Below are 72,089 nucleotides of genomic sequence, written 5' to 3' on the forward strand. Positions count from 1 at the left end.
CGGTGTTGAGGAAGAATTGATTGCCATGCCTGATACAAGTTTGGGTGAAAATAACGATGTTGTAACTGAAGAAAACGTTTGCGCTAACGGAAGTAATAATCAAGTGATTGACAAAATAGGCGATAATATAATGGATGATGACCTAAAAGATGAAGTTGTATCCGATCAAGATAACATGTCTGCCTTCGATAAACTACACTTCGAGATGGTGGTAAAGATAATTGAACACGCAATTACCATGGACGTTGTTTCAAGCAAGGAGTTGTTTCAAGGCAGTTCTTACGTTGTGTAAACTGGCGGTTTGATGCGGCAGTCAACGAAGCTGCCCAATCGGTACAAGAACCCGAGATTTACATCAATCCTTTCATTCAGGAGATTTTGAAATTGCCAGAAGAATGCGTTATCAGTGTTAATAAACTTATCAGATGTGCTGGTAAAAGTAGCGGTCTTGCGCTGAAACTTCGGTCTTACTTTTGTGGAAGTACATGGTATTTCGCCTGGTTGATTTGAAAAAGAGTAGGAGCAATGAGACCAGGATGGTTTGTAATCACACGTGTCTTTTGGAAAACACCGTCCAAGAAGTAGTAACCACTGTTCTTTCCGTTTTGTAAACGTGTCAAACCATACCTGTGCACTTATCACAATCATACGAACACTAAATCATATACACATAGAGCTGTTTATTGTCGTGTATTTTCACTGTATACAACAGGTTAAGTACACTTTCCGTGATCACGTTAATAAACAAGGTATTTTTGTGGGCATTTCAAATGTTCACTTGTAAATTTAAGTGGGTGTATATCTCTCTAGATATGTGATATGGGTCTGTTACTCCTTTATATGATTATTTCTGTCTAAAATGTGTCAATGTGTATAATTTGGCTCCCAAGTGAACGGAATTAAAATTGATCTGTATTCTATTCGAACTTATAATAAAGGTGATTATTTTTCAGTGCTTCCATAGTTGTAGAGTCATAGCAAGTGACCACATCCCTGACCGACGAGCACAAAATACAATTATGAATACATGTACACACACACACACACACACACATATACATATACATATACATATATATATATATATATATATATATATATGTATAATATCTATATGTGTATGTGTGTAAAAAATATATTTATATATACATACATATTTACATATATTTATATATATTTAAATCTTGTACATGTACGTGTTATATTGAGATTGAGATTGTAATTATGTAGACCATGGGTGAGAAAAAGACAGCACTTAAATATGTACCGGAAACTGAATATGTCACTTTTGAAAAGTGACAGTTTTGTTTTCAATGTGCTTACTCATGCATGACTCTAAACGTCATCCTTATTTTCACAATTAAGTTAGTCAATTAGCGTACAATCTTTCATGTTATTTTCGTAAGTTCCATTTCGTTATAAAGTTACACTATTTCGATTAGGCTAAACTTTAGTTTTTGCTGTGTTTAGAAGATCTTCATTGAAAAAGATCGCACAGCCAAAAACAAACTAACAATTATGCATCAAACGGGTTAATCCTCACGTAGTATATTACAGACCAATCATGTGTGATTCTTTGTCTACACTATAAGTGTATAAACCGTCGTAAAGAAAATGTATGTGTCATATGAGTGAACTATATATCATAAAATATGTTATCTCAGTGTTAAAGCAAATATCTGGAAACTACATGCCTCTATTGCTTTTTAAAATCACTAACATATTCATTTATTTATAATCCTTACACAAGTGTATAGTTTTTTTTCTTCATTTATGTCTTTAATCAGATTTCTGTTTAAGGTTGAAAAATGGCTCAAAAGTGGCAAACGCCAAAATCTCATTGTATAATTAAAATAATTATTTCCTTTTGATCAGTCATACTTCATTTCAACTCCGTCTACTCTTGAAGCATCTGAAAAGTATTACTGAAAAACTTTTGGAGTTGTACGTGTTAAGTAGTTTTATATGGACGAATACTAAGTTACAGAAAGCCAGGTACATTTAGTATTTCGGCATCTCGTTCTCTTGTTTTTCCTAGCTTAGAAGAATTGTCACGTGTTAGGTTGTTTGCGTTTTATATCAAGTTCAGTTGATGTTATCAGGTTCAATATTGCCCAAATTATAACCTTGTTTGCTTGCAAAAGACATGTGAGTTACTCCACCTTTTTATACGTAATAATTATTTTGGTTCTGTTACCGTCTGTATATTAATGAAACAACCTCTTCATTCGTTTGGAATAAAATACTTTCTATCTTACAAAATCTATGTATCCATCATTGCATTACTATAAAACCATAACTTCTGCAATTTACTCACATTAATTGAGAGAGTATATAGATATTTTATCAGTCAAAGGGTTCTGCAATCTGCATTCAAAACATGCAAATATGTTTCGCGCGATCTCGTTATACAGCTATTTATGATTTGTTATATGAAAGTATGCGTTGTTATTTGCTTTTTAACCGATTATCATTTCAGACTTGTTCTTGTTTATATAGCTGCTTGAGTGTTTCAGAAGTAGGGGAAACTGTGATATAAATGTGTTTTGTTTGTATTTGCCTTTGAATAAATTTCGTTCTCATGAATTCACACCGTGTACCGCGTACCAATTGGTAGTCTTCAGTATAAGTAATTGATACGTTCATCACATGAAGAAAGGTAATTCATTCACGCACTCATGAAAATATAACATCGCAATCCAACGTTTCAATGTCACTAATAGCGTACATATATATATATATATATATATATATATATAAATATATGTTACATATCGTGAACATATTTCATAATCACATGCATAAAACAATCAGCGTCAATATTTAAATACATTTAAGGTCACTTATTCGATTACTTTTTTTTCTACGAACATTGAATTCCAGGATATTTGTGGGCGTTAGAATATTTACATGATTAAGAAATCGTCGACGGTCAACGAACCATCGAATCGGTCCCTCCTCTGCGTGTTATATATATGGACCATTTTGACTGATTCGTCAGTTCGTGTGACCGCCGACCAATCATTTATTTGTGACGTGTTTTATCCACATATGTAATAATGTAATTTATTTTTAAATGAAAAAAAAGAGGAATAAGATGGTGGGTCTTAGTTTCGAAGATTTGTTTAAATTTCTATTTCCTTTGAAATAACTGGGTCTGGAGGAAAGAATACGCTCTATACCCATGTTATTCCACAGGAATGAGATGGTGAGGTCTTAGTTTGACGATTTTTTTTCTTAATAACCGAGTCTGAAGTAAAGACTACGTTCTAATCCCATGCTTTATTACTAGTCTGCAAGCACAAACCCTGGTCAGTCGTAAAAGTGAGTCTGCACTATAAGACTACCATAGGCCAAGTACTGTAGCTGCTCCTGACGACACAGCCAGTAGGTAGCTGGGCTAGACTTCTCTCAAGGCACAATGATTTTTTTGTTAAAGTGTCAAATTAGGGTCTGTGCCTGCAGACTACTTTATTACCGAGTCTTAATTTGGAAGATGGAGGGGTCTTAGTTTAAAAGGTTTTTTTTTTTTTTTTTTTTTTTTGTTTTGTTTTGATTTTTGTTTGTTTTTTAACTTTTGAAAAACCGGGTCTGGAGGAAAGACTACGCTCAATACTTATGGTCTTCCACAGGAATAAGATGATGGAGTGTTAGTTTTGAAGATTTTTAAAAAGTTTTGAAATAACCGGGTCTGGAAGAAAAACTACGCTCTAAACCCATGCTTTATTACCGGGTCTTAGTTTGGAAGATGGTGGGGTCTTAGTTTTGAAGATTTTTTTTTTTTTAAATAACCGGGTCTGGAGCCAAGACTGCGCGCTATACCCATGCTTTATTTGAGGGTTTTAATTTTAAATTTGACAAAACATCCCTTCAAATTTATTACATTTGTGGGTAAAGTCATTATTAAATTTGTGGGTGATTCAAAATTATTACATTTGTGGGTAAAGTGGTTATTACATTTGTGGGTGAAATTATTACATTTGTGGGTAAAGTGTTATTACATTTGTAGGTGTTGTTACATTTGTGGGTAGAGTGCTATTACATTTGTGGGCGTTATTACATTTGTGGGTGAAACACCCCCCCCCCCCCCCACTTATTCAGCGGCTGCTTAATTCGTTGCGAAATTATTCCTCACTTTTCCGGCGGGCGCCTCCAAATTATATCTTTCCTTTTGTTATGTTCTTTCCTTCTATATCTTCTTTTCTTTATATCTTTCCTCACTCTTCCTTGCTTTTATCATTCTATTATCTTTTCTATGTTTCCTTATGTTGTTCTCTGTTTTTATCCTACCGTTTCCTATTTTTTTAGATAATGAATATAGACAGAGGAAATGATAAAATGAAATAATCAGATTTGGCACATCTGCTTACTATAATACTGGTCCTTCCAGTGATGGTAAAAGCCCTTCCACACGTGGAAAATGCGGCCACTATTTGCTTCCTCATTCTGTATGTCATTGATCACAATATATTCTTTCCCTGTGACAAGCTTATAGAACACGTTCCAGAAGCACCATACTATTGGTAATAATAATAATAGGCATTTATATAGCGCCGTCAATCTAGACAATTCTATTTCGAGGCGTACAAAAAAAAAAGAAGAAAAAATTGATATAATAAGAGAGTTTGGATGAGTGTTATAGTGCCAATTACAGGTTTTGTTTAACAAAGATGAGCTTTCAGCTTAGATTTAAAGGTCTCCTAAAACGGACCTTTACAGGACATGTGAATGATGGACTATGAATTGCGTTAATGGAAAATACATCAAATTCTTTTATAAAAGGCAATTTTGGCTTGATTTATTCTTTAAGCAAAACTCCAGAACAACAGATGGCATACCTATCTTTTGAAGAAATGACCTTTGTTTTGTCATGAATTCATCTCCAATTTATCTTCAATTCCATACATGTGTATATTTCAAATGTGACGCGATAACTAAACATATGGCTATCTTTATAATCATACATTTCCTACTTGGTTTTGAACTGTTATTGTTGTTTTCGATAGCTATTGAAGTGCAAATAAACGGATAACGGATAACTGGAGACTGTGGATTTGGCCTAAGCGGATGAAGCGTGATTTTGGGGAGGTGGGGGGGGGGGGGGGGGGGGGAGCTGACGGGAAATATCATGAGGCATGGTAATTTTTGCGGCATGGTAATTGTAGACAATACAGAAGATATCACTCCTTATATCTGAATGTGAAATGTGTATTACCACAATTGAAATTGGAATCAATCTGATTATTTAAGTTAAAATGGTAGCCTAAAATGTCAATGGGGAGGGGGGGGGGGGGGGGGTCTTAGAATGAAATTGAGGGCACATGCACATTGTAAATAATTATCCATATTTAAATACATCGTTTTTTATTGTTGAATTTTGTTAATGTTGTCAAAAAGGCCATTGGAAACAAAATTTCTATCTAATGTTTGCATGCATTGACCAATAAAATAATCTTGAATCTTGAATGAAGATGTATAGCAGGTTAAGGAAGAGAAATTAAGACAACTTTGCCGCATGGAGGCGCAGGCACCGAATCCATCTCGGGGAGAGGGCATTACTTTTGTCGGAAGGATCACTTTCGGTTGCAGGAGGGGCAGGAATCACATATCGGCTAAGAAAATCTCCAATTCGCTTGGTAAAATTTGGGGAAAAACTGCAACAATGGAAATTAAGTCCACCAACACAATGAGGCCAACCTACCTATCACAGAGACAAACAAATATGTTTTTGTAACGAATTGGTTTAATATCCAATTACACATCAGATAACAATGAGGCAGCCTAACCTCCAAAGGGCTTTTGTTCACTTAGCACGGGGCATTTGGGAGGGCTATAGGGTCAAACCTTGTCTATAAAAGCTACATTTTTTTTCATAATTAGCTTGGCTAAACTGGAAGAATAATTGTTATGTCGGAACAAAGCACACAAAAATATATGCAGGCAAACAAAGGGGGCATTAACTTGGAAATGTATGGGTACAAACAAAGGGCACAATAGATAAAGAACATGACAAATTACCTTAGAAGGTAGAACTTATGTTACGACTGGAGAGGCATGTATTTACTTGAAGAGGGCACATTTTGGTCAATGGAGGGGGACCTCTTTGTCACAGGAGGGACACTTTTCTTTTTGTTTTTTAAATGGGGACCACCAGCCCACCTCCAGTTCCGCCACTGAGACATGTGCTCAGAGGCGTCGCTAGACCTTTTTCAGTGGGGGGGGGGGGGGGGGTGTGTAGAGGCCAACGATTACCGACAAAACTAGCCACCAATTACCGACAAAATTAAATGTCCCAATATCTACAAATTTAACCTTATAAACCGGGGGCCGGAGGCTAAATTGTTTTTCCTAGGAATCTATTTTAAGGAGGGGCGGTAGTGAGCAAACGAATTATTAGGGGGTTGTTGATGTTAGGCCTCCCGCGCAAAGCGCGGAAGCTTAGGCGTTTCCTTAAATTATTAGGAAAAGAAGACGAGTTATTGTATCGATCTCGACTGTTAATCCTTGTATGAATGAAGCGCGAAAGATTTGACGTTTCATTAAATTATTATAAAAAGAAGACGATTCGCTGTACCGTTCTCGATGTTAATCCTTGTCTGAATTCAAATTCTCCCCTTTGAAGCTTTGACTTTTCATTAAATTATGAGATAAAGCAGACGATCCGGTTTTCTGTTCTCGACTGTTAATCCTTATCTTAATTCATTTTTCCCCGGATGTTATGGCGTTTCATTATATTATTAGAGAAAGTAGACGATTCGTTGGACAGTGCTCGACTCTTAATCCTTGTCTGAATTCTGTTTCTCCCCCTCCCGCGCGGAAGCTTTGAAGTATCATTAAATTATGAGAAAAAGCAGACGATTCGGTGTCGGCCTACTGTTCTCGACTCTTAATCCTTATCTGAATTCAATTTTTTCCCCTCTCGCGCGAAGCGCGGAAGTTTTGACATTTCATTAAATTATTAGAGAAATGGACGATTTGTTGAACCGTGCCCGAGTCTTAATCCTTGTATGAATGAAGTTTTGACGTTTCATTAAATTATTAGAGAAAGAAGACGATTCGTTGTACCGTCGAAAACTCTTAATAAAAATTGTCTGAATTCAGTTTCACCCTTTAGAGCGAAGCGCAGAAGCTTTGACGGTTCCTTAGATTATTGTTCCTTAAATTGTACCGTTTTGTACTCTTAATCCTTGTCTGAATTTAGTTTCCCCCTTCCAGTGCGAAAAGCTTAGACGTTTGATTTAATTATTATTGAAAGAAGACGATTTGTTGCACCGTTTTTAACTCATATTAAGCTCTATTTATCTGAATTCAGTTTCCCCTCTTGCGCGAATCGCGGTAGCTTTGACGTTTCCCTAAATTATTAGAGAAAGCAGAAAATTCGTTGTACCATTTCTGACTCTTAATAAGCCCTCTTTGTCTGAATTCAGTTTCCCCCTCTTGCGCGAAGCGCGGTAGCTTTGACGTTCCTTAAATTATGAGAGAAAGAAGACGATTCGTTGTATCGTTCTCGACTCGTCTAAATCAAGTTTTCCCTTCCCGCCTGAAGCGCGGACATTTTTGCGTTTCATCAAAATAAAGAGAAAGGAAGACGATTCGTTGTACTGTTCTCGACTCTTAATTCTCATCTGAATTCAGTTTTTCCCCCTCCGTGCGAATCGTGGAAGCTTAGACGTTTCCTCAAATTATTAGAGAAAGAAGACGATTTGTTGTACCGTTCTCGACTCGTCTAAATGAAGTTTCCCCTCCCGCGCGAAGCGCGGACATTTGGCGTTTCATCAAAATATAGAGAAAGGAAGAGATTCGTCGTACCGTTGTTGACTCTATATCCTTGTTTGTATGTAGTTTCCCCGACAATTTTAAACCTCTGATTTCTTTAGCTGATATCAGGCTCTTACCTCCCCCTCTCTCCACTCTTTCACCTCCCGTTTCATTTGTTTCCGATTTCTCTTTTTTTCTTCTGTTTTTCCTTTTCTTTCTTTTCTTTCTTTTCCTTTCTTTCTTTTCTTTCTTTTCCTTTCTTTCCTCTCCTCCCTCTTTTTCTTTTTTCTCTGTCTTTCTTCTCTTTTTTCCCTTTCTTTTCCTTTCTTTCCTTTCTTTCCCTTTTTTTCTTTTCTTTTCCTTTTCAATTTACTTTTCTTTCCCTTTCCCTCTCTTTTTTTCCCTCCCCCTCTTTTTTTCCCTCCCCCTTTTCTCTTTTTATCCCGACGGCAGCGCAATTTTACCGACAATATCCTGACAGGTGGGGGTGGGGAAGGGGGGGGGGTGTTGCACCCCCACACCCCCCCCCCCCTTTGGAGACGCCCCTGCATGTGCTTATAAGACGGGGTATCCAGAATTTGGGCACGGAGTAAAAGGTAGCTGTATCCCGGAGGTACAATTTTCAAAAAGGCGCTTAAGAGAGGGTCATACGAAGTGTTGCCTCCTCCCCCCCCCCCCTCCCGCTCCAAGCTACAACGGTTCCAACGCCTAGGGCTTCGTGAATGCGGATCAAGGATTAAGGATTTTCTAGAAATTGCACAGGTGTGCTGTCAAAGGATACAGTAGGTTGTTACCCACTCCTTAGAGCACATATTTCTTTTTTTGGTCCAGATTTTGAGCGGAAATTTCGCAACGGCTCAGCCAGCCGCTGAATAATTAAAGATGGGGGGGGGGGGGGGGGGTAATAGCTAATATTATAATTTTTTTTGTCTAGGAAATAGGAAAATTATGCCGATCGATATTTCGTTCAGTAGGGGGGGGGGGTGGGGTAAGGTCACTTTTTTGTCACCTTTTAGCACAACAAATTTGATGGGGGGGGGGGGGTTAACCCCCCCCCCCTGCGTAAGCGCCTGATTGCACACGTATACAATTGAGCTGGGTGTAGGACAAGGAATCCAACCGAACCTGTGAAAATTAAGAGATTAAAAAGACGCGAACTGCACTATTTATGACAAATTTATGGTGGCCCGTAAGGGACACGCAAATGCAAAAATTGATGTAGACCTATGCTACAATTTTTCGTTTTTTACGTCAAAGACGTGAAAATCCACAACATTTACGTATACCCATGCAACAAATTTGTCGTTTTTTATGTCAAAGACGTGAAAATCCACACAATTGACGTGTACCTTTGCAACAAATTTGTCGTTTTTTACGTCCAAGACGTGAAAATCCACAAAATTGACGTATACCTTTGCCTGGTAATTGTATCGTTTTCCTGTACTCAATGGCCCTGACGGGACACGCAGACATGAAAATTGGACGCAGATTTTGTTTTTCTTCACGTCTTGGACGTCAAAAGACAATATAACCCTTGCGTAGGTATACGTCAATTTTGTGGATTTTCACGTCTTGAACGTAAAAGAACAAAAAATTGTTGCATAGGTATACGTGAAATATTAACGTCTGCGTCGGCCCAAAAGGGACACGCAGACGTAAATATTGGACGCGAATTTTTGTTCAGTAAGCTGAGCACCAGGAAGATGGGTCTGCCCCTAGTTACTGATAACGGGATTACCAGCTGGTATCTCATTCTCAGTCCAGATTCACAGTCTTCTAATTGCAGACCCCATAAGTGTGTCTAAAGTCTCACTTATTATTGTTTTCAGCAAGAAGAGGACATTGATGCGCTTGGGAATGGACTGCTATAGGTTTTAATGTACATGTTATTAACTCACTATCATTATTATTGTTCGAGGACAATCAGATGATTAATATAATAATAGAGGTAAATATGAAACAGTAACAATCGAAAATAGTACCATGTGGAATTAATTTGTTTGATTTAGTTACCAACAGCAAATAAATACGGTAGGCATATAATGATATTTTTTTAAAATCCCCTCTATCAACGTATTCTCTCTCTCCCTTTCTCTCTCTCTCTTTCTCTCTCGAATTTCGAATACACATAGTAAAGAGAGAATGGGAAGGGAGGAAGGACAGGAGGGAGAGAGAGGGGGAGAGAGCGCGAGAGAGAGAGAGAGAAAAAAAGGAGAGAGAGGGGAGAGATAGATTGGGAGGGAGAAAAGAGAAAGAGGAGAGAGAGAGAGGGGGAGAAACAAATTGGGAGAGAGAAGGGAGAGACAGATTGGGAGAAAGGGGAAGAGAGAAAGAGGGAGAAGGGAGAGACAGATTGGGAGAGAGAAAGGAGGAAAAGATCGAGAGAAGGGGAGAGAGAGTGATGGGACATTAGGAGAAAAAGGAGAGAGATAGAGAGAGATGGAAATAAATAGAGAGAGAATAAAAGGATGTGATAGGAGGGGGGGGGGGCAAATGCAAACAAGATGCACAAAAAAAAGTAATTGCTTGATACAGGCAAAATATGTTTACAAATTTCAAAGCGTAATGTATCTAGGCCTCCTATATTATATACCAATTTAGTCCATAAAATAGAATGAATTGGTGTACAATTAATGTCTAGATAAAGCTGTTTAAAACATAGCAGAACAAACCCATATACGCTTATCTTCCTGCCATTACGAACTGCTACGAACGCCGTACGAACGATTTTCAGACAATTGAAATTCGGGAAGACAATGGAAAACAGGGAGATTCGTACGAAATTATCGTTCGTACGGACCTTTGTGACCGTAGCATTACTTAAACAAAACTCACGTCAAATATTCACGTCTACGTTTCCTTTTTGGGAGACGCAGACGTGAATATTGGGTGCAGATTTTCCAGCAGATTTTCACGTCTGCGTGTCCCTTTCTGGTTAGGGGGATTGTTAGAATCGGTTTGGTCGTATTGGGAACGAGGTAGAACTAGTTAATAACGGGTATACACTGACTACGGACTGGCTTGAACTGCCTGTTTATGATCGAACTAGGGTCGTATCATAGAGGCTGTTCACACCGCAATGAGATAGCGCGGTCTATCGTAGCACCCCCTTTTTTTCTAGCGCGCGCTAGACCGCGCTATCTCTCGTGGACCACCCCCAAGAGGTGCTCCAGTGGCACGTCGTTTTGGCTCGCCGTGGCTCGCTGTTGGGCAGACTGGGCAAACTCAAGGATAAAGGGACTTAGTCTTTTTAGTCTTTTTGGTTTCCTTCCTTCAAATTGCTTTTAATCACTCATGCGTGAAATATGCATCATATGAGTAGCATCACATGAAAGAGGAGACTCTAAGCTTTCCAAATATGTATCATTCATTAATTATGGTTGTGAGTAAGTTATGATAAAACATCGATACTTCTCGGTTTCGTTTTTTTCTGGGACGCACTGTATAATCAGAGCCCATTCGAACGATGCGCTCTTCTTGTACTTATCATTCACATTGCTGTTTATCTTTATACATGTACATGTATAAATACGACCATATACGAAATTAGTAGATCATTGATTGTTTTTTACCATTATTATTTATCTCGATGTAATGAAGTATTGTAAAAGGCATTATTTATTCCCATGCTCACTGTCTCACACGAGTTTGGAATAGGAATAGGGCCGAGCTGTCGGGATCATCTAAATTTGGTAATCATTAAACATATGTATATATATTGTCTTCTACAAGAGGACTCAGCCAGCCGCTGAATAAGCGGGGGGGGGGGGGGATCCAAGGAACTAGTGTTACTGTATTACAGCAAAGACAACCCCCCTTATTCTACTCAGGGAGCCACACATTATGGACTTGCCCAACCTGTCACTGGTTTCAACCAAGATCAGACACTCCTGCTCAAGATCTATGGTCTTGTATTCCAAAGTTGCCAAGATCAAACCACTGTCCGATCATCATGTCAAACAATATCAAACTTCAACTCTCAGAAAATCTGAATGTCCCAAGGGAAAGGAACTCACAAGCAAGCTAACAGCTCGACTGCCAGACCCCTCTACCAGCAAAGTGAATGACCCCTACTATGCTTTCTGCTCCGTGTTAGTTACCTCAGGCGACAAACCTCTCCATCCCTCAGGGGCAGAAGACACCCGTATAATCCATGCTGGGACGAAGAATGCGACCGTCTGTATGAATCCTACACTAAATCCAAGACCATTGAAGAAAGAGAAGATGTAGGGAATGACCTGCTGATATCACTAGGAGAAAAGAGGAAGATTAGATGGGAAGAAGAAGTCTCTGAGATTAAATTTACCCACTCTAGTCGCAAGGCCTGGAGTACCATCAACAAGCTCACTGTTCGATGCAGTGCTTCAAAACAGTGCCCTGTTACTGCAAACTCCATTGCTTCAGTCCTAGTTAACAATCGGAGTGGCAAGATAAAAACGCCAAGGACGAAACACATTCTTGCTCAGTGAATTCGGAGATAAAGGAACTCCTCAAGTCCACGCCAGAGTCAACCTCCGTGTCTGAAGCCTTCATATTGGATGAGGTTGGAATCGACAAAGTTCGCCAAAACACCAGGCAATGATAACATTCACACAGAGTTCCTCAAAAACCTGAGACACAAATCTACTTCCTGGCTACAAGCCTTTCTCTCAATCTGCACAACATCCACTATTCCATCGAAATGGAAGACATTGCCATTCTGAAGCCTAAGAAGCCTGCATACGGACCTAAGAGCTCTCGTCCAATCGGTCTGCTATCCAGGGGCGTCACTAGACCTTTTTCAGTTGGGGCGGGTGGTGTAGATGCCACCGTTTACCGACAAAACTAGCCACCAATTACCGACAAATATATTACAGGGATAGTTAAGTTCTGTTTTCAGACCACAAATGCCTTCAAAGTGCATGTTTATTGCTCTTATTCTTATCTATGACATTTGTAGTGCCCTGTTAGGACCTAAAATTGCTATAAAGGTAAATTTAGACCTCAACATGTGTGAAATTTAGCCCAAACAATCATACCAATTCAGCTCAACTTTAAACAAAATACGGTGACCGTTAATTAATTAATTTAAAATAACATTACATGAGCCGGTTGGTTGTGCGTTATATAACCAACACGAAAATGCCAGCAAAAAAGCCAGCATCGGTATTGGCTGAAATACGACAAAAAATGTCGATATATTTACACGTTACACAAATTATGTTTGTCATTATTTTGAGGTACATACATTTTACAAGCTCTGGGCGGTGTTTCATCAACTAAAATCGATTTCGATTTTTAAAATCAATTTTAAGGCCGAATCAGTTTTAGCTTAAAACCAATACTTGTGAGCTGTTTCATCAAATCGATTTTAAGCTAAAATAGATTTTTAGGTGTCTGCAATCAAGGCTAGTCAATTTGGGGTAGTTCGATCCCAAAATGGCCTTGCTTGACTACAGTGAGAGTCCTTGAAAAGTAAGTAGAATCTGTTTTTCTTTAAAAATATCAATTCTGTTGATAACAAATCTGTTATTTTGGAAGAAGAAAAGTGTTCCTCTTATTATTATGCAATTTCATTTTTGTGTAACTGAACGAAATCTTAACTAAAATCAATTTATATCACTCTCCAAGTAGAAAAATTGCACCGGTTCAACCATTTCAGTCCATTCATGCAGGTTCAATAGTAATTTCCTAACAACGTTTATTATTCGGTTAGGACAGACAGGTATAAACTTATTAGTCTAGTTTATTCTTGCAGTAGTATTGTGATTTTACTAGTTATGCTACTAGTTGTTAATTTAGAATTTAACTAGTTAATTTGGGCTTAGAATCAAGATCTAGGCCTAGATCTAGGCCCTATCCCTTATTTATGTTAGCATTGTCTTGTTTTTGTTGATATAGAGACTAGTCTAGGTCTAGGAGGTAACACTATTTTTTTTTTATTTGGCCGGGGGGCACGTTCCTGTTGGTCAGTACATTTTTGGCAAATTTTGCTGATTTTAACATTTTTTGGGGGGCCAGGTATTAGGGTCCCTAACACAGTCCAACTCCAAGCTCTAGACTGTACTAGAATTATTATTTTTTTTTTTAATTTCAGAGTCGGGCTAAAAGATGGAGTGGACCACAAGTCGTATCCACCAAATAGACCTTGGCTTTAGTCCAAGACTCAAAAGTTCTCTTCTGCCGTGTCTCTACAGTCTTGGACTTCTCATTCTTCCTTGGCCTCAGGCTCAAGGAAAGGGTTTGGATATGCAGAATGTACTCAAGCTCAATGTCTAGGTGTACAGCTATAGATCCTACTTTGCTAAGCGGCCTTGTGGAGTGATCTTCTTACTAGTAAAATTTGCACACCAATAATAAAACGAAGGTAAGTTTTTTGTGTGTGGTTCTTCTAGACCTATGTATAAATAGATTACTTATTTGTTGTTGAGTGTGTAAATCTTGATTTTCATTAAATTTTCTACGTACAATCGAAAACATGATAAATCCATGTGAGGGGAAAGTCAACTATGACATATCTAAATCATAGATAAATTACTTCATCAGCCAGCCTGATTAATATTGTACAAATAATAGGGCAGCAATTAATGTATAAAGAGGTGATTGAACAAACTGTAATGAGAATATATGTATGATGAAAGCTGCTCTGTTTGTTTTGTACCTCTTTGCCTTCTGCTCACGACAGGGGAATGTTCATTGAATTTGTGTACAACAGTGTTTGGTTTAAGAGCAGGGTATCCGAGATCAAGATTAGACTCCATAGTCAATCTTCCAAATGTCTAAAAACCTTACAATTTGGTTGGTAACAATGTCTTGGACCGAATACATGTAAATTACTGTTGTAATTACTGATAAAAATGTACTTAATTGTGACCCGGCACCACAAAACCAACAAAAAGTCGCAACCAGCGATTCTCCGTAATCAGCTGAAATGTCAATTTAGGTGAAAAAAATAGATTTTTGTTTTTTTGCATTTTCTGAAAGAGTGGTCTTTTCTGTACCTAGTATCAAAATTTGGAAGTCTAAAACATAGTAGAAGATGTGTTTTAAACGGTTTTTCTAGACCAGTTTTTTTCGCACAGCCTTCGGTCTCTTCCAAAATTTGATCACTTTTCCCGAGCGAAATTATCATGGTCCGGAAATGGTCGGTCGTTGCTAACGGGTCGTGCTACGCGGGCTGTGATTGGTCCGTTATAGCAATCAGTGCGGCGCGCCATTTTGTTTGTATCCGCTTTCACATCCGAGTTCCAGATTTGCGTTCGTCTTATATTCTCCGTTAACGACTTCGAGTAGCTTGATTGTACATCACATATCCAGAATTTGTTGATCAAGAGTAAGAACATTATTATATTTTATACATTTGAGAGTGACAAGTTGCGAAAAAGTCTATAACGTCGTTACAATGCCAGGTTTTGTACGTGAGCAGAGCCGTGGGATGTGCTTCCAAATTTATTCTCCCATAAGAGTTTTGAAATCAAGTTCTTATTGTAAACACACATTCACACTCTTGATATCATAATTTTGCTTACAGCTATCATAATTCTCCCCCTTCTTTTCCCTCTCTGTCTCTCTCTCTCATTCTTTCTATTTTTCGTTATTCTATGTTGGTGTCTTTACTGTGTGTCTCCTGCCTTTCTTTATTTTTTATACCACTTTCTGGCTGGTATTTATGAATTGCTTCCATTAATTATCATCAGGATGGCTACTGGAAATGAAAGAGCAAGTCATAGTAAAAATACTTTGAACCTCCTGTGAGAAAGAAAACAGTATGGGAATTAAGTATAAAGAAAGTTCATAATGTGGTTACAAATAATTGCCCAGATGTATACAAAACAAGATAGGTGACAAGCAGTGTTATGTAAGGGGGAACAAAAAGACTCCGGGTCCACCATGAATAGGCATTGTCTAGTGCAGGTGTCTCGGCACTATGTTGCAGTTCACTTAATCTGTCCAATTACAACTCTATACATTTACAACATAATAACTTTTGAAAGACTTAAGTCCACACATTGAAACCTCAGAAACATAATGAACAGACTATGTTTGACCATCAGGCCAAATTTCAGCCTAATCTGAAAATGTCTTCATAGTGGTTGCTATGGCCTTTTGATTCACCCTTCTATTGATTTCCCTGTGGTTTGCTTGCTCCGCATGCTTGAATAGCCCCAAACTTTAAAGCTCTCTTTCTCACAATTTAATACCAGTAACCTCCCTCACCAGCTCTTTTCATTCACTAAATTGAAAGGGTTAGGAAGCTTCAATTTGGACAAGTAATATACCATTTTAATGAGGAGAACTTCTTCTTTCATAATCAGATGAAATCAGGAAAATAATTTTTTGCGACTTTTTGGTGGTTTTGTGGTGCCGGGTCACTTATGTTCTTTTGAACACATTTGATACAGTGAGAATTACTTTTCTGAAAAATAGATGTGCTCTCTTCATAACAAATATATGTATCTCTGTTTTAAATCCTAGGTTGCAAAATAAAGAGCTATGGCATCTGCATGTACTGCTAGTTCATGACAAATGAACATTTATTGTCCATCTCTTCAAATTGAAAAGGTAAGCAGTATCAATTACCAAAATTGATCTATAATTTTTCATAATCCTTGTAAGAAGTCTAATACCCATCTTACCCATTCTGTTTAATAAAAAATATACAAATGGTAATGAAAGGATTTTTTTTTTAATCCAAAGCAAACAATTAATCATTTATCTCCTGTAACTATTTTTTATTCTCCTACTTTTTTTTATTTAGCAATTAAAGTATTTGAAATAATCATAAATACAAAAGTTGAAGATAGATTGAAAAATTGTACTAGTATGTAGTAATTGATTCATTTATTTCATAACTTTCAATTCCTATTCTAGACTGCAGAGCCTGAATTACCTGCAACGTTATGCTTCTCATGAAACATCAGCCAGCCTACAGATAGAAGCTCCCTTTTCCAGCTTTAAGCAAGAGGAACCACAATGAGATACAGATCTTGGTATCATGGACTGGTCACTTTTTACAACCAACACTACTTGTAAAATAAGATTTACAAATTAATTCCTATAAGCTATTAAAAATGCTCTAGTCAAGGTACTAACATTTTGCCATCGAGTTTGAGGTTTTGGGTTTGATAAAATGTTAACATAAAATATTTTAAAGGAAGTAAACGTTTTAATGATACTTCCAAGATTTTCTATTTTAAACAGAATTTTAGAATCTTGCAGAAGAAAAGAGAAGAAATAAAACGCTATTATTCTGTCATGGAGGTTATTGTTAGTGTTAGGGAAACACCCCCCTGTTTTCAGTGAATTCCTCCATTTCCACAGGTTTATCTTTAAAAAATAAATTAAAAACTATTATACTGGATAATTATGTATAATTTCTATTTCACAACTTTAAACCATGTAAAATGTATTATATTATTGAATGGCAAATTGTATATCTGATTTCTTGTCATAATTACTGATCTATTGGAAATGAAAAATAAAACTGAAACTGGAAAGGCGCTACTTCGTTTTTTCAACGGCTTTTTCAAATGATCTAATATTTTTGGTGGTACACAAGTATTAGAAATCGTTATTTGTATGGATATTTCAGACGTCTCTAAACCGATTTTGATCATCCAAAGATGACTTTGTCATTTAAATTGTATGCTCTTTCAAATTTGACACTGAGTTTTGCATTATCTCACAACAAATTATTTTGTGTAGCGCCCTCTGCATTAGAACCCAACTGTCCCTTTAATGCCAATGTACCAATGTCTACAAATTTAACCCTATAAACCCGGGGCCCGGGGCCTTTTTTCATATACCTGTGCATGTGCCCATGTTCATTTTCCTCGACCTCATACAAATATACGGTGCATTTCGTCAAGACTAGTCAGCATCGTAGCCATATAAATGTGCAGCATAGATAAACAACAATTCGATGATGTGCAAACGGTAAGACGAAAGCCCAAAGGCGGGGTCGCTCGGTGTTAAGTTGATAATGGCTAGAGCGCCCATGTCTTCGCATGTTTACGCTCATGCGCGTTTCTGGTGTAAATCGATGACTCGATGGTACACGTCGGTATCCCATTACACTATGGCCTGAACTCACAAAGGAGGTTTGTCATATGACACGTTTTTACGCATTTTTTTTACAAACCTGGTTTGTAAAAACGCGTCGAAACGCATCATGACACACACAAAACCAAGGTTTGTCGACAAACTTCCTTTGTGAATTCGGGCCTATATGTTCGAAAATACACTTGTTCCTAAGAATATAACATCCCTAGAAAGTTCTGTAAATGTACTGCATAACCGAGGATCGACCTTTTCCATGCAAATAGAGAACCTAAATAAACCCCTATAAAAGGGACTCCGATTTTAAAACAATTGTCTGGTTCTGGAATCGATGACATCCTCGTTTCGCGCGTGGTTATAAAAGTGAAGGTACAGTTCTAAGATTGTCCTCGCCACCCACCTATCCACCCACGCACGCACGAATCATACATACACACACACGTACACAACGATTACTCTCTTAAAGATACATGTCCTTTTGCAGCCAACATCGAATTCTGTAGAACTTTGCAGGAATTATGAATATGCCATGTCCTATCTGTGAAATTCAAGCATCAGCAGTTTCCTGGTATTCAAATTATGCAAGAAACCCGTTTACCGTCTAGACTTCGCCATCAGTCACTATTGAATGACTGACATCTTTTTTTCTTTGTTAATAACATACACAACATGAGCTGTAACAGGTACATGATCAGTTGTCTACATCAATAACCCACTTCTTGTAATGGCCAAAATTAAACTGATTGAATCTGTGTGCAGTACAAAACGTACAACCATTCGGTAAAAGGGTCTTAAAATCAGACTATTACTTAGGTGACTGCAATCACTTAAGTCGATTCGACAACTAATGGTCGTTATTTTCCCACTAACAGTCATTTTCAAGCCCTGTCGTTTTGAGGGAAGTTCGAAATCTTTTCGAAGTTTTTTTTCTCCAAATGTAGTTGGAAAGTAACTTTTTCATTTTTTCGGGCCTGCAAATGAGACAGAGTACCTTTAACAATGATCTTGAACAAAAAAATAAGAATAATTTTGATAACAATAATGTGATACTAATGATACTAAGTAAACGATAAACAATAACAAATGATGACGATGATGATGATGTTGATGATAATGAAATATACTTCATGAATTACACATTGACTCAATTAAGTATGCAGTGGTCTTCCCTATTGGAATATTTATTTCAGTGTTTCGTGATCCTATGTAAAAAAATATATCATATCAACAAGATTATATATAAAAACATGAAGCCTTCTTAAAATAATGAAAGACTTATGAGGTATAACACTAGTACTGTATAATGAATTGCTTTGGAGGAAAATGAAGATATATAAAATAAACAAAATATATATAACATGTTAGGAAAATAGTTTTGTTCATATTTTCAAATGGCAATGACACAAATGTGATGCCTGCCTTGTTTTAATACATCAGACGTACACTTTTTTCGTTTGTTGCCAACCCAAGTCATTTTGGCGTCACTATTTTAGCGGAATGTTACAAAACAAGTAGTGTTTACACTTCCTTTAATTCTCATATACTAATCATATCCGTTTATTAATAAGCAGAAGAAAAAAAATCCTTGTTATAAAATCCTTTAATTGCTTTTTTCCTGGTGGTGGTGGTGATGGTGGTGGAGGAAAGGGAGAGGGAGGGGTGGGGGAAGTGGGTTATTTTAGTGCCTGGCAAAAATGTTTGAGGTAAAAGTGCCAAAGGTAAACATTCTTATTTTTATTTTCATAAATGCAAGATTCAAAGATACTGGTTGTATTGTTTTAGCGCGGTGGATTTACCCCATATGACCACATCATGTTGTGTATTTGATAACTTTTTTTCAAATGCAATGCCCATATATTCCACACAAAAAAGATCCATTAAAAAGTGTACTCATCTAATATATATGTATATATATATATATATATACATAAAGAGAGAGAGAAAGAGAAAGAAAGAGAGAAAGAAAGGGGTGTTATACTTCCCATTAACATAAGCATTTGAACTTTAACTATATAAAACTAGATTTGTACTATTCCAAACACTAGAAATTTGGCTGCACTAAAAGCATGATGTAGAAATCAGATCTTTAGATTATAGTTTATGGATCATGTGTTTCCATATATTTGGAGAAAATGAATATCAGTTACTTGATGAATAATATATGAATGATGATATAGAACGCTTTTTAGATTAATATTGCAGCTATTATACACTCACAGATACAGTAAATTATATTAAATTTATTTAGGTATTTATATTTAAATTGATTTTTATTTCATTAGTTATATGTTTCTAACATAGACTAGCTGATGTGAGTTTTAGCATGATTACATCAATTCAATCAGTCAACCGTTAGCCTATTTAACAGAGAACCAATCGTTCTATTATAAGTATTCCACTAATTCACTATATTCTTTTCATCCGAATTCCGTTGTCATATTCCTTCTTAATCCGTAGGTTATTTCTTGGTGATCAATAATGGACTAGAAATTGATCCACACTGTTGTTCTGTAATGAAAAGAAATTGATGAAAAGAAAAATCAAAGTTTGAAAGAAAATACATATCAAATTATATTAACGTGAACCAATTACCTAAACGAAAACATTATGTACTGCTAGAAAGTATAAAACCAACCTTGAAAAACCGAAAAGGGCATTCTATGGCATTATATGGGTTTATGAATAACAGAACTATTGAATATAAAGAAGATGGTGACGTTAAAAATGTTAATGAATTTTCAAAAACTTTTGTACACAACACTTTGTACTATAAGAGAAAGATAGCGAAGTGCTGGTGTTTGAATCCTGCATATTGTTCATATTTTGGTATATTATTGAAAGCTTTTGGTTTATCTATTACATGATAAATGACATATCAAACAGGGAGATTATTTATGTGGTATATAACAAGTTAGACTCATCGAAAAGGAAACTGTTTATACCAGAGCATTAGTTTCTCTCAGTCGATCCAATGCTTGGCCAACAGCATACCGGCGTTCTTGAATGGACTCGTAGTCCCTAGAACCCTTCAAAGATTCGTTTACGTAGACACCTCTGTTTCGGCAAATTGAATAGTCATACTGCGCCTCACTGAAGAAGAAAAAATAAAATTGTTATATATTGTGTTACATTTAAGAACTATGAACAATATCTTCACAAAATGTAAAAAAAATGCTGAAACAACTAGGCGACCATGAGTACAAACTGTGACGGGTCAATGAAGGTCACTTCATCTCAGACTTAACCTAATGATTACAAATCAGCCGATACAAAGGATATCATATCACCGAAATATCAAGTCGAAATAAAAACCAAAACCAAAACTAGTTCACATGAAAGAGGTATCCATGTATACAACAATTAAAAGCTCTTTCTCTCTCTCCCTCTCTCTATCTATGTCTATCTCTCTCTCTATATATATATATATATGTAATGTATGTATGTATATATATGTATAAAGAAATATATGTAGATAAATACATGAAGACAGATTAATGCTTATAAAGTTTGAGAAGGTAGATATATATATATATATATATATACAGTATATGTTTATAGAGAGAGAGAGAGAGAGAGAGAAAGGGACAGAGATCTGTAGTTAAATACAGGTAAACAGTTTGATAGATAGGTATATGGATTGTTAGATATATATAGATATATATATATGAGTAGGTAGATAAAGGCAAAGAGAAAGAGACACAGATCTATAGTTACATATATAGAGGTAGACAGTTTGATAGATAGATAGGCAGCTGGATTGATAGATACGTAGATAGACATATGTATAAGGATGCATTTGGTTCTAGGACAATTACCTCCTGGTCAATCACCCCCGGTCAATTACCCCCCCCCCCCCCAGGACAATCGCCCCGAGGACAACCAGCCCTGCAAAATTACCCCCTAGGAACCCCCGTGGACAATTACCACCTGAGGACAATTACCCCCTCGAAAATAACCCTCTTTAGACAATCACCCCCTCCCTAGAGGACAATTTACCCCCGATCAAAAAAATGTCCTTGCATTAAGAACTTATTATAAGGGTGGATTTCCCCTTTAATGAACAAGACGGTATTCCGAGGGGGGGGGGGGGTTGTCCTCGGTGGTAATATTCCGGGGGACTATTGTCACTGGGGTAAGTTTTCCGGGGAGGGGGGTTTTCCAAGGGGTAATTGCCCTGATACGATGTATATATTTATGTAGATACAAAGGTAAGTAGCTATATAGGTACACAGATAATTATGTAGAGGTAGAGAGAGAGAGGGAAAGAAGAAAAAAATCGGTTTGCACAGATTGGAAGATAGATATATAGATTGGTAGAAATGGAGCTATAAAGACGGGTTCATAATAATTGCAGGCCCTCAGGAAGAACAGCTTCCCAGGATAAACAATATCATTATTATCAGTATAGGTATATAAATAGAATGATAGATAGCATGTAGGTAGGTAGATATGGAGAGAAAAATATAAGTAGGTAGATACTAGATAAATAGATAAATAAAGAGATAGAGGGTAAGAAAGTTGTGTCTTTTCGTATTCCAAGGTGCAATGCATGATTCTTAGAGGAGTAAAACAAAATGTACTTGAAGTTGATCGTTTTTGCCTAAATGAAGGTGCCATCCTTTCATTTTTATTATCGAGTCCACTTTATACAAACAATTCCACTTTTTTGTTAACACATGAACATACACTTAAACATTATCATGTTTGCAAACATCATGAAAATATGAACCTTTTTCTTGCAATGTTCTTGTTCTTTCATAAAGACAGCTTTTTTTTCCTCGAATATTATTCTGGGGATGTAAACGAACAATGACTTATCTGGGAACGTCCTCGAATTCTATGCATAATGTCTAACAATCATGCATACACCGTGATAAAATACCACTCGGCAAGATACCCCTTGGCACTCGTTAGGCAGGTCCAAAATACATGTATGCCCCACCATTTACCAAGTATTACTGAATTGTATTATTGCATGGTCACCATGGAATTGTCAACATAAAAGTACCATTTAATGTTATGTTTAGTCTGATCCAAGGTCTAGTAGTAGGGTGATCATACTGCCTGTGCACACAGTCTGCCCCATGCACATACACACACACACACACACACACACACACACACAACAGCAGTCAGTTGGTAGAAATAGCAATTTTCGTAGATTTATTTAAAACAAAACTGAACAATATTTTAAAAATTTTATTTCACATATCTTTCAATCATACCTTTAATTACAATTCTGTGTAGTTTCATTGTTAAAGGCATGTGGGAAATATGTTAAATTATTAATCAGAATATTGTCTTTTCAGCCATGTGTGACATGACCCGCTGATCGCCCATTGACTGTTATTCTGCGTGGTGAAAATGCACCTCAATGTACAAAACTTCTCTACAAAAATGCAATATCCCCATATGTTTGATGTTGAATTTAATGTTAATTTTTGGTGTAAGTATGATCTATAAATATATGATTTTAAAAAATGCCAACAAAATGAATAGTTTGAATTTCCTATTATACAATTAGCTGAAATGACCTAATTTGCATATTTGATGAATATTCATAATTTTGTTTTCTTCAAAAAAAATATATTTCCATACCTGTCTGATATACATAGGTTTCATTGATGTATCATGTTCGGTTTTGATTTGATTTCATATGCGCATATTAATTAGACGGACTTAGTTATTTTCACAACTTTTTCATATCTGCAGATTCGCAAAAATGGCAAAATGACTTATTTTGTTTGCTTCTGTTTTTAAAACGGTAATAGATATATGAATTTTCTTTTTTGTATTTTTCACCACAAAGATGATATTTTAGTGTCTGATAATTTAATTTATTATTTGTGTCCAGGAAAGTGATGAATTAAGGTGTCAACTTTGTCGAATTTTGCCATTTTTGCCAATTTGACCATTTCTGGCAGGTTTTTCGGTAATTAGGCGATATCAAAAAAATGGTATAAAATCACAACGCATTGACCAATTTCAATTCTGTTTTTTGTTTTTTTAAGCTTTCAGGAAGCTTGATCATTTGCAATCATCAAATAACATGTGTTTGTTGTACTTATTTTTGGTGTGCTATACCTACTAGTAGAGCTATCATCTTGGTACAGTTGTCGTATATAATGAAATTGATTCTTGGAAAATATTCCCCTGGGCAGTACCCCCCGGCTGATTATCGTTATATAACCAACTTATCTTCAGGGTGAACTTTTCCTTTAATGAACAGGGGGAGGTGTACTTGTCCGAGAGGGTAAGTTTCAGGAGTGGGGAAATATTTGTCCTTTGAGAGTTATTGTCCGCGGGGGTGGAGGGGGGGGGGGGTAATTTTCCGTTGGTAATTGTCCTCGCGGGTGGCTTTCCTTGGGGTTAATTTGCGGGGAGTGATTGTCCTTATTAAGGAGTGCAATCATAGATGTGGTCAGTACATTATGGGAAATAATAGGTTGGACTTGCTCAATTGTAATTTTATCGTAATACTCACGCGAGCATTGGTTTCATTGCTTGATTTCGTCTAAAACCTTGAACGAAAACGAAGCAAACCAAGCTTAAAAAGACGAGAACAAAACCGAATATTCCCAAAGCAAGAACAATGATGGCTCCATTTGACAATCCTTGAGGAGCTGAAGAAAAAAATATATATGATTACAATTACAGTTAAACAAGAGAAAGATGTAAGGTAACTCTCTTTTCTTTGCACAGTCATAAATGATTTCGCGTACATGTATATTTTTCTGGTCTTGTTTTGTCATAATTGCATATGTCCAGGGAGAAGTAGTAAAAGGGAGCATACCCCCCCCCCCCAAAAAAAAAAAAAAAAAAAAACATAACAAAATATATTGGATTAAAAGTTTGTTATTATCATTATAATCATCGAACTTTTGTCTGAACCAACATTCTTTGAGGATTAACCATTGATAAACACATGACACAACTTACCATTCTCGCAAAGGTCTCCCGTAAAACCAGGTGGGCAATTACAAGGCTGTCCAAAAGGGGTACATGTCCCACCATTTTGGCAATTCGATAGATCGCACAGAACTGTTCATTTCAAAGATATATATCAATAGTTCACATTAGTTCTGATAACTTATCAAATTATTTCATCGTTATTTTATTGAAAGGGTATAGACAGTAGAAGGAAAACAGCTCCATATCTACTTTAATATGTACTGCCATGTTGCAAGGGTCTACTCGAAATCAAAAGGTGTGTAGTTTTTATCAATACTGAACTAAAGCCTGGAGCACCCTCGAACCGTTTGTTTGTTCTTACATTTCTGTTGACTCTGAATTAGGAAAACAACTTCAAAGATCTTCCCTTCCAATGACTACATGTTTAGCACCTTTGATTTCCTAGTTAGCTCTTTATCTATAATTTCTTGATGAGCAAGGAGCATTGTCTCAAAAATCGTAGTGTGTTTCTCCTTGAAATATGCATCATATGAGTTGCATCAAATGAAAGAGGATGATATAAGCTTTCCAAATATGTGTCATTTAGTTATTATAAATGTGACTAAGTTATGATAAAACATCGGTTTCGGTTTCGTTTTTTTCTGGAACGCACTGTATATATATTGGTTTAAAACACCAACTTGAAAATGTAGTATGTATCATGAAAAAGGTCCACAATCTTCATCCAAAATAATGTTCTGGAATAAAAATACTGAAGACAAATTCAACTTGGTGACAAACCTGTTTGACATGTATCTCCTTTATATCCAGCAGCACAGTTACAAGTGAAGTTGTTCACTTCATCAATACAAATTCCACCATTCATACAGGGAGTAGTAGAACAGTAATCAATATCTGTATCGGTTTAAAAATAGTAATCATTTATCAATTAAAATTTCTAGCTTAATGGCCAATTAAACAAAAATATGATCTAAGCCCATACACAAAGTAATTGATACAACAAATTTGTGTAGCAGAAAGATAAAATGAAGACATACATTAACAATGCAAACGCCAAAATGTTACTCCCCCCAAAACAAAAATTCCATGATTTTCCAAGTTATGCAAATCACTGTTTGTTTTCAATCAACCAGAAAGTGAAAGCCATATTACTCTTTAAGAAATGAAACCCAATCAGAACTCAGCTAATAGCCTACTTAACTGGTTTATCATTATAATCTATTCTTTAAAGATTTAAATTCAAATGATTGAAGCAATGTTAATACCTACATCTCTAATTCAATAATTAACAATAACACAACAATATATAAATATATATATATATTTACTGTAAACTCCTTAACTTACGAGAAATCAACATTTGTTCACTAATGTTATTTATTTTTACTTCCTTCTTTCGGGGGGGGGGGGGGGGTACTTACCAGTCTCGCACATAGTACCTTTAAAACCGGTTACACAATCACACGGTCCGGGGTTTGTGCATGATCCACCCTTATGACAAACATTTCCATCGCCACACTCACTAATGTTATATATTTTTTTTTACTTCCTTCTTTCTTGGGGGGGGGGGGGGGGGGGGGTACTTACCAGTCTCGCACATAGTACCGTTAAAACCGGTTACACAATCACACGGTCCGGGGTTTGTGCATGATCCGCCATTATGACAAACAGTTCCATCGCCACACTCAGCTAAACAGAAAATAAATGTGGAGAATATCTGGTCATGTACATGGGTGATTTAGATGTCATAGTCATGTCACGTAACAAGAATACTCTGATACATTTATTGACTGGGGGTTGGTGCCCAAAAGTTAAAGAAAGAGTAAGCTTTACATTTTAGTGCCTCAAATTAAACGTTGAAGGAAAGTCGTTTATGGAGTATAATGAACACTATGTAAACAAAACAAATGACAATTTCGCTGCCTTTGTTTAATGGCCCGGTCACACATAGACGCCAGACTTTTGTCAGGATTTGGGAGAAGGTAGCCAGTTGACACCGAATGCATAGTGTGTTGCTAGCGCACTGCGCGTATACAGGACGTGTGCTCCACATATGTCTGGCGTTGGTCTAGCACGCTCCGCGCATGTTTGGCGTGCTTTTGGCGTGTTCATTCATGCGTCGAGCTCCGCCCACACTTTTGAGCATGCTTAAACAATTCTGACGCACACAGCGAATGCCGACGAATGCATAGCGTTGGTCCAGCGCGCTCGACGAACGAATAACGAATGATGACGCACACCTAGCAAACGACAACGCACTGCCAAAATTGCAAATTTCCAATGCGCTGGCCGTGCGTCCCCTAATTGCAAGACTATTGGTAATGTCTAAAATAGCGGCAAAACTGTATCATTTGTATTTACATGATGATGTAAAGTGTAATACGCATCACATTGCGTTGCCCGCAGTTGCCATTCCTTTACATTAAACAATAAATTTAGCCGCCTTTCTTTGCGGCGGTTTACGTCACTTTTTATTTCCAAAAGGAGCTAAATCCACTGTTGTAACTTCAGAGAAATTTGTGGAATTTGTTTACCATATTTAGTACAGGCATCTATGGAAAAGTGATATTAGAAGGTGCATTTTGTCATTATTGTTCGCAAAATTTAGGTATACACTTTTTTTGAAAGACGGGCTCTGAAGTAAACAATGTTCTGATATTAATAACTCAATTTTCATCAAAAGTGAATTTAGCTCTTTTTTGAATTAATCTCTTCGTATATATATATATATAAATATACATTGTCTGATTAATGCTTTGGTCTTTCCAATCGTTACATTAGGGACTTTTAGATTGAGTGGACGAGAACACGACGAACGCCGACTGATCATGCGTGTCAACGTACTTAACTGCCCATGTTGACTACAATTAGAAATGTTTTAGATTGCACACGACGATATACATGCATGCAGGAAGTAACACTATGAACATCACGGATAAAGAAAGAGGACACAATATACAGTTCCTCATTCTACCCTCAACAAAAGAACATCCCTTCACTGATATTATGTAAAAATGTGTAGAACAGGTGAATATGCATGTGACACCTGTTCTACACATTTTTACATAACAGCAGGGAAGGGATGTTCCTTTGTCTAACTGAGGAACTGTATATTTTATGCGCACGCGGCATAATAATAATAATAATACATATGATTTATAAGGCGCCAAATCCACTTGACAGTCAAATGCTCAAAGCGCGCAGCTTGTGCAAGAGATGAAATACATACATGATACATTTTACAAAGTGCGATAGGAAAGGTACAGACATGAAAGGTTACGGTAATCAATTATAAGCTAAATTAAACAGATATTTCTTAAGATTGTTTTTAACACTTCAGCAGAACTGCTATTCTTAATCCATTGAGGGAGAGTATTCCATAATGAAGGCCCAGCATGAGCGAAGGTTCGCTCCCCACTTTGTTTTCACCCTAGGAGTAACAAGTAAGCCAGAGTTTTGAGAACGTAGCTGTCTTTAAGGAAAGTAATGCCTAATCAAGCCGATGTTATACTGCGGAGCAGAGCCATGTATACAGTGAAATAATAGCAAAATAATCTTGAAAATAACACGTTTGTCTACGGGCAACCAATGGAGTGATTTGAGGACTGGTGTGATGTGACTGTACTTGTTGGACAGGGTCACGACACGAGCAGCAGCATTCTGTAATATTTGTAATTTTGCAAGTAGGTTGTGAGGCGAACTAAACAAAAGGCCATTACCAAAATCCAAGCGAGAAGAAATTAAAGCATGAGTAATTTTCTCAGTGGCACTACGGTTAAGATATTTACGAATAAAACCCAAATTGCGTAACTGATAACGTACTGATTTTGAGACATATTGAATTTGTGTATACATTGTCATGTTTGAGTCGAGAAACACACCAGGGTTGCGACATATATTAGATAGGGTAATTTCATGTCCAGCAAGAGTAATTGAAGTGATGGAAATCTTCTCTAACTGAGTACATTGAGCATGTAAAGGCGCTACATGACTACCAATATGTATGTATGTACTAGATTTAGGAAAATGACGTCACACGTTGCAGTCAAAGCTGTCGACGTGCAAATCTAAAAGTCCCTATCGTATGGGTCAGAGACCTGGGTTCTTGGAGCAGCAGATGGAAAGATAATCCTCGCTTTCGAAATTTGGTGTACGGGGAGGATGTTGAGGATATTATATAGCGAAAGCTCATAAATCAAATGATTTTGTCAAGAACCAATTTGGAGCGAAAGTCATCCGCTGCCAGAAAATACAAAAGAACAAGCTGCAGCATTTTGGACACATTTCTAGGAGAGAAGGTTATTACCCAAGGTCATGTTGAGGGTCAATGAAAACGTGGTAGGCCAAAAGTCCGATGGCTCGACATTTGCACAGCTAATTGCTATGCCTAGGATAGAAGTGGGTAGAACGTCATCTTCAATAGGGTCAATGTAGTGACAGGAGCAGTAAAATTAACGTGTTTTTACACCTTTTTCTTCCCAGGGGGGGGGGGCGCCTTGGTCCACGCCCCCTGGATCTGCCACTGGTATTAGTAAAAAAAAAAAAAAAAAAAAAAAAAAAAAAAAAAAAAAAACTATAATCACAACTCAGAGCGGCGACCGACCGATTGGTAGCCTGCTCGTTCGCTGCTGGAATTTAGGCATCGCCCAACGATTTTTAGAGAAGTAGAGCCCCAGGTATGCCTGGGCTGTGCCCTTTTGATTTCCCCGTCTAATTTAGGCAAAAACTGAGCGAAATCGGGGACCCACCGATTCCCTAGCGGCCTCCCACCGGCCACTGGCTGATTAAAAATAAAAATGCTCGGCGGCCGGTTGGTGCGCGGCGGGGCACTAACATACGCTCGATGCCTGGCCGTTCGTTGCGAGATCAAAAGCTGCTTACCGGTTTTGAACTCGCCGCCCAGTGACTTAATGATCTCCCAGCGACGACTGGGCCGCGATTGGGTGGCGACCGCTCGGCAGCCTCCTTTTGAGCAAGCGGCGTCAATATTTTATCTAAATCGCTTGACGGCGAACACTCGACTAAGTCGATGCCTGGGCGGCCACCACCCAGGCACCGAGCGTATTTTTGGCGGCCAGTGAAAAGAGAGCAGGCGCCGCCAAATGTTAACTCCGCGCTAAAAGTTCAGCGGCGACCGAGCGATACCCTAAAAACAAGCGGTGCCCGAGCGACCGCCCCTCGGTGCCCGAGCGAAATTGGCTAAAAACTAGCCGCCCGACCGCCGAGCAGGCTACTTTTGGGGTTTGTGACCATAGCTATAAAGGCATCGTCAAACGATTTTTGGAGAAGTCGAGCAGGCTGTAGATCCATGGCGATGCCTGGGTGGTTGTGCCCTGTCAATTTCCCGTCGGTCTCCGGTCGATTTTTAGGTCAAAACAGGGCGAAATTTGGGAGCTTCTCCGGGCGGCGTCCAGGATTGACCGACTGATGACTCACCGATTCCCTAGCGGTCTCCCACCGGCCACCGGCTGATTTTAAAGAAATGTGCCCGGGCGATCGCCGCCCGGGCATCGACCTAAACAAGAGATCGCTTTCGAGCGATTTAGGTCAAAAATCCAAGCCCCTAGGTCAAAGGCTGCCGACCGATGTTTAACTCCAGTGACCGACTGATCTCACAGCGGCGACCGGGCGGCGACCACTCGGCAGCCTTTGACATAGCGGCTTCGATTCAGAACGGTGCCCGGGCGGCGAAAGCCCGGGCACCGAGCGTATTTTGGGTGGCGATTGAAAAGTGAGCAGGGGCCGCCGGATTTTAACTCCGCGCCAAAACAAGCGGTGCCCGGACGGCCGCCGCTCGGTACCCGGGCGAAATTGGCTAAAAACTCGCTACCCGGCCGCCGACCAGGCTCCTTTTTTTGGTTATGACCATAGCTAAATTGAGATCGATGCCCTAATAACCGTTTATTGACGTGTGCAGTTGGGTGAGATGTGTCAATGTCATGGATTTGGGACAGAGAGGCAGCAACCTCCTCTTCCATTACATCATGTGCGCTAAGTACTATGCAGACCTCTTGAAAGGAAAAGATTGCCTAGCTGTTTTATCACATTGACGAAAGAGAGGACATCTTTTCGAAACTTGACTTGAAAGATGTGTGCTTATTCATTATGTGCAGTGGATGATGAAAGTGAGTTGTATGCAGCTAAAAATATTTTTTTTCGCGCATCATAGTATTCGTATACCATGATAGCATCATGGTATTCGTATCTGTTTTTTAAAAATACAATAACTTCTAATCAAGATGACGGCCATACCGAATTTCACCTACCCGAGCTTAGCTGGGTTCAGAAATAAAGGAACAAGACTTGTGGTAAAGGCTATACATTAACCGCTCTTTCTGCCACTTGCCCTAAGCTTTAGAATAGGACGGTAAAAAAAAAATCGATGGGAGAACATCATAATCAGATTATCCGACCTCGAAAATCCCCTGTGGTCTGAGGAGGCGCGATAGCTCAATCGGTAGAGCAGTGGTCGCGTAATCCGGTGACCCGGGTTTGAAACCAAGGCGATGCGCTATTGCCCTTTGGTAAGGCATTAATCCTCACTACCAGGTCGCTCGGAGAAGACCTTAAGCCGTCGGCCGTCTGGTTGCTTTCTTACAAGCATTAATGCTTTCTTAGCAGTCAGTAAAATAACCATCACATCCATCAGATGGTATATATTTCAATAAAAATAAATATAAATAAAAATTCTCATGTAGGACCTGACAAGCTTGACACAGTCAATGACCATGAACTGTAACTTCAGTAAATCATTATGAACACCTTCCATCCAGACGTCTTCTTTATCATACTCTGCCTCGTTTTGGATGGTCCTGGTAAACTTGTCATGATCATATTGCACTTCTTGGTATGCCTGCTGATACCTCTCGAATAAATTCTGTGCCTCCGCCCTACCTCAGAAAACAATAGCTCTGCCACATTGCATACTCTCTTGAGTCTGGACTTGGCACCCCTACGCTGAAACTAAAGTTTACTTTCATCGCTCACCTTAAACTATCGCATCCAAGGTTAGCAGTGAGAAATTGAATTAATGGAAAGCTGAGAAAATAATACAAAATGCGGCAAGCATATCCAGCTTGGGATCGTATAAGAGACCGTAGTCTAATCATATTGATTTCTTGGCAGTATATACTGTCGAAATGATAATGAACTTCCCACCAAAAGAGGCATTCTGGCGCACCAAAAGAACAGGCGACCATCACAAGATGTCGTCTTTTAAAGACCCATAGTGCTCTGCTGGTTTTTACATTAACTGGCATATGCATACACATCGACAACTGAATAACGTAACGGTATCTGCATATTAAAAAACATCATGATAATCAGGGTTTTTTTCTCAATATAATCAAAAGAAGAGTAGTTTCTCTCATTACTGCTCAAAAATATATAACAACGATTCAGTTCAGTTCTGTTGATTTTGAATCAAGAACATTTTCAAAAAAAATTCTCTGCAATTACTTGATGTTTTTTTGTCTTTCTTTAACCTTTATCTATAACTTTTAGATGAGCAAGGAGGTAAAGCATTACTAAAAAAAGTGTATTTAGATCGGGATTTAATCTGATTCGATTTTAAAACTTACTTGTTCCACACAAAGTCCCAATAGAGCCATTAACACAAGCACAAGTGAAGTAGTTGACTTCATCAGCGCAACTTCCTCCATTCATACATGGATTGCTAGCACATTCATCAATATCTGTGTAAAATGAGATCCAAAGACAAAGACATGTATACAAGTTACGAAAAAACAATGTTCATTTAGACAATATTTTGGTGCGGATAACAGAAAGTAGAAAGTAAAGGAGTTAAATAAATCAGCGCAACTTCCTTCATTCATACAAGGATCTCTATCACATTCGTCGATATCAGGGCAAATTAAGTTCAACAGACAATGAATGGGATAAAAAGGGGTAAGAAAAATAATTTCCTTTTTGACATATTTTTCTTTATTTGGCGGATGACAGAAACATGATGTCAAAACTGATATTCGAAATTCAAATTAATGACAGTTGAGGAATTTGTTATTTTATACATAAAAACCCATTAATAGATATATTAAATGAAATGAATTAACTAAATATTATTTTTTTTTGATTTTCGAATTCTTTCCATTATTCTAGCCTTAAATAGCAAACATATTTCTGATACAATATTTTTAAATGAAGCTCCATGTGCCCCCGAACAAAAAAAAAAAGGGGAAAAGAGATAAAAAAAAATCCTTCATTTCGAGATGAAAAATCGTCCTATGGATGGTCTTAGTTTGAAGACACCGAGGGTCCAACAGTTGAATCTGTATGATAAGGATGAAATATGCTACTCTTATTGTACGCTGAATGTTGTCTTATTAATAGAGATCCTTGTGGGAATCACAATAAAAATGCTTTTTTTTTTTAATGATCATGCACTCCTACCATCCATATGTCTACTCGAAAAAAAGAGAGTAGCTAAATTACAATTTCAAATCTGTTCTTGAAAGTATCATGCACTCCCTTTTTCCATGTGTCTACTTGAGATGATTAAGAGTGTAGTTTCTCTTATTACTGCACCAACAGGTGGGACACCCTAATATCTTTTGTTTCTTCTTTCACTCTAGAAGACTCTGAATTAAGAAAAAACTTCCAATAATTTCCTCACCAATGACTAAAGCTTTCTTACTTTTTATTTCCTTGTTCGATTTTATCTACAATGTCTTGATGAGCTAGATGCAATTGCTTTACATAAAAAGTGTATGTATGAAAGTATGTCATTTGCTTTGACTGTATGTCTCACCTGTTTCGCAACTACTTCCAGTATAGCCCAGTACACAGGCACAAGTATAGCTGTTCACTCCGTCAGTACAAGTTCCTCCATGCATACAAGGCTCAAGAGCACACTCGTCGATATCTGTGCAAATTTGAGTTCCAGATATAATAAATGGAACAACAGTGATGAGAATAACATTTCATATTTGACCTTTTTTTGGCGGATAACAGGAAAATTAAGACACAAAACTGGCATTTTACATGCAATAGGCAATTCTCAGTTGAATTGAATTGAATTGAATTGATCATTATTTCATTCATCATAAAAACATCATAACAAGCATATCAAATACAAAACATAGCGCACAACTTAAAGAGAAACATTTACAATAGAAAACAACAAAAATGTACATGAATATGGAGACAGCTAGGAAAGCCAAATACTTTATTGGTGCTGCCACCAAAACAGTAATACAATATAAAACAATAACATATTGTTGTTTTAGAAGGTAATAAAAAAAAGTGCCTAAATAGAGGGGGGAAACAAAAGCAAAAACAAAACTAGACATGCAATCGTGTCACAACGATGTGCGTGCAATGATGCACGTGTTTCTACGGTTCAAACGAAAGAGCTTCTTTGTAAGAAGTATGTAGCTTCTGTGATAGTGGAGATAGGTATAGGGCGAAAGAAAGGTCACCAAAACGGCCCGAAAAGGACAAAATGGAACCTGGACGGTCACGCATTGCAGATTCCAGAGAACGAAGAATACAGTGACCTTAAATGAGTCACTCCAAGAATCAAAAGTGCTTTGATTTAATGCAAAATTCATATCATTGCGAAGGGGAGGCCTTAATGATCAATACAACAACTTCTCTCTTTAAAATATTTGTGGGGCCCGCAGTAATCAACTCTCAAAAATGTTATTTTTGAGATCCAGATTTCATGTCTTCAGCGGTCCTTCGTAGAGCGTCACTATTGTGACGTCACATACGGTCCACGGCTAGCCACAAAGCATCTAGCTGCAGAATGCTAGACTCGCGCGCATATGATAATACATTGTAAATACACGCGACTCCATTTTTTTATAAAATTCGAAGCATACTCTTGAGATCAAAATGTCGGCTGTAGAGTGTAGACGAGTAAATCGAACTATTTAGTATGGACATTGAAATTAGTGACAGTGATGATGATGATGATGGGGAGGTAGGAGAGCTTGAAGCAGAAGGAGAAGAGGAATAACTCGACGATGATGGTATAGACCAAATGCCGCGATCCTACCAGCACGAGCCAGAGGCTGCAACTGATGGGCCTGAGAGAGAAAGGGCCAGCGATACCTGCTCCAGGTGACGGTGTTGGCTTTCGGGTAAACAGAGATGTTACTCGTCTCGACCCAAGAAATACGGATAATTGGTGAGTTTCAAAGAAATGTATTGACATATCTACATATTTAAATGTTCATCTCTCTCTTGAAGCTGGTATATTTGTTTGCTTGTTTGTTTGTTTGTTTTTGTTGTCGCGAATCGACAGCAATGTAAATAAATCGACTGCTCATTAGTCATTGCTATTTATCATAAATCTAGATCAAATGATATGTTTTATATCTTGTATAAGTATATTTCCAAGGGTTTAAGCATGTTTAGATAAGTATCAAGGGGTGTGACCACATTGTAAAGAACTGGAATCCTGAGCTGAGCTGGGCTGAGCTGAGGTTGCCTGCTGATATGGATATTATTATTATTATTATAATTACAAATTACATGATAATTAATTATATTAATTTAGGGATTCTTAAACTTTGGTTCTACCTTCTGGTCACTCAAACTTTACAACCAGCCGTAGAAATAAGCAGCATTTCCCTTTTTGCGATTTGTATTATGATCATGAACAAAGCAGCATTAACATTAAAAGTCAAAGTTAAACACTACATTTTACAACTTGTGCACATGTGGAAACATGAAGGGTAAACTTTATGAATCTGACACTTGTAATTTGCTTTCATTTTTAAAATAATTTTGAATGCAAGCCAGTTTTGTGTGCCATAAATGGCTAGCTACTTTGGTCAGATCTTTTCAAATCCCCATACCTTCAACTAAGCCCTTTTATATTCCTTCTTATCATTTGTTTGTTTTTCTTTCTGACAGACACACTGACGCACCATCGAAACTTGCGGAACATTGACAATTTTTTTTCTCGAAAGACACATACATCACACATCAGTCTCCATTACATTCCTGGATCAACAATTGCTGGACTCCATGCCTTTGTTTATTTTAAAAAGAAAAAACCTATCTCTGATACTTACAAGGTGGCATTCCGGAGTTTCACACGAAAAAAGCATTTATTTTATTAAAGGTAACGACCAGTTTTGGAAACACCCCCTCTCGAAAAATGGAATGGAAGCTCTTTTTACCAATCATGTGAAAGAATGTGTTTTGATGATACAAATTTTGCCGAAAAAACCGCCTACTAATTGATATTTTTGGGTAATTTATTAAATCTATTTGGACCTGATAGATATAGGCGCAGGTGTCGCGCACGTTTCGCGTAGTCCCATACATCTTTCTGTGTACAGTGCTTGTAACTTTACCAATACTAGGCCAAATTTCTTATCATTTTGATGATTCCAGAACCTTGCAGTACATACCAATACTTATATGTTAGATGATCAACCTTTTATGATCGATTCCAAAACGTTTCTTTCACAATGCAATCGCATGACCATAACTGGTCTTTATCTCTAATAGAAAACCGACTGAACCTTGATACAATTTAACAATTTTTTACTCTAATGATACTTTTATTCTAAGCGACCTATTTGATGCGTCTGATGGTCTCAAATGTCAAAGTCAGTTTAAAAATAAAATATAAAATATCAAAAAATATAAATTTTATTCCTAGTCCTACTTCATTTATTATTAGTAGTAGGTTTAATAATATTTTTTTGGTTAACCGTTGTCTGTTAACTAGGCTATTCAGCAGAAACCAGAGCTGGTTTCTTCTGGGTAAGTTAGCATGAATGTTGATTAAGAAATGTAAATTACACAGACCTGTTCAATAACACTCCCCCAAAAAGAAAAACAATCTTATTAAAAGATATGTTTTCAGATTTATATTTCATCCAAAAATAGTACCTACACAAGGTGAACATAAGATAAATAGTCAAGCAATGACACATTTTGATAGGTTGATGATGATGATGATTGTGATGGTGGTGAGCATGATGGTGGTGATGTCGACGGTGGAGATGATGGCAATGATGATGATGTCAGTGGTGATGGCGATCATGATGGCTATGGGGATGATGATAATGATGACGGTGGTTATGGTGATGTCATGGTGGCAATGGTGATGATGTCAGTGGTGAAGGCGATCATGATGGCTATGGTGATCGTGTTTTTCACATTTTAAAACATCACTCACTACTTATTGAATAGTACACTATAATTTTGATTATTCTAGCTCAATATTCATGACAAATTCATTGTCATGAAATTAATCCTGAGCAGATAGGAAGAACGAGAACTGTGCCATGTTTTTGCTTACGGTCTGACGGTACAGAGTGAGTCAGAAAAAATGTCCCACTTTTTAAAAGTTGTATTGTTTGAAGTATGAATATTTAATCATGGGTTTCATGACATGTCTTGATAAAGTTATCCTCCCAGTACATGTAGGTACCATTTTCATTTCAATCTCTGCATGCATGACTGAACATCAGACAATCTTTACAAGACTACCAGATCTCACATACGCCAAGTTAATGGGTGAGGAATAAAATAGTGTGTTGAACAAAGAACCATAATTTGTGTACTTTTGCTACTAAAAAGAGGCTCAAGTAACTGCTGTCAAATCAACAAAAGCACAGAAATAGATTGTAAATTGTCATTGTTAACCAACAAAAGACATAGCCAACGATTGTTAATGTACCTACATATTGAGATAGCACATTGGATTCATGTGCAATTCATGATGATGATGATGACAATGAAGATTAAGATGATGACAATGATGATGATATGGTGGTAGTGAATGTGTAAAAGGAAACAGATTGTCAGGGAAATGCCACTTTAAACATTCAGCGATCTTGATAAAAATCAATGCAAACAGAAAAGGGGAAATTATGAAACAATAAATACCTTGTGTGTTGTATGTGTGCGTGGCAGCGTACGTGTGAGTGTGTGTGAGTGCGTGTGTGAGTGTATGTGTGTGTCTATGTCTGTGTGTCTGTCTGTCTGACTGTCTTTGTCCAATGCACTGTTTTATTCCTCACCCCGTAACTTGGCGCAAGTGAGATCTGGCAGTCACGGTCTTGTAAAGATTGTCTTATGTTCAGCCATGCATGCAGAGATTGAAATGAAAATGGTAGTTACATATACTGGGAGGACAGCTCTATCATGACATATCATGAAACCCATTATTAAATATTCATACTTCTAACAATACAACTTTTAAAAAGTGGGACATTTTTCCTGACTCACTCTGTATAGGTTAACGAGTGCAAGTCTATCTAGCTGGCTGTGTTTGTCCAATATGTGACGTCACTATTCAGAACTCGCTAGCTCGTGTGTTTAGCTTACGTTCAGGGGTCTGAGAAGGGTCTTGGACGATTTCATTTTACGCCTTTCCATGATATCTATATGATTTTTCAGCAAATTATTCGTGCTTTTCAAGAGAAAATCTTTCCATCCATATGTAATTTGTTCTAAGTATCAGTTGTAGTGGGTTTTTTTTTAGTGTGATCCCTTTAAAGGGATTCTCGAAACTATGCCTACGAAGTTTGAAGGGAATTGGAACAAAGTGAAGGACCTAGAAAGGGTTCGCAAGCACTGCGTGCACAACCATGGGATTTGGTGCATGATGAACATGTGGTGACGCGTATGGCGGGCGGAACATGCCATGTTCATGACAACTATACGACTGACTATACATCCATTCGATGAATGGAAGGTTTTGACCAATCAGAACGCAGGAAACTGTACAACTTTACAACTATACGACTATGCATCCATCGAACGCATGTATAGTTTACAGCGTGCGGCCCGAAGTGCCATAACCAACAACTATACAACCATTCAACCATACGACTATACGTCTATAAAGCCAGGGGTTTTAACTACTACTCGTGCAGTGGTTTCTCTCTGCACACAAGAACAATTCTTGCACGTGCAGTGGTTGTTTTGACAGGAGAGAGAACCCCCGCCCTCCCCCCGGAATGACCTTATGCGTGTTACCAAAATTTCGGGTAAAGGCGTACTTTTCACGCACCAAAGTCCGGCTCTTACTCGGCCCGTATTGACTTTACACACCGAATTGAGAGGGTGTTTTCAAAAAGAGGGAACACGCATATGCGTACCCTAAATAACACTGAGTGGGGGGGGGGGGGGGCGGGGAGAAACCACTGCACGAGCAGTAGTTAAAACCCTTGGCTTTATAGACGTACAGTCGTATGGTTGTATAGTTGTTGGTTATGGCACTTCGGGCCGCACGCTGTAAACTATACATGCGTTCGAAGGTTGCATAGCCGTATAGTCGTATAGTTGTATGGTTGTATAGTCGTACAGTTTCCTGCGTTCTGATTGGTAAAATCCTTACATCCATCGAATTCATGTATGGTTGTATAGTTGTCATCAATATGGCATGTTCCGCCCGCCATAGACGCGTGCTGTGGCACAAACAACCGCCCAAACTAACGCAATCATGCAGAGTATGAAATGGCGTCTTAAAGGTACTATGTCCCTTTTGCAGCCAACCTCAAATGCTGTAGAACTTTGCAGGAATTATGAATATGTCATGTATGTCCTATCTGTGAAATTTAAACGTTAGCAGTGTCCTCATATCCAAATTAAGCAAGGAAACCCGTTTACTTGCTAGACTTCACTGTCAGACACTATTGAGTGAATGACTGGCCTTTTTTCTTCTTTGGTAATAACATACATGAAAAGAGTTGTAAAGGGTACATGAGCATTTGTATACATCAATAACCCACTTCTTGTGATGGCCAAAATTAAACTGATTGAATCTTTGCGCAGCGTAAAACGTATGACCATTCGGTACAATTGTTTGAAAATCAAGACTATTACTTTTCGGCTCTATAGCCCTAAAGCCGATTTGACAACTAATAGTCGTTATTTTCCCACTTGAAGATATTTTCAAGCCCCACCTTTTTTAGGGAAGTTCTAAATTAGTATAATCTTTCAAATGCAGTTGGAATTTAACTTTTTCATTTTTTTTCTTGGCCTGCAAATGGGACATAGTACCTTTAATTGACCTCCTTGACGATTTTCAAAAATCCGGCTTCGAGGTGCACTGCGTATTACAACTCGGAATAGTACTGCAATATTTCAAGGACAAAAAGGGACGGGAAGGGCGAAAAGCAGTCTGAAAAATAATGTCATAGCCGATACGCGATATAATTTGGCAGAAACTCATCAGAATTTGTATAGTGACCCTTGTTCAAACGCAATTTACTCAAATATTTATGTAAAAACATAAAACGTATTTGGTATCATTCGAAATAACATTTCATTGCGGTCAGTGTGACACCATTTACATCTGCTTGCATAGTATTGCACGCATATAACGGGCTGTTAGGTATTGCATAGTAAATTTATCATTTTGGGCAATAATTTTGCGCTGACGTCATTAAATATTACATAATTTGGCAGGGAGTTGTCACGTGGTTAGATACAGTTTATGCTAAGTTCTGTTGACGTAGGTATAAGGGTCGTCATTTAAGAGCAAGTTGAAGGTATTTCGCAATTTTCTTGAAAATGGCGAATTTTGAGGGCAATTTTCTAAAATTTGGTCAGTGTTAGGGTATATAATTTTGCATTTGGCTAGAAAGTGCATATCTTCAAGTATCTAAATCCACACAAAAAAGGTACGGGTTTGCCCATAAATGATGGAGATATTGCCACAGAGAGAAAGCCAATTCCAAGAATTTTAGAGGGCGCCATTTATTTTCTAAATACAAGATCAGTCTCCGCTCGTTGACTCAAAATGTAATTTGATATATTATATTGTGCCTTCTCATGCTTATCTCCTGTCTGTATGGTGAATGGTGTTTCAATGGTAGAATCTGTAAGGTCAATAGTGTTTCAATGGTGGAATTGTATGGTCAATGGTTGAATTGTATGGTCAATGGTGTTTCAATGGTAGAGTCAAAGATGGTGAATGGTGTTTCAATGGTGGAATTGTATGGTCAATGGTGTGCCAATGGTGGACTCTGTATTTGTGAATGGTGTTTAAATGGTAGAGTCTGTATGGTCAAAGGTGTTTAAATGGTTGAATTGTATGGTCAATGGTGTTTCAATGGTGGCGTCTGTATGGTGAATTGTGTTTCAATGGTACAGTCTGTATGGTGAATGGTGTATCAATGGTGGAATTGCATGGTCAATGGCGTGTCAATGGTGGAATTGTATGGTCAATGGTGTTTCAATGGCTCGGTGTAAAAATGTCAGAGGTAAAAATGTCAGAGGAAAAAATGTCAGAGGTAAAAATGTCAGAGGTAAAAATGTCAGAGGTTAAAATGTCAGAGGTAAATATGTCAGAGGAAAAAATGTCAGAGGAAAAAATGTCAGAGGTAAAAATGTCAGAGGTAAAAATGTCAGAGGTAAAAATGTCAGAGGTAAAAATGTCAGAGGAAAAAATGTCAGAGGTAAAAATGTCAGAGGTAAAAATGTCAGAGGTAAAAATGTCAGAGGTAAAAATGTCAGAGGTAAAAATGTCAGAGGTAAAAATGTCAGAGGTAAAAATTTCATTAATTTCAGCGCTGCTTTATTTTCTTCTTTCTGTAACTTTTATTTACCTTACTGCCCGGAATTGGGACCTTTTGCCCAAATATTGCCGAGCGGAGACGGGGGGGGGGGGGGGGGGGGGGGGCATCCTTCGTAATGACCCGGCTGCCTCCCCCTCATATGCCTTTGTCTAAGCAAATGATACTGGTACACTGAGCAAACTTCTGGGAAAAAAGAATGTCTAAAATCGAGTAGTTTGGCTATGAACAATTATAGGCCGAGTTGTGGCTCGATGGTGTAATCACTAAATAAAAAGAAAAGTCATCACAGCCCCCCCCCCCCCAAAAAAAAGAAGAAGATAACATATCACGCCGTGAGTCCTCCGCCCCCCCCCCCCCCCCCGCCCCCACTTCACCGTCCCTTCTGAAGATTGATGGACATTTTAAAATGTGGCAATGACTACTATAAAATGTAATTTCCTACAAATGAATATTTCCAACAATTTCTCTTTTTTGTGTGCTTGATACTTTGATACCTTGATACAAAGCAGAAAGCCGCCCATGTATCAAATGCTACCGCACCATCACATTCCAGAGAAGCGCGCGCTTTGCAAAGAGTTGATCGTCGATCACTATTGCGGTATAAATAGTCTGGGAGAACATCAATAAGCAGCTTGATACTCTGATACAAAGCAGAAAGCCGCCAATGTTACATCAAATGCTAACCGCACCATCATATTCCAGAAAAGCGCGCACTCTGCAGAGGTTCTGTTTAAGCTACATCGTTCTATAATTATTTGATGTGAGAGCTCAAACACTTAAATTGACAAATATTTATTCATGAGTAACATATCAGAAACATAGTTTTACTGTACACATTTATAGCATCATGATCAAGGGCGTCAATCCGAGTTAGAGCATGGGGGGGGGGACACAATTACATGTCACCTTTACAGTTACTTTCAAAATTATACCACGTTATGTTGCTACACACACACTCTTTCTCTAGTTATTCTGTTTCACGGCATGTAATTTCATTGGTGACCGGTTCATTCATTGCCTTTTTTTTAATCTTTGACGTTTCAATACATTTTGAGAGAAAGAAGACGATTCGTTGTATACCGTTCTCGACTCTCAATCCTTGTTTGAATTCATTCCCCCCCCCCACCCTCCCGCGCGGAATCTTTGACGTTACATTAAATTATTAAAGAACTTCTTTTCTGACAAAACATGGGGGGTACATTTCACCACCTGAACATTCGTGGGGAGGGGGGACGTGTCCCCCCCGTCCCCCCCCCCCCCAGGATTGACGCCCCTGATCATGATACTGCTTGTATACATGGTAATATTGTTTGAAGGATATTTGGTGCAGGATTTATACAAGGTGTGCTGGCATACACTGTATACGACAGTTTCCAGCAGGTACATATTCGTACAAGTCTACACATTAAACAAAATGCATCATGAATTTTGCAGAACAAAAACGGTTGAAGGTGAGGTACTTATACTGTATTTCTCCCACGTTTCTTAATCGCAATTTTTAAATATAAAGTTTCAGTGTTATGGTCGAAACTCGAAAGCACATGACAAAATACCTGGGTAGATATGTCTCAACGTTTACCACTTGTAGGCCTACTATCTGACAATATTACATTTTAGTGAACTGTACAAGAAGCTAAAAAAGGTTATTCCCAATCTGGACGAAGAAGTGTGAACCGAGCCGAGACCACACGCCTCGAGGTCAAGGGAGGGGGTCGCAGAAGTATTGGTGTCAGCAATAAAACCAGTAAGGTTCGCGCCATAGCATCGCGTGCTCTCGGCTCGCTTCATTCTTTCTATGGTCTTCATGAGAGATGGTCAGATTCGTGAACAAACTTTTTAAATAACTTCGTGAACAACCTTTGAAATAATCTGTATCATTTCCATTTCGTATTCGTATTTCGTTTTCCTTCAGTTTGTGGTTGATTAACACTCCTGCACTCTACATAGACTTCTTATCCCACCTTAAAGGGGTAAATAATTAGAGTTTATAATCAGTAATATAGGCAAGATGCCGAAAGCGAAAGCCCAGCAGCGGTCATTGGAGCGTGGGCGTGGAAGGAAACCGTCAGTATCAGTAGGCCGTCTTGGCCGGAGTGCCGGCACCGTAGTGGCGGCGAATTTAGCCCCGCCGCAGTCAGCGAAAGCGGCGGGTCGAAAGAAAAGACAGTCATTGTCAGCGTCTTCATCTGCTGCCGAGACGACTTCAACATCAGCCACGATAACGGCCTCTTCTTCAGGGGCGACAGGGTTGACGGATAGGCCCATCCCCACTGAGATCGGCGCAGGCGATGATGTCCAGCCGTCGGGTGATAACGGATATACTAATCAATCGGGTGAGTCGTGGCCTTTATTTTTGCAGGATTCGGGAAGTAGGAGGAATGAAGAGAGCGGGGTTGGGTCGACTAGTGCTGTGACCCCACCTCAATTAATTGATGCTCATCCTACTATTACTGGCATTAATTTTTCACCCCAATTGACGCAACCGGGCCTTCCGAGCATGCGGCGTGGCATTTCCGAGGAATTGGGTTTGACCGTCCAACACGCTTTGCGCGAACGGATTTGGAAAGGGGAATACATTGAACTTGGGCATTTGCTTAAAGAGGGTTCCCCTACTTCTTCAGATTTAACCCTCGCTTTGGATCAGGCTAACGGGGGTTTTCAGCTCCGCCCCCAATCCCGTCCGCTGGTTATTCGCTCTATCGAGCAGTGGACAAGCGCTATGCTTGTATTTGTTTCCGTATATACCGAGCGACATATTTCTAGGTCTCGCGAGCTGCTCAAATATATGAGCATAGTAAGGACTGCAGCGGCGTCCAACTATAACTGGCGCGATTACGATATACAGTTTCGATTGCGCCACGCTACTCGGCCGGAATCTTCGTGGGCAACCGTGGACACGGAGTTGTGGTTGCTAGTGGCAACGGCTCAGTCCTTTCGCGCATATGGGGCTGGGCCGTATGCCAGCCCTGCAGGGACACCACAGGGAGGTAGGCAGCGACAACACTCCTTTCGGGGAGGGTGGAGCTCCGCCCAGCGCCGGGAGGCAGGAGCGGCCGCTAGCCGTCGTCGACCCGGCTTTTGCTTCGCGTTCAATGCGGGAAAATGTCAGAGGGCAAAGTTGCCAGTACCGGCACAACTGTACTCGGTGCAATAATGCCTCCCATGGAGAGCTTGCCTGCACTAAAGCATCAGCAACCTCAAGCAAGTAGAATTTTAGCTCCAACTCCAATCAAGTTACAATGCATGCTACCTTTCCTTCTCTCGTATGAACCTCAGATAGAAGGGCGGAAATTAATAGACGGTTTTACGCATGGTTTTTCTCTTGGTTTTGCTGGGGAGCGAGTGCCCATGTCGGCCAGAAATTTGAAGTCAGCCTACGATAAACCCCATATCATTCAAAGTAAGATTAGGAAAGAGGTACAGCTAGGCAGGATTGTAGGTCCCTTTCCTTCGCCCCCCTTTGATAATTTTCGCTGCTCCCCTGTTGGGTTAGTTCCCAAACGCACGGCTAATGAATTTCGTCTTATCCATCATTTGTCTTCACCAAAAGGCCCATCTGTTAATGACAATATCGATCCAGGGGAATGTGCGGTCGTGTACTCTGACTTTGATGAGTCTGTCAAACTCATTGCCGCCCTCGGTCGGAACGCCTTCATGGGGAAATCTGATATTAAATCGGCTTTTCGATTGTTGCCTGTGAATCCAGCCGATTTTGATCTCCTTGGTATGTGCATTGATAGACAATTCTATTTCGACCGTTGTATGCCAATGGGTTGTTCGGTGTCCTGTGCAGTATTTGAGAGATTCAGTTCCTTTTTACAAGCATGCTGTAGGCGCATTGCGTCCTCAAAGTGCATCCTCCATTATCTCGATGATTTCTTTTTAGCGGGTAAGTCTGCTGACGAGTGTACTCACCTCATGTGGTGTTTTAAGGCGATGTGTGAGCGATTTGGTGTCCCACTTGCCAGCGAGAAGACAGAGGGCCCCGTTCAGGTTATCACTTACTTGGGTCTAGAGATTGACTCAGCCAACTTACAAGTCCGGGTCCCTGGGGAGAAAGTCGAGGCCCTATTGGCCATGTTGGAGGAGTACACATCCAAGTCCAAGGTGACATTAAGGCAGATGCAGTCCCTTATTGGTAGCTTGAATTTTGTTTGTAAGGCGATTGGCCCTGGGAGGGCATTTCTCCGTAGGTTGATTGACTTGACGAGAGGTGTGACGAGGGTGCATCATCGAATTCGTATTTCGAAGGGCGCTAAGGCTGACCTTTTGGCGTGGAAGGAGTTTTTGTTGCATTTCAATGGCATAGTTAGCTTCGGTGACAACTACTGGAAGGGCAATGATTTCTTTCAATTTTACTCGGATGCAGCGGCGAGCATAGGCTTTGGAATTTATTTCGATAAGAGATGGGCCCATGCACAATGGCCGGAGGAGATACTCACTGCGCGCTATTCCATTGGTTTTCTGGAATTATTTCCTATTGTAGTAGGTGTGTCCATGTGGGGTAAGAAAATCGCTGGAAGGAAGGTGGTCTTTTGGTCGGATAACCAGACGGTGGTGGCAGTCATTAACAAGCAAACCTCTACTTGTGAGCATATCATGGGGCTCGTTCGTCGCTTAGTAGTGTTATGCCTTAAGTGGAACATCTGGTTTAAGGCAAAATATGTGCCGGGCGTTAATAACGAAATTGCTGACTCTCTGTCTCGCTTTCAGATGGACAGGTTTCGACGTCTGGCCCCCGACGCCGATCTCGACGAATCCCCCCTTCCTCCCCATCTGTGGAGCAGCTTCATAACGAGCGACAAGTCCTGTTAAGCTCCTCTAGAGCTCGGAATACGTTGCGCACCTATGACATGGCTTGGTCTGCATTTCAGACTTTTCGGGGTGACTACCATTTTGATATTTTGCAAATTCCCAATACTGAGCAAATCGCTTTGTTTATATCGTATATGTCATGGCACGAATATTCTGCTAACACAATTGCCGCCTATGTTTCGGGTCTGTCTTTTTCTTGCGCAGTAAGGGATTGGAGGATATTACGCAGGTGTTTCCGATAAAGCGCTTGGTTGACGGGTGTACACGGTAAAAACGCTGTTTAAAAAAGTGATGTTCACTTACAGTTGTACACTATCTTAAACAACAGTTGAACAAATTGTAAACAACGTTGCTCGAAACGAAAGTAGTTTTGTTAAACATTCGCTGTTTAAAATTTAATGACTGCTATATTTACTATACGAGAGCTTTTAGACAGTGTTGTTTACATATGACGCCATGTGTCTCGTGCCAGTAAAGTGCCCGTTGGCTAAAAGCTTTATTTCACATTGTTATGTTTAGAAACAGGTTCCTTGAAACTAACATGCAATTGAAATTAACATGCCACTTAGAAATGTAGTGCAGCTGTTTAGGCACAGCTCATTGTTATTCATATCAGATGCATACACACAATGCAAGTGTATGCAAGGGTCTTCTGTTGACTACACAGATTGATACATATGTAAAAGCACATGGATATTGAGTCTGGATTAAACTACCAAAGCAACCACACGTGTTTCTGCAGGCTCCATTTTGTTAGTCTCTAAACTTACATTTATTTAGCTTAATAGTTATTACTTTCCAGCCCACAACACAACACACATCATGGCCGATCAAGCTACCGACGCGCTTCTAAGTGACTGCAGGGATTCAGTGGCTTAATTGAAATCACTTTTCTATTAACCAATTTGAAGTTTTTAACTTATAGCGTAAGTTCACAGTTAACATTTTCAGTATCTGTACGCAAATGTCAGAATATAGGTAGACTTAAAATCGTCGCGTCATGCAGTGCGGCACTGATCGCGCACTCGGTTATAGATCGTGTGCTAAATTCCTTGCCATAGAGATTGCATGCATCCCTATATATGCAGTTTATACGTGCGTGCATGCGCGCTCATGCAAAATGGGCACTGTTTTGGCGCTAATTCATGAATTGCAGAATTACCCTAGTCTTCATATACCTACATAGAGACCCAGAAGTAGTGGTGCACTTATTCAGAGTATCAAACCCAAATTATACCCCATTATACAACCCTTTTGTTGTAAACAACCCCACTGAACAACAGCTCCTTTTTAAACAACTTTCTTTAAACAACCCAGTTGGTTTAAACAACCCCCACTGAACAACATCTCCATTTTAAACAACTTTCTTTAAGCAACCCAGTTGGTGTAAACAACCCCACTGAACAACAGCTCCTTTTTAAACAACTTTCTTTAAACAACCCAGTTGGTGTAAACAACCCCCACTGAACAACAGCTCCGTTTTAAACAACTTTCTTTAAACAACCCAGTTGGTGTAAACAACCTCCACTGAACAACAGCTCCGTTTTAAACAACCGTCTTTAAACAACACCGGTTGTTTAAATTGTGATTTTAAACAAGTTGTTCAAAATGTTGATCAACTAAGTGTTTAAACTTTAAACAACTCAAGTTGCTTAACATTTTAAACAACTCTTAGATCAGGTCACCCGTTAATCAAGAGTTGTTTAAACTTTTAAACAACTTGTTCACAAAGATTTTAACTGTGTAGGCGGCGGCATTTGCGGAAGGATGTTAGGTGCCCCATTACATTACCCATATTGCGGCGTTTAGTCTCCGTGTTGCCTACTGTGTGTTCAAATTCCTACGATTGCAAATTGTTTGCTGCGGCGTTTCTAGTGGCATTTTTTTGGTTTTCTACGCGTTGGTGAGTTTACGGCCAAGAATGGGGTAATCCCCCTAGTTAGCGGTGACGTAGCGATGCGAGGGGAATCCCCTCACCGCCGGCTTGCAGTTAAAGTTCGCTTCTCCAAAACAGATCAGCTGGGTGCGGGCTGTGCGATAACAATACCGGAGAGTGGTTCTCACATGTGCCCTGTAGTTGCAGTGGCAGCATACACAAGCATACGGTCAGCGCAAGGCACTGCGTTCTTTAGACATTTTGATACATCTCCGCTGACTAGGCATGGATTTACTCGTATTTTGCGTCGTTGTGTATCTCTTTTAGAGCTTCCCTTACAATGTTATACAGCCCATTCCTTCAGAATAGGGGCGGCTACTTCTGCGGCTATGAGGGGATATTCTGGTGAGCAGATTCAACAGATGGGTCGATGGACCTCTCAGTCATTTCGCCGCTATATAAGGTTCGACCCGAAGTGATCGCGTTTTAACGGGCGCGGGTTAATGAATGTGCCAACTATGTTCAACAAGGCAGTTCCCTTTTACTTACGACCTTATTAGTCATCAGGAACTATAAGGGGTTTTGAGTGTATCATCTCATTTTCAGCAGACAGTTAGCGGGTAGGCTGAGCTATTGATGTTTTCAAGTGACCTCATTCCCCCCCCCCCCCCCATCTTATTCCCTCGATCTTACTTATTCAAATAGTTTGTTGTGATAGGAAGCAGGAATTTGCATGTTATTTAGAAAGCTTGGGAAATTTAATGAATCTCAGTGTGTTGGAACCCGAAATGCTGGCCGTTTGTTTTTTCGTTTTCTTCCCCTTTTGCAGCCTCGTCACTCACACTCACCATTGGATTGCGTAACGAGCCTCGGGTATGGTTAGTTGGAGACTCAATGGTGCACTGGGCAGATCTTCTGGCTAAAGAACGGCGGGAACGAAACCTCGGCCTCCCAGTTCGAACCACGTGGAGTAAGAAGCGCGGGATTACGTCAGCAACTCTCTCCATGCAGTGGACTCACCCACGGCAGCAGTTATACCATGAGTGGGAACGGACCCTCTACCCAATGTCCACGGTAGCGATTAAAAGCGAGTACGAGGTTCGGACATTCTCCCTCGAATAACACTCTCCCTCGGATAACACTCTCCCTCGACCAACACTCTTGGTTATATACGATTCTTTCTCCATAGCTTTGTTAAGCTAACGTTAAATCGCCATGTCCCGCTTTCCCGTCCAGTGATATCGTTTCGTTAGTGATTTTTGGCTGTGGATTTTATGTAGATCTTAACATCGGGTTATAAAGTTTAAACGGGGCTATGGTAAATCAGTATTATTTTTCTCGTGTACAGTAATAATGATTAAATATCAATAGTAGAGTTACTGTATCTTCTTAATGACTATGAGTGGTTATTTATGCCACTATATGTTCTCTATTGCTTCTTCGTCTTCCGTATTTGAGGTTTGAACTTCCGTACATGGATGATAGTGCATAATGTAGTAATTGGGTTACTGGTTTAATAATGGCTTAAATTGCATTCAACAGTTGACTCAGCACGATTACCCTACTCTAATGTTACGAGGATAGTTTACATTCGTGTAAGCATGTTGTAGGCACTATGATATGCGATATATATGGCGGCGAGTTGCGTCACATCTCGTTTGGCGGCATTCTTGCGAATTTGGACGACTATAAAACTAGAGCAAGCGGTCTGTTAGGAAGGGGAGACAAAATTTGGTGTTTTTAGAGGACTGTTTTTATTGCCGTATTTATACAATTTTACGAGCCTGACTTGTCCGTAAGCTGGGGTTACAATCAGTATTGCCCAGGTTCTTAGCGGGAAGTCGTTTGGGCTCATCACGTTTTCGGTTGGGGTACGTGGGGGGGGGGGGGGGGGGTGAGCGGGACCCTGTCCGTTGAAGCTGAGATTGCCTGGCTTATGCCGTGTGTAACGCTCAGGGTTTCCGGCGGGAAGTCATCTTCGCTCACCCATGCCTCTTGTCTGTGCAAAAAGCCGCAAGAGATGGGGGAAGCCCGTTCGCATGGCCAGGCGAATGGAAGAATTGTTACGGCTAGTCAATTGATATTACTTTGTCGCCCGGCCGGGCCCCCTATTGGTTCCTTACAGATCGCTCTCGACATAATTTGCTCGAAGTATGAGTTACATTCATTGTTATTTGTTTTGTTTTAATTAGATTTACTTTGCTGACCAGTTTGATTGAAAAAGAGTTAATTTATGTTAATCAGCTCTCAATAAAGACCATGGTCAATCGCACATACAAATACAATTTTGTTGACTTCTTTCTTTGTCTCAGAGTGGGAATAATTAACATTGTTAAACTTTTGTAATAAAGTATTGATGAGGGGGACAAAGCATCCGTGTCTTTTTATTAACGTTTTCTTGTCATAACAGTCTTTGCTGGGATGGACATGAAGATGGGTCTAATTACTGAATTTGTGGAATTTCTGTGCGATCTTTATAACTGATTCCCTGTTGTATCTCATTCAATCTTAATATTCTATGTATATTTTATGGCCTACTTCCTCAAAACCAAATAAACATTAAAACATCAACCGATATAAAATATCGAAAAATGATAGAAGTTAATATATGCAAACCTGATCACAAAATATAAGTTTCAAATTTATTTTCCACATTGTATTATCCTCAGGACATGTACGAAGTACAATACACAGTCATTTATAAAATATAAGAGACAAGCCCAGTAGCTTACATCTTGACATTTTGTGTGATAAAGTGCGGAGATATAATGATGGCACCAATTTTCCCCCTACATTTTTTTTGTACCTGACATTTTCTTTGTATCTCTGACATTTTTACCTTCAACATTTTTTCCTCTGACATTTTTACCTCTGACATTTTTACCTATGACATTTTTACATATGACATTTTTACCTCTGACATTTTTACCTCTGACATTTTTACCTCTGACATTTTTACCTCTGACATTTTTTCCTCTGACATTTTTACCCCTGACATTTTTACCTCTGACATTTTTACCTCTGACATTTTTACCTCTGACATTTTTACCTCTTGACATTTTTACCTCTGACATTTTTACCTCTGACATTTTTTCCTCTGACATTTTTACCCCTGACACTTTTACCTCTGACATTTTTACCTCTGACATTTTTACCTCTGACATTTTTACCTCTGACATTTTTACCTCTGACATTTTTTCCTCTGACATTTTTACCTGGCACCGTTTCAATGGTAGAGTCTGTATGGTGAATGGTGTTTATATGGTGTAATTGTGTGGTCAATGGTGTTTCAATGGTAGAGTCTGTATGGTGAATGGTGTTTCAAAGGTGGAATTGTATGGTGAATGGTGTTTCAATGGTGGAATTGTATGGCCAATGGTGTTTCACTGGTAGTGACTTTGGGAAAACTAGGTGTCCCTTATACTTTGAACTACAATTTGCTATGTGATTTCGCTTTATTTCTCGCGAATTTTTCTTCATGATCAACGTTTCAAAGCTGACAAACTGCAAGGAATAATACCCTAGTCCTCAGGAACAATGATGGATCTTTAGTTTTCTCTTCAATTTGGAGTAATTTTTGATCTGATATGTGTCTCTTTACTGTAAGTAACTGCTGTTTTGTGCCTGTTGTCCCACTCATATGACTCTGTGATGTACATTATTATACATTTGCTTACATGAACATCTGTTATTGTTAATTAAAGCAGCTATAAATCATTCTATTTTATTCCAAAAAGAAATAATATTACAGTATAATGGGCACACCTTTAAAACTTTTATCAAGTTATTTATTTGATCGTAAACAATTAACAATTATTAATGAAGCTGCCCTTACAGAAAAATATTAAATTGTATACCAATGGTATACCATTCGGAAGTACCACTGAAAAAAACCATACGGATACCATTCACAAACACCATTTAAATACCATTCGGATACCATTGATATTACCATTCACCATCCAACATTGGCCTACCATTCAACATCCACCATTGGCCTACCACGCCAATGGTGAATGGTAGATTAATGTTACCAAATTTGCATATTTCATATTAAAATGTCAATAGTGTAAATAGTACCATTCATCTACCATTGGTGATTATGCAAATGAGCGTCCAAAAAAAATATTATTAGGTTGAATGGTATTTCACTGGTAGATGAATGGTGCCCGTTCAAGCGTAGCGAGAGTAATCTCAATAGTATCCGAAAGGTATTTAAATGGTGTTTGTGAATGGTATATGTATGGTATTTGCAGTGATACTTCCGAATGGTATACCATTGAACATTTTTTTGTAAGGGCCCGATCTCTCACTTCTTGTTGTCATTGTCTACTCTTTGTATTATGACCGTGTTCTTCTATTTTGTTCATGTCAAGCATTGTCTTGTCCCTTTCTCGTCTCTGTTGGCATCCCCCATTCCCCTCTAGTTTGTAGTTCCTTTCGTAGTTTTGGACTTGTTAAGTTAATTACTCATTATTCCTAAGTATCATTTCAGGTGTTCACACTTGTACAATATTTGCTTTTTAGTGTACCCCTCTCTGTATTCAACATGAATTTCTACATTTGTTTTAAATGCTTTTAATTGATTTGTAATGTTTTGTTTGAAACATTAATAAATTGAAAGTGAAAATTGAAAAATTGGAGAAAAAAAAAATTATAAAACGAGTTTTGTGGTAATCACAATTTCAAATCTGTTCTTGAAAGTACATTGCACCCTTTTTTCCATGTGTCTAATCGAAATTAGGAAGGGTGTATTTTGTTTTATTACTGCACCAATAGGTGAGACACCCTGATATCAGTTGTCTCCAGTTTCGCTCTTGAGGACTCTGAATTAAGAAATACCTCCAAGAAATTCCTCACCAATGACTAAATTTTTTTTAATTTTGTATCTTCGTGTCCGATTTTAGATGAGCAAAGTGCACTGGCTTTACATAAAAACTGTACGTATGAAAGTATGTCATTTGCTTTGACTTATGATTTAGCTGTTTCGCACATACTCCCAGTATAGCCCAGTACGCGGGCACAAGTATAGCTGTTCACTCCGTCAGTATAAGTTCCTCGATTCATACAAGATTCAAGAGCACAATCGTCGATATCTTTTCTTTATTTGGCGGATGACAGAAACATGAAGTCAAAACTGATATTCTACATGCAAAACAATGAAAGTTGAGGAATTTGTTAATTCATACATAGAACCCACAAATAAATATGTTAAATGTGATAAAGTAACTGAATATTTGTTTTGAATTTCGTATTTTTTCAAAAATGTTAGCCTTAGATAGCAAATATATTCTTAATAAAATGTATTTTTGATGAAGTTTCATGTGCTCCTGCAAGAAAAAAGGGAAAGGAAACCAAAAATCTTCCATTTCGAGATTACAAATCATCCAATGGACGGTCTTAGTTTGAAGACACCTTAGGACCAACAGTTGAATCTGTATGAGAAGGATGAACAATGCTGCTCTTATTGTACCCTTAATTTTCTCATATTTATTGAGATCCCTGTGGGAAACACAATATCAATGCTGTTTTTAAATGACGTTGCACTCCTATTATCGATATGTCTACTCGAAAGCAAAATAAGAGTAGTTACTTTCATTACAGCTCCAAAATATTCAAAACACCCTAGCGTCTTTTGCCTTTACTCTCACTTCTGTTGACTCTAAATTATTAAAGAACATTTTCAAAGATTTTTCACTGCAATTACGTGATTTTTGTTCTTTTTTTGCTACCCTTTATCTATAATTTTGAAATAAGCAAGGAGGTATTGCATTACTCAAACAATGTATTTATGTATTTAGGCATGTAATTTGATTCAACCTCATAGCTTACCTGTTTCACACCTAGTCCCAGTATAGCCATCAGCACAAGTACAAGTATATGAGTTTACTTCATCAGCGCAACGTCCTCCATGCAAACAAGGAGCGCTAGCACATTCGTCGATATCTGTGTAAATTGAGTTTTAAAAACAATAAGTGTGATAAAGTCATGAGAAAACAGTTTCCTTTTTGATATATTTTTCTTTATTTAGCGGATGACAGGAAAATGATGCCAGAACTGATATTCTACATGCAAAATAATGATAGTTAAGGAATTTGTTAATTCTTACATGAAACCCATTACTAAATATATTAAATGAGATAAAGTAACTAAATATTTCTTTTTGATTTTTGTAAATGAAAACTACAAACAATCAACAAGAAATTAAAAAAATTGTGCACACAAAAATTGATTGGAAATGTCACTATTCATTGCTATTTTGTCATAAAAGTTAAATGTCTATTTAAGATTAAGAGCATTATGGATGAAAATCAGTTTAAAGATGACACAAAAAGGTGGCACCAAATTAACAATACATTATTACCATTGCAAGCGCTGCCATCGCCGTCTAGTTCATATCCAGAATTACATGAACAGACGTAAGAGCCGCCTGAGTTCTCACACATTCCATTTGCAGAATCACAGGGCGATGAATTCACGCATTCGTCCACATCTGGGTAAAGTAAAACATTTAATTACCAATTCAATTCAAATTCAAATTTTTCAATTCAAAAGACTTTATTTCCGTTAAAAAAACATACAAATATATACATGTGATAAAGTACAGACAGTTTAAAATATACAAATCATGAGCATTACGTTAAATTAATTTAAACACACTGTGAAAATGAGTAGAAGGAAAAGGGAGCACCTGTAGAAAGCTTATGTTAGCTTGTTGATTCAGGCGTCCAAATGAATAAAATAATTACACAGATATAATAACATAATAATGAGTATGGCGCATGTATTTGGTCTATCCCTCCCTCCCTCCCCCTCCCCCTTCTTTCTCTCTTATGGTAATTTAAAAATTGTAATTTATTTAAAAATAGGTATTAAACTAAAACAAATAATAGGGATAATAGATATATTTTAAGATTTTTCTTGAATGAGTTTAAGTAAACATATTGAGTGAGAGAGGATGGAAGAGAATACCATTAGCATTTAAAAGTTGTATAAAGTCTAGATAAATCAGCTTTCCTCTTAATTTGCCATCAATTATTTGTAGTTTTACCCGCTCGAAGAGCATGAAAGTGAAAACGAATGTGCAGTGACGGTTTGTAAATGAAAACTACAAACAATCAACAAGAAATTAAACAAATTGTACACGAACAAATTGATTGGAAATGTCACCATCCATTGCTAATTTAAAAGGTTAAATTTCTATTCATGATTAAATCGTTATTATCAATGGAACAGTGTAATGTACTGTAATAGAAGTTGACCTTAATTTTAAAGTGTCTTTTGGACTTCATGATCATGTACTACTTGCATTTAAGTCTGAGCATTATGGATGAAAATTAGTTTAAAGATGTCACAAAAAGGTGGCACCAAATTAACAATACATCCTTACCATTGCAAGTGTTGCCATCGCCGTCTAGTTCATATCCAGAATTACATGAACAGACGTAAGAGCCACCTGAGTTCGTACACATTCCATTTGTAGAATCACAGGGCGAAGAAAGCAGGCATTCGTCCACATCTAGGTAAAGTAAAACATTTACTTACCATTAGCAGTTACAAGTTTTCTAAACGTTTAGATAAATCAGCTTTCCTCTTGAATTGCCATCAATTATTTGTAGTTTTACCCGCTTAAGGAGTATAAAGGCGAAAACGGATGTGTAGTGACGGTTTGTAAATGAAAACTACAAACAATCAACAAGAATCTTTAAAGTTTGTACACGAAAAAAATGATTCGAAATGTCACCATCCATTGCTAATGTTAGAGGTTGAATTTCTATTCATGATTAAATCCTTATTATCAATGGAACAGTGTTATGTACTGTAACAGAAGGTGACTTTAATTTTAAAGAGTCTTTTGGACTTCATGATCATGTCCTATTTGCATAAAAGTCAGAGCACACTCCATTTGCATAGAGCGTTGTATCCTGGCATTCGTCCATATCTAGGGAAAGTAAACATTTTGTTCACCCATATCAGTCAAGAGTTTTCTTAAGTTCAAAATGAATTAGCTTTTCATCATGAATTGGCAACAATTAGGCGCATCTCCATGCTCTCTTTCATGGAGTAAAACAGTTTTTTTAAAAAGTCAAGTGAAATTGTGATTATACACTGTTGTTCATAATGGTGAAATAATTATTTTTACCCCAATGATTTATTCCTAATAGATCTAGATAAAATTATACATTCTCAGATTTGTATTGAATGACCATTGAGGAGTGTTTGTTTTACGTGACTGCGTTAATCGTTATCATTAATGGCAGAGTGTACTGTACTTTAATAGAAGTGGATTTAAATTTCCTACTGACTTTTGGAATAAGATCATGTAGAGCATTCTGGATCAAAAGACTGTTAAAGATGGCACTTAAAAGTAAAATGTGACACTAGTACTGAGTAGACTACCAGATCTAATTTGACTTCACATCCTTACCATTGCAAGCAGTGCTATCATCGTTTAATTCATATCCAGAGTCACACGGGCTACAGCTGTAAGAGCCAGGTGTGTTCGAACACATTCCATTGACACAGAGCGTTGTATCCACCATGCATTCGTCAATATCTAGGAAAAGTAAACATTTTTTTCACCCACAGCATGCAGTCAAGAGTTTTCTCAAGTTCTAATTGAATCAGTTTTTCATCTTAAATTGGAACCAATTATTTGTATCTCCATGCACTCTAGAATCTAGACTAGATGTAAATCTAGAGAGTAAAAAAGTAAAAATGAATGTCAGTCAAATGAAATCGTGAACAAATGCTACGAAACATCAACAAGAAAATGTCAAGTTGTAAACAAAAATAGTAATAAGTCTATACATTTTACTCTCAATTGCTAATTTAGAAAGTTAAATGTCCATTTCAGATTTAATAGTTTTCATAAATGGCAGAGTGTATTTTAACAGAAGTGGATTTAATTTTCTTACTGACTTTTGGACTAAGATCATGTAGACCTACAACCTGTAACAGGTGTTAGAGCAAGGAGGTATTGCATTACTCAAACAATGTATTTATAACAGTATATCTTTTCAAAATGAACAAATTTGTGTTCACTTTTCCTCAAAATTTAATCAAACTGATTCCTTGATTTTTCTTTCACATCTCCACACACTACTACCCACATATCTGACTTATCGATCTCTGTTCTATTTACATACGCTCTCCTGTCTCTTCATTCAATTATCATTAGAACATGAAGGAATGGCGGTCACTCTAGACAAATAATTGAAACAAATGAAAACAAGATATGCAAATGTATTATACAATTTAATATGTATACAACTGAATAAAAATAAATATGACTGTGTAAAAATCTATTACTATTACGAAGATAAATTTATCCTCATTAAACTGTGTTAACTAGGATAAATTTATCCTCATTTAGCTGTTAAATGAAGATAAATTGAGATCACAGCAAATCCAATCTCGGCGCAAAGGTGTATTGAGACGCATACCATGAATATGTAATCTCGTATCCATTATCAGCTGAATGAGGATAAATTTATCTTCATATAACAGCTAAATGAGGATAAATTTATCTTCATTTAACAGCTAAATGAGGATAAATTTATCTTCATTTAACAGCTAAATGAGGATAAATTTATCTTCATTTAACAGCTAAATGAGGATAAATTTATCTTCATTTAACAGCTAAATGAAGATAAATTTATCCTCATTAAACTGTGTTAACGAAGATACCGGAAAGCGAAAGTCACCACAGTGAACTCGTCTTCTTCTTCGTCGTCGTAGCCATCTCGACGAAGGCGAAACTAACTCTGGCAGGTTCCGAAGTCAATGAAATCAAATTCAAAACGCGTTATCAAAGGAAAATGAAACAGATTACCGCGAGTGACGACGTCGAATCGAAGAGCGACCTGTAATCTGGTGTTGGCCCGTACGTGTACTATATGGTTTTTGTTGTTGTTCTTAATTGTCCAGACTCTGTATAAAGTGTATAGGCGGCCAGATCACACGCATCTCTGTTTACAAACAACGGATACATGGCCGCGCTCGGCTACTGTTCTCTCTGTTCTCTCTTTGGTTGTAGCTAGTCTGCAGACACAGACCCTTGACAGCCATTATGAGTAAAAACAATGTCTAAATTTGAAACGTGAAAGTACTGAGTTATGTCATGTAGCTGCTTCTGACACAGTGAAATACTGAAAAAGAAACATAACGCATCGAGCATAATCTGATTCTCCTGATTATTTCATGTGTCAAACTTATAAGTGCTCTGTACACCATAATAAGTGATTTCGAGGAACTTCCCCAGTTTGTTCCAGTTAGACATCTTAAGATATTTAATTTTCTTTTACTTTCGATATGTGGTTGCCAAGTTAACCTTTTATCAAATATAACCCCTAAAAAGCGATGAGATTTTTCGTACATTAGCACATTTCCATTCAGTTCTATATCAGGCGGTAGAACGGCATTCCAGCTTTTCGTAAAACATACGGGCACTGTTTTGACGGGTGAGAGTCGAAACCCCCACTCTTCAAACCAACAAATTAAAATATTCAAATATTTCTGTATTCTTTCAGTAATATGTACAATGTTCCTGCCTGATATCCATATTGCGCAGTCATCTGCATACATAGATATTCTTACATCTTGGTCTGTCGGTATATCACCCATCATTATATTATATAAAAGAGGACTTAAAACACTCCCTTGTGGTAACCCGTTATGCGTTTTATAAGTTTTAGATTCTGTATTTCCAATTCGTACTTGGTCAATACGGTATCTTGCAAAAATCTTGGAAAAAACAAATGACTTTCACGTTTCGCTGAAACAACACTAGCTTGACTTTTTTTTTCTTCTTTATAGTCCAGCATATCATGCAATGTGCTTATTATGCGTATACTTTTGGCATATTTGGAACAGAAGTAGTCTATATATCGTATTCCGTGGGAATTAGTAACTGATCACCGTGACCGAGTTTTGACTGTGAATGTGAGTGTGACTGTGTGGGCTTCACTGAGACTGAGACTGAGTGAGAGTGACACTCGCACTGTCACTATACTGTACCGCAGTGTTAGACCATAAGTGATAGGTCCTAAAATCATTGATTGTAGGTCGTTCAAACTGGCAGTCTATAGTATAAACAGTTTTACTGTACATCGCTTGTCGTAGGTCATAGACAAGAGCTCTCAATAAACAAAGTTTACATATTTGGTCGTATTCTGCACTTGTTCCCAGGCAGTAATTTATTTTTTCCGTTGTAATGTTAATTAGATCTAGATCTACATGTATGATGGAGGGACCTGATTAAGCTACGCACTTTGTTTTCAGCAGCTGAAAAGTCACAAAAATCATTGGTTTGTCCAAATTTCATTCCATCTCTTGATTTTACATACCGCTATTCTAAAGATAATTTGTGGAGAAAATTACGACGGGTGAATGCCAGTTATAGACCCTCTACACATTTTCAGGTCGATATCAAGGCCTATGTCAATTTTTGTTCAGAAAAATGAAGGGGTCCTAAAGCTACGCATATGCAATAAATTAATGCAAATCTTGATATTGAAAGTGACTGAAAGTATCGGTGTTTGAACGCGTCGCATTGCGCGTGTATGTGATTTGTATGGTGCGTAACTTTAGGACCCGCGTAGCTTTAGGACCCCGACCATAATGTAGTCTGCCATAGGGTAAGGGTTAGTCTACCATCATGTTATCAGTATTTATTGCACATGTTTGTCTCTTTTGCAGGAACTTCTTCCAAAAGGATATAAATACAAGTTTCCTGAGAGCCCGACATATTCCAGTGTGTCAGACTTCAAAGCTGTGATACGGACAACCATTGAAAGTGAAGACAAAGCTGAACAATGGCGAAAAGATTTTCAGGAAAATTGTAAAATGACATGGAGATTGCATTCAGGAAAGGTTGCTAAGGGAAAGGTGAATGTGTACAAACGGTACTTTTGATGTCATCACAATACCATGGCTCGTTCTGAGAGTGCTGATAAGAGGATGGCCTCAAAAAACACAAACTGCCAGCTACAATGATCTTCAGGGTAAAGAGGACACAGTTCAAGAAGAAGAAGTCACGGTATGTTTAAAATTCAATGTATGCACAACAGACAGACACACCACTAATAATGAAGAACTCGCTTTTCCAATACTGTTGAAGATATTTGTATTTTCACAGAACGACACCCCCCCCCTCCAATTCTGTTTTTGATTTTGACAATTCTTGGCATTGCAGAATGACATTTGTGCACTGTCATTTTTAAATTTAAAATTCTCTGGCATCTAGATTTTTGACATTTAAGTCATTTTAACAAATTATTTCTTATTTCGGGGATGATATTTCCATTTTAACTGAAGATGATATCTGAAATCCTGTATATTTGCATATGCAAATGTGCATTGCGGAATGACACACAAAAGTATTTATTTTTTTCTTTTTCATGGCAACATTTTGCAAAAAATCTGAACTTGGTAGACCTGTTTGCTTTTTATGTTTATGATTTTTAACTTTTATTTAGTTAGCCTGTTGTTGAAATACTTTAAAAAGCACTTTCATCTTTGGTGGGAATTGTCCTCCGCAAAGTTTTCAGGTGGGAATCATCCGCGGGGTAGTTGTTTTGATATGGAGTCATTTATTGCAATACAACATACAACATTGCTTCAGTGTGATAATCTTGCATACTTTTTTTCTTCTGGCAGTGCTACTGTTCCTGATCCCTACCTTCCTGAATACCCATGTCAGATTGAAATCAACAACAACCATAGCCACCTCATCCATACGGGAACGTGATGTGTCAGAGGAAACAAAGATGAAATTGCAAGAACTCTTCGAAAAAGGCCATTCACCAGCATCAGCTCTAGAATCAATCAAGACAGACATGCAAATCTCTGAAGGCAGCAACTATGCCTTTGCTGCTGCTGATAGGGCAATTTGTCCTGATACTGGATATTGTTTCAGGTAATGCACATTAAGTTCCATTTTCCATAACTTGGGGGAGTGGGTATCTGCCATTGAAACGTGTGCAGCATCCTTGTAGAAGAAAACGTGGGAAAAGGATATCATTTTCATGATCCTGTTCGTTACGTGCATAAAAATAGGAAAATAACACATTCCAATATTTTTTCCTGTTAAGGATATCCAACAATAGTTGAAATATTCTCCATGTATAGGGTATCAAAAAGCAATGTAACATCTTCCTCCCTTTTTAGGGTATAAAAACAAAATCTCAAATGTTCTCCCTGTTTAGGGTATCAAAATCAGATAATCTTTATCCCCTTTTAGGGTGCTTTTCAGAGGATTATCCACAAGGATTCTGTACAGGGTTCAATGGTAGACCCCCCCCCCTTTTCCCCTGGGACTTGTAATTGATAGATTCAGTTTTGCTGCTTTATTTGACTGCTGCCCTATGGAGTAATGCTTCAATCTGGGTATTGACTCTGCATCACTGTGTCCAATTTTGTCATGAGACCTAAAGTCACCTAATGCTATCTGATGCTCAGCTCTCATTTAAATATCTTTGTTTTCGTCAAGCCCTGCGAGATGGAGGAAGACTAAGTGATCAAGATGAACGTACATGTCTTTTTTTTTTTTTTTTTTTTTTTAGCAATGAAAATGAATAGTAATGCATGCAAGGAACACCTCAAATTTTCCTCGGTAGAAAAACATCGGGAAGTGGTCTTTCTTGGATGGTAGATATCACACAGGGCGGTGAATGTCATCTCAAGTTCAAAGGTCACCAACAGGGGTCAACAAACGTTTGGAGAACTATGTTCAATTTCACCTGAGAATTTTCTTTAGGCCTATGGTTCATCCATAGTAACTTCGCAAACATGGGCAGAATACCTTATGGCTATCGCCTTGTTTAAAAGTATGATTTATGTAAAAAGTTAACAAAATATAATTTTAGCTTATGACAGTTGATAATGCATTGTCTTGCTGCTGTTAAATTTGTTGATGAACTGACGTTTTAAGATATTCTTAATCATTTTCAGGCTATACTACAAAATATTTTCCAAGTCATATGGTGCTCCAAGCGGTGAACAAATGGTGAAGGACCTTGAGCATCACATCAACGAGTTCAACCTGGAGAAAGGGGAAGATTGTGCACGTGTAACAACATTTGGGAAGGACCTAGTGGTGGCTTTATGCACTCCATTAACCCTTTGCCTACTGGAACCGGGTAGACGCTGTATTAAGCCTATGGGAATGAGATAATTAAGTCGTCAACAAGTTAATGAAACGGGCACATACGTTGATACCTCAGAGTGGAGAGATCGTCTTTATTGATGCTAGTGGTGGACTTGACCGCCATCACTGTAGAATTTTCCTCCTCTTGACTCATTCATGTGCTGGTGGTGTACCCCTCGGGTGTTTCATAACAACCTCAGAATCTCGAGATGTCATTGGTGCTGGATTGAATCTCCTCAAGGATGTACTACCAAGTGGTGCATTTGCTGGCAGAGGCCCTGATGGTCCAGAGGTTTTTCTAAGTAGTGACTCAATTGCAGAGCGTGGAGCAATTGGAGATATTTACTAGAAGTCAACCCTGTTGCTGTGTATCTTCCATTTGCTGCAGGCTAATTGACGGTACCTATGGGATGCTAAGAATGGGATTGCAAAGCAGGACAGACCCCATTTACTTTCAGTTTTGAAGATGATGGTGTATGCTGATTCTTCAGATACTCTTCAGCAGACATACAACAATGCATTACAAGATGAAGTAGTGCTGAAGTATGAGTCCTACATGAAGCATTTACAGGGCATTTATGACAGGAGAAATGACTGGGCTGTGTGTTTGCATGAAGAACTACCAGTTAGAGGCAATCATACGAACAATTACGTGGAGGCGGCCATGAAAGTTTTGAAGGATAAGGTGTTTGTCCGTACAAGGGCATTCAATGTTGTGCAGTTGTTGGATTTTATCCTCACACGCTTTGAGGCATACTATGAACGTCGCTTCATTGATGTTGCCAACAATCGTCTGGACATGGCGCTCTCAAGGCGCTTTCTCCCAACCAGTTGCAACAATGAAGAGGATAATATAACAAAGATGTCTGAAACTTTGTACAGGGTACAAAGTGAGAGCCAGGAAGATACGACATACTTTGTTGATACCACACTAAGTCTGTGCACTTGTTTTGTAGGCAAAACTGGTGCCCCTGTAAGCACCAACATGCAGTAGTAAAGTACTTTGGGAAATATTCGGTAAATGTTGTGCCTGTAAACTCACCTTTTATGCGTGGGCAATTTTTACAGCTGGCAACTAGCCAGAAAGATGTACCTGAGGGATGGTTTGCAACTTTGAAACAAACAGGTCCAGTAGAAAACCCCAATCCACCACCTGTACCATCTGTAAGTGAAGAACAGCCTTCAGCTCATTGTCCTTCAGCTGCATCTGATGAGGTTAGTGATGATGATTTCCAAGATCCTTGGAGTTTACAACAACAACGGGAGCTCCAGAACAAATTCCTCAGACGGGGCAAGAGAGGCAGAGAGAACGCAGCAACTTTAGAAGCTGAGAATCCAGCTACAAGCATTACAGAACAGATAATGGAGGCAGCATCCATTATTTGCCAGAGGGTAGTAAACAACCCATCACTTGTGCCTTCTGCAAAGAAATTTGTTGCAATGACAGGGGATCTACATACAAATAGTGCTTTAGACTCAGCTCTTGCTTGTTTTGGCCGGTACACTTCCCTCAGTCTGAAGGGAACCAAAACAAAGCTTTAATAGGATGGTGCATGGTGCTAAAATTGGTGTGCAGCCTACGGCTATTGCACGCAGGGTATCCAGATTAGGTGGTAGGAAGTGCATTAAAACAGGCAGAAAACCAAACAATTCAAACTGTCTATTAAAGGAAAAAAATTGAGATGTGTTGGAAGTGTTCTGCCAAATAGACCAAAGAAAGCTAAGCACAATTTGGCAGAATGTGCTAAAAGAAATCAGAGTTTGGGGAAAACCCATAGCGCAAAGTAACTAAACACAACAAAAAAGTATCACTAGACTTGCAAAAGTTCTTGTTTTGTAGACCATCTTTGCCAAATAATGCCAAACAAGCACGTAATGTGTGATGTTGCCGAAATTTCTTTGCCTGACACCACTATTTGATATATACTTGAGTTAATTTTAAGAAAAAATCAAAAGATCATAGAGTAATATGAGACAATAACACTCAATGGCCGGAATTCACAAAGGAGGTTTAAATTTAGACCATGGATTATTTAAATTTTGTGGTATAAGTAGCTTGATTTAGCGCACGCACGCACTTAAAAAGGTCCAATGTTCCCTGGTGACAATGACAATGACAATGACAATGACAATTTATTCTCATGTCACCCACATTGGGGTATTGGAGAAGTTTACAATCAGTTTGAATTTGTCAATTAAACACTGTGAAATATACAATACAAATAGAATTAATGTTAATCCATACAAAATAACACTATCGACAATAGTGAGAAAAATTATGATGATAATGATAACAATATTGATGATGATAATAATAATAATAAACAAAAACAAAACGATAATATTAATTAAAATGATAATTAATGACGAAATTAATGGAAGCAATTGAAAAAGAAATTTACTGGCACCAGTAAATTGATATCTGCATTAATGAATTACTGAAAATATTCTTGATATCAATTTAATAAATTGATATAAGACAAAAAAGAGAAACATAAAGTTAATATTGAACTCATAACATGTTTTTGCACATACTTTAATGAAAACGAAGCATTATTTTTCGACAGAATTTTACTAAGTTTAAACGTGTTTGTACATTATTGGAGTTAAAAAGCTGATCCATTTTCAGTGTATTTGGTCTTTCAATAAAATATTTATCGATGAACAATTTTCTTTCTGAACGAAAGGTAGGGCATACAAACAAGTAATGAAACTCATCCCCAAGCGATTGCAAATGGCACAGCGTACATAGCCTCATTTCCCTTGGAGTATTTGAATATCTACCAGCTACAATCGGCAGGTAATGATTGCCACAGCGAAAACGACTTAATATTGTCCGATCTCTTTTAATGAGATCGATTAAGTATCTTTCTAAACATAAAGAATGTTTGAAGATTCGATAGTTAACACAATGCGAATTATCATACATACAAGCGACGTTCCACAGTTTGTTTGACCCACTCATAGCTAGTATTTTCACAAATTTCCCATAAATTAGACATCCCCATATTGTCCAGAGTCAGCTTGATTTTTTTTAACCAAGGAGCCTGATATATATTTTTCTCAAAGAGTAATTTTAAGATAATATACACCTTACCAGAAAATTTATCCTGTCCACTATGTACAATCCTACACCAGAAGTTTATCATTCTGCTTTCGATATATTTCTCAAGTTTAAATTAATTTGAATAAACCTGCGTTAGTCCATGGTCTAAACCATGGCAACAAGCGTAAAATTAGCGCATTTTGCCAAACACACACGTTCATTACCAGGGATCATTGGACCTTTTTAAGTGCATGCGCTAAATCAAGCGTACTTATACTACAAAGTTTAAATAATCCATGGTCTAAATTTAAACTTCCTTTGTGAATTCCGGCCAATAGTTTTAACTGTAAATATAAGAAATCATACGCTCTATCTTAATAATATAGATGTATTTTATGTACTTACCTTAATATCTTGCCAAACTTTTCCTTGAATCGTTGTATTTTTACCTCATTTTAGATCGTAAATAGCAACTTACAGCATTTTATGTTTGAAACAGTGTAAAATTGAAAACCTGCTAGAATGAGCGACTTAAAAAGGAATAAAGTAGACTCATAAAATGTGTCTGAGTGGGAATTCAGAATGAACGTTTATAAAACTACATATTTTATTAACCCATATTGTCTTGCCTTGTGAAGCAAAGAGAGACATAGGTATCACCATTTGTCATGTGGGCGGTCAAGTTTGAAAATTGGTCTAATTGACCCAGTTCAAAAGGCCAATGAAGTTTCCATAATTAGAACTGTAGTAGGTTATACATAGAGATGTGAGGTAGGATCACCAAATTCCCATACTTGAGGAACATCTCATGGTGAGGTAAAGGTCAAATAGTCAGTACTGTATCTAGGGGCCCAAAGGTCAGGGGAAATGTAGTCAAATTTACCTCATGTATTGTAGTAAAATGCCATTTGTTATTATTGATTGCAATTCAAAACAGGCTAGACTTTATTTTTAATGGGGGGGGGGGGGGGGTGGGGTGCTTACACCAGTAGTACTAGTGCTTATACTGGTGTTGAATTTATGAAAGATAACATTGCTACTACATGTATAATTTATAACTTACACTAAAAAAAAAAAAAATCATTTTAAAGGGCATAATACTGTAATAAACTAAATTGCAACAGTGTTAATGTCGTAGTCACACCAACGAAACCGACTCAATACCGACCGATGCTGCATCATTTAAAATAATGCAGTGGCTTTGATCGGTCTGGAGTCGATCTCGTCGGTGTGACTGTGACATAAATCAGGGGTGGTCAATAGCCTATGTGTTAGTATGAGTGAGGATCCAAAGAATCAAAATCATTTTCAACAATTTTGAAATCATGAAGGTATTTATGAAAATGAGTGAAGAGCTTGATCAGCACACCTATAGATTTTTTATATTTTCTTTGTTATGTTTGCTCATAACTTTATCAAAATTAATTTATTTGACTCAAGAATTCTAACAGATTATCCTCCTTTTAAACTGGTGAATAATTTATCCCTCCCCCTCAATGTTTTGTAATGGCAAACAGTGTTATACAGGCCCTTTAAGTGTTAAACTTGAGCCAACAATTGTATTATAATGATGCAAACTTCAATTTTGAACTTCAGTTCATTCATTAAAAAATGTAGCAACTTACAATAAAAACATATGGCTCTTTAATTTTTTAAGTCCTCTACCAATGCATATGCTTGAATGTGTGGGTGTACGTGGTGTGTATGCGTGTGTGTGTGGTGTGTGTGTGGGTGCGCATGTGTGTGTGTGTGAATGTGTGCTTGTGCGTGGGTGCATGCATTGGCGTATCAAGGGGGTGTTTTGGGTGTTCAAACAAGGACCCCCTTTTAATATTAATTTGTTTTAAAAGGAAATTCCATCCTGAAAAAAAGTTGGTCTTAATAAAAGAAACCAAATAATAGAAACAGGTCAATGAAAGTTTGAAGAAAATCAGAAAAAAACTAGATTTTAATTCGTCACGAGGACGAATAAGGTGGTCTGCCTTCAAGTTATATAGACATGTAAACAATGATGATCATGATGATGATCATGATGATGATGATCTTGATAGTGATGGTGATGACGATGATGATGATCATCACGATCATGATGATGTTGATGATCATCACCAACAGACCATGATGAAATCAGACTGAACAAAATGAGAGAACTTTGAGATAGTATATAGTCTCAGCTACAACATACTCAAAAATCAACAAAAATGAAGCCGAAATAACGGCGATATTGCTCGCAAAAGACAAGAATGTAGAATCCAGATTTGAGAAAAAGTCATCTCCCATAAGGATTACACGCAAAAAGTAATGGATCAAGTGATAATAGGGTAATAATAAAGTAAATATGGTTGTTTGTTACATTATTTGCGATTCTACGTGTTTTAATATTCAAAGGAGATGGTACAGTGAAAGGTCAAAAAGAAAAAAAAGTGAAGAAAACAAATTGTTGGAGACGCCCGGACTCGAACCAGGGACCTCGAGGTCGGAAGTCAAGTGCGTTACCGATATACCAAAACATTTCACATACGGATTACACGTAAACGGAAAATGGAATTCTCTAATCCCACTTTGTAAGTGAAATATGAGCATGATCCCGGCATCTGATCGAAAAATAAAGGGCACACGTGTGATAGCTTATTGTCTCAGCTACAACATACTCAAAGCTCAGCCTTAACAAAAATAAAACGACGGAGATATTGCTCGCGAAAGACGAGAATGTAGAATCCAGTTTTGAGAAAAAGTCATGTCCCATAGAGAATACACGCAAAATGTGAAAAATTGACATAATAATAATAATAATAATTGTAAATTTATAATGCGCAGTTTCTATATGTATATACTCAACTGCGCATGACATAATCATAGTAAAAGGAACAATACAAATAAACATTTAAAAGTTAAAATCGATGCCTCCTTTAATCGCAAAAATACGCCATGATGCCTTTGTCAAAATGAAATATCGTGGTAACTGCATTTGTAGAGAATATTCTAAGGTAGAACATATCAAAATTTGAAAGAAAATTGATCAACATTTGCAGAGATACAATCAATTTTCCAAAAATCTGCTGACGTCATAATATGCAAATTGAAATTTTGAGTTCGGAGGCCATTATGATGCCGTCATGAGTTAATTGAGGGTCAAATGAAACATGAAATCATATCTCCGATTCATACTCTATCAAAATATGAAAAAAAAACTTGGGGTCACCTTGCATCCTAAAGCGCTACAATGGATTTTGTACAGGCATGTTTTTGCCCATGTATGCTATGTATTACAAAAGCTCGCGCGCACGGTAATTATCTTAAACGGACGCTCATTCCGTTATTAATGGGCAGAAAAAGTTGAACAAGGTATCAAAATGCTTGAAAAAATGTGCCAAATATGATGACAGAAAAAATTTGGCGATTCTATGTTGGAAGATGCAATTACGCGCGAAAACGCGCGCGCATGTCCGTGCGCGCGTTTTTTTGCAAAATGCTTAAAATGGCCTGAAACGTGTGCAAAAAAAAATTTAAACGAATTGGAGCATTTTAAAATTTTGATACGCGCGTACGTGCGCGTCGAGGTGCGTGCGCAAAATTTGTTGACATTTTTAGTTGAACTTTGACCTGAAATTGATGTATATTAAATATGGTTGATTTTTGATGACTCGTTATCGAGATATGATAATGACCTGACTTTTACAAAATGGCGCCTGGATGACGTCACGATGACCTAGTGACCTTGAAAAAGTTAATTTGACTTGAAATCATAGGGCTTGATGACTGACAGAAATTAGAAGGCAATTGACCATGTTGATTTCGAGTAAACGTGTGGACAAAAAAGTGTACGGAAGAAATAAAAATAAAGAATAAAGAATAAAGAAAGAAAGAAAATTCTAACGAAATCAATAGGTGATCTGTCGTTGACAGGCCACCTAATAAGGAAGATGTGAATTTTTAAAGTTGTAATCGATCAGACACAAATTGGAATGCGAGCTGATCTCATTCGCTCTGTACTAAAATATTGAAAAAATTTCCTTTCACTGATCTGTTCCTGTCATTTTTCTGCTTTCATTAAGATCAACTTATTTTCAAGGACCCCTTTTTAGCAGTGCTGATAACCCTTTTTAAGCTTGTCTGAGAATTTTAGAGTAAACAACACCCCCCCCCCCCCTTAAAAAATCCTGGATATGCCACTGTGGGTGTGTGTGATTTAACGTGTGTGTGTGTGTGTGTGTGTGTTCTAGTATGTTGTGTGTCTTAAACTCACTAACAAAACACAAAAAACACCAAGCACCACCCCCCCCCCCACACACACATACCCTTAAAAGACAGATTCAGGTTTAAAACACTAACTTTTGTCACCAGAACTGGGGACTTCCAAAAGAAGGAGAAAATGTGATTCAGTTGGTTATGTAATGAGCCAGGTGCGTTGCTATGTCAGGGAATAAATCAACTATTTATATAGGCATACATGAAGCCCCCAGTTATGGTTGAAATAAACATAAGCAAAAAAAAAAAAAGCTTCCTCGCGCCTCATGTACACATTTGCATTATGATAAGGAGCTGGTGGGGTAAGTCCAAGCGCATGCGCAGTCTTATTCCCAAGCCGCAACTCATGAATATTCATGTAATGAAGCCCCAAAGGTTCAGGAAAAAAAAAATCGCGGCCGGGGGGGGGGGCACGGCGGGCTGGTCAATGTCCGGCCCCTGGATCCGCCAAACATCTTTATGTTTCCCCAAGTGTGCTCACCGCGCCCCTGGTTGACCTTTTTGTGAATTTGTATTCATCTCTGCTTCAGTGTGGGTTTATATTTAATATTTTCAGAGTTAAAGAGCTAAAGAGAGAGAGAAAGAGAGTTAACAAATTTGGTTTGGTTTTGCGGCTTCAGCGGTACATCCCCGTCTGTACCAAATTGGAGTCCCCCCCCCCCCCCCCCCCCCGCCGACCCCAACGGATCCCCATCACGGAACCTCATGAGTTGTATCTCTTAGGTCATTATGCTGTATATAATAGTGGAGGTACTATGGGAAATGGAATAGCACACGACGGGGGCTCATACAAGATTTCTCAACAGTAATAAGTATGTAAAGACGCCCTGACATTTGAAAATCACGCAAATTTCAGGGATTTCCTTTAATTTGCGCTAGCGGCCAATTCCGAAGAAGAAGTAACAATAACCATAAACAGTAATACAGAGGCCCCCCCCCCCCCCAACAAAATGTGCTCACTACCTTCGGCCCCCCCCCCCCCCAACAAAATGTGCTCACTACCTTCCCCCCCCCCCCCCCCCCCCCCCCTGAGCTAATTTTCGACCGGCGCGATTTGCAAATTTTCGGGAGCAAAAAGAAAGAAAGAGATTGTGTTCACTACCCCCCCCCCCTCATTGAGTGAGGGCGTAGTCCAATGATTGGCTACATTATATATAGAGGACGAACATTCCGCTGGGCATTTTACTTGCAATCGCCCCCGGCCCTTTGTCCGATACCAGCTCCCAAGGAGGAACCTTTATTTCAAGAGTTCCTCGGATCGCTATACGATTTATTGCTCACCTCTATACATCATTGCATGCCCAAGTATGAGTCGTCGGGCTGAGTTGTCCCTATAATTCCGAGTTAGCACGAATTATAATTTCCATTTACAGAGCCACCCCCTCCCCTGCGACCCCCGAATATTATTATTAGGTGATACGTAACGAAGTCAACGTATCACCTTTTGATTTCGTCAAGATTTTTATTTATTTTTTTTTTTATTTATTATTCTTCCTCGAATTTGTTCGCAGGATATCTCAAGACTCAATAAAGCCATTGTTATGAATCTTTCACTGATGATAGATCTTAGTCTAACTTAGAACTGCGTGACTTTTCAAAGACTCAAAGTCATCGTGACGTCATCCAGGCGCCATTTTGTAAAAATCAACTTATGATCATATCTTCATAACGGAAAGTAATTTTACATTCATATTTATCAAGATTAAGATCAATATCCGTCGGATCAATATGAGGTCAATAAATGCGCGCAAAAATGCGCGTACGCGTAGGCGCGCGCGTCAATGCGCGCGTAAAATTTTAAATTGCTCAAAATCGTCTTAAATTTTTTTTGCATACGTTTCAGGCCATTTTAAGCATTTCATAAAAAATCACGCAAAACACGCATTTTTGCACGTTTTCGTTCGTCACGGCCGAACGAAAAATAATTTCTCCGCAAAAGCTCTTGACCGAATATTCCTCATATTTTTCCGGAAAATTTGATACCATGTTTAGCTCTTTATCACTATTAAAAACGGAATGAGCGTCCGTTCAAGATAACCGTCCGTACGCGCGATTTTTGTAATACATTGCATATATGGGCAAAAACATGCCTATGAAAAGTCCATTGGGATGAATAGGGATTGCCAATTTTTTTTTCATATTTAGATAGAGTATGAGTCGGAGGTATGATTTCATATCTCATTTGGCCATTAAGTACATCTTGACGGCATCATAATGGCCTTGGAAGTCAAAAATACAAAATTGCATATTATGACGTCATTGTATTTATGGAAAATGTAGTGTATTTCTCTCAATATTCATCGATTCTCTTTGAAATGTCGATATGTTGTAGATAAGGCAATTCTCTACAAGATCACTTTTCACTAAGTTTCATTTTAATGAGGTCATCATAGTACAAAATTCAATTAAAGGCCACATGTCAGAATTTTCGTCATTTGCGTGTTATGTCTATGGAAGGTGAATTTCGTTCACATCATGAATCTGCATGGCATTCATCTATGAGCACTATCTATCTTATGTGTGCTCTGTTTTCTCCCAAATTGGGGTATGTTATAGCTGAGACCATGGGCTATAAAAACGGTGTACTTTGTTTTTCGATCAGATGTTGGGATCATATCGAAATTTTCAATCGAAAGTTGAAATTGCAAATTTTGAAGGAATCATTAGGTGATGCGTACAAAGTATACGTATCATTAGGTGATACGTAACGAAGTCAACGTATCACCTTTTGAT

At 38.1% G+C, this 72,089-nt stretch overlaps 1 protein-coding gene and 1 long non-coding RNA gene across 2 annotated transcripts; one reads left to right on the forward strand and one right to left on the reverse strand.

Moving 5' to 3' along the window:
- The first annotated feature begins 16,131 nt into the window (after nt 1-16,131).
- Nucleotides 16,132-16,803, forward strand: LOC115925388. Its single transcript, XR_004064682.1, has 2 exons — nt 16,132-16,299; nt 16,609-16,803. It is a non-coding gene; the product is annotated as an uncharacterized LOC115925388 (long non-coding RNA).
- Nucleotides 16,804-20,204: 3,401 nt separating this feature from the next.
- On the reverse strand, nt 20,205-57,984 carry LOC105440436 (fibropellin-1-like). The gene is made up of 11 exons (XM_030989443.1): nt 57,906-57,984; nt 54,278-54,406; nt 53,746-53,859; nt 33,476-33,589; nt 32,289-32,402; nt 26,296-26,397; nt 25,489-25,602; nt 24,736-24,837; nt 24,281-24,419; nt 20,739-20,886; nt 20,205-20,304 (listed from the first exon to the last, which is right to left on the reverse strand). Exons 1-11 carry the CDS (start codon nt 57,982-57,984, stop codon nt 20,269-20,271), a joined length of 1,191 nt encoding a protein of 396 aa, XP_030845303.1. The 3' UTR covers nt 20,205-20,268.
- Nucleotides 57,985-72,089: the final 14,105 nt, after the last annotated feature.

Source organism: Strongylocentrotus purpuratus, unplaced genomic scaffold (assembly GCF_000002235.5).
Source record: "Strongylocentrotus purpuratus isolate Spur 01 unplaced genomic scaffold, Spur_5.0 spur5_scaffold_18, whole genome shotgun sequence".
Taxonomy (NCBI): Eukaryota; Metazoa; Echinodermata; class Echinoidea; order Camarodonta; family Strongylocentrotidae; genus Strongylocentrotus; species Strongylocentrotus purpuratus.

Bases quoted from the DNA above. Each gene is read 5' to 3' on its own strand.
- LOC105440436 (XM_030989443.1), bottom strand. From the start codon at position 57,984: ATGGCTGTCAAGGGTCTGTGTCTGCAGACTAGCTACAACCAAAGAGAG. The intron at 20,887-24,280 runs GTGAGTATTACG...TTTCTTCTTCAG, and splicing joins GCAATGAAACCAATGCTCGC to TGAGGCGCAGTATGACTATT. The intron at 20,305-20,738 runs GTATAAACAGTT...TTTTCATTACAG, and splicing joins TGAGAGAAACTAATGCTCTG to AACAACAGTGTGGATCAATT.